At 36.5% G+C, this 70,782-nt stretch overlaps 6 protein-coding genes, 1 non-coding gene and 2 pseudogenes across 10 annotated transcripts; 1 reads left to right on the forward strand and 8 right to left on the reverse strand.

Annotated features, from left to right (window-relative positions):
- Positions 1-1,306: 1,306 nt before the first annotated feature.
- On the forward strand, positions 1,307-2,525 carry LOC132186198 (uncharacterized protein At4g00950). Its single transcript, XM_059600051.2, has 2 exons — positions 1,307-2,044; positions 2,169-2,525. The coding sequence occupies exons 1-2, from the start codon at positions 1,448-1,450 to the stop codon at positions 2,244-2,246; spliced, it is 675 nt and encodes a 224-aa protein (XP_059456034.2). The 5' UTR covers positions 1,307-1,447; the 3' UTR covers positions 2,247-2,525.
- A 569-nt stretch (positions 2,526-3,094) lies between these two features.
- LOC148584800 (fiber) lies at positions 3,095-6,957 on the reverse strand. Its single transcript, XM_088517908.1, has 3 exons — positions 6,759-6,957; positions 4,181-4,263; positions 3,095-3,314 (listed from the first exon to the last, which is right to left on the reverse strand). Exons 1-3 carry the CDS (start codon positions 6,835-6,837, stop codon positions 3,285-3,287), a joined length of 192 nt encoding a protein of 63 aa, XP_088374034.1. The 5' UTR covers positions 6,838-6,957; the 3' UTR covers positions 3,095-3,284.
- Positions 6,958-9,126: 2,169 nt separating this feature from the next.
- LOC132186195 (uncharacterized) lies at positions 9,127-13,084 on the reverse strand. Of its 2 annotated transcripts, none has more exons than XM_059600047.2 (3): positions 12,763-13,084; positions 10,041-11,020; positions 9,127-9,869 (listed from the first exon to the last, which is right to left on the reverse strand). In XM_059600047.2, exons 2-3 carry the CDS (start codon positions 10,991-10,993, stop codon positions 9,386-9,388), a joined length of 1,437 nt encoding a protein of 478 aa, XP_059456030.2. In that variant the 5' UTR covers positions 10,994-11,020; positions 12,763-13,084; the 3' UTR covers positions 9,127-9,385. The 2 variants fall into 2 exon arrangements, with proteins under 2 accessions (XP_059456030.2, XP_059456029.2); XM_059600046.2 differs by having other exon boundaries at positions 9,127-9,872.
- Positions 13,085-14,881: 1,797 nt separating this feature from the next.
- Positions 14,882-30,525, reverse strand: LOC132186191 (transducin family protein / WD-40 repeat family protein). 2 transcript variants are annotated; one of them, XM_059600040.2, is made up of 16 exons: positions 30,142-30,525; positions 27,208-29,946; positions 25,725-26,160; positions 24,679-24,907; positions 23,810-23,974; positions 22,713-22,985; positions 22,344-22,589; positions 21,334-21,729; positions 19,815-21,236; positions 19,571-19,627; positions 18,105-18,533; positions 17,594-17,817; positions 16,993-17,123; positions 16,048-16,317; positions 15,790-15,968; positions 14,882-15,644 (listed from the first exon to the last, which is right to left on the reverse strand). In XM_059600040.2, the coding sequence occupies exons 1-16, from the start codon at positions 30,515-30,517 to the stop codon at positions 15,558-15,560; spliced, it is 7,659 nt and encodes a 2,552-aa protein (XP_059456023.2). In that variant the 5' UTR covers positions 30,518-30,525; the 3' UTR covers positions 14,882-15,557. The 2 variants fall into 2 exon arrangements, with proteins under 2 accessions (XP_059456023.2, XP_059456024.2); XM_059600041.2 differs by having other exon boundaries at positions 27,208-29,926; positions 30,142-30,252.
- Positions 30,526-32,649: 2,124 nt separating this feature from the next.
- LOC148584801 (uncharacterized) lies at positions 32,650-39,924 on the reverse strand (annotated as a pseudogene).
- A 216-nt stretch (positions 39,925-40,140) lies between these two features.
- LOC148584802 (L10-interacting MYB domain-containing protein-like) lies at positions 40,141-41,197 on the reverse strand (annotated as a pseudogene).
- A 10,653-nt stretch (positions 41,198-51,850) lies between these two features.
- Positions 51,851-52,741, reverse strand: LOC132186200 (LOB domain-containing protein 1-like). Its single transcript, XM_059600053.2, has 2 exons — positions 52,551-52,741; positions 51,851-52,292 (listed from the first exon to the last, which is right to left on the reverse strand). The coding sequence occupies exons 1-2, from the start codon at positions 52,716-52,718 to the stop codon at positions 51,954-51,956; spliced, it is 507 nt and encodes a 168-aa protein (XP_059456036.2). The 5' UTR covers positions 52,719-52,741; the 3' UTR covers positions 51,851-51,953.
- Positions 52,742-54,891: 2,150 nt separating this feature from the next.
- LOC132186193 (protein KINESIN LIGHT CHAIN-RELATED 1) lies at positions 54,892-58,697 on the reverse strand. Of its 2 annotated transcripts, none has more exons than XM_059600043.2 (3): positions 57,633-58,695; positions 55,580-56,488; positions 54,892-55,346 (listed from the first exon to the last, which is right to left on the reverse strand). In XM_059600043.2, exons 1-3 carry the CDS (start codon positions 58,232-58,234, stop codon positions 55,115-55,117), a joined length of 1,743 nt encoding a protein of 580 aa, XP_059456026.2. In that variant the 5' UTR covers positions 58,235-58,695; the 3' UTR covers positions 54,892-55,114. The 2 variants fall into 2 exon arrangements, with proteins under 2 accessions (XP_059456026.2, XP_088374026.1); XM_088517900.1 differs by having other exon boundaries at positions 55,321-55,409; positions 57,633-58,697.
- A 7,672-nt stretch (positions 58,698-66,369) lies between these two features.
- Positions 66,370-66,440, reverse strand: TRNAG-CCC (transfer RNA glycine (anticodon CCC)). Its single transcript has one exon. It is a non-coding gene; the product is annotated as a tRNA-Gly (tRNA).
- Positions 66,441-70,782: the final 4,342 nt, after the last annotated feature.

Here is a 70,782-nt window from a genome sequence, read left to right on the forward strand (position 1 = left end):
GTTGCGTAATATTATCATTTAATAATGTCCTTTATCTTTTAGTTAATGATAACAGATCAAGTGAGAATAAGTTAGATCCTATATTCAACTTCCCTTTTGCTTAACGTGTTACCCAAAGCAATCTCAAACTAGGCCGTTAAATTATCACTTATCTTAAAATTTTAATATTTAGTTGAACCCTAAATTCTTGTTCAGAACTTCAGATATTATATTAAACTTTCATTTATTCTAAAAAATAAAACCCATAATAATTAAAAAATAATAAATTTAATCATTTAATTATTAATTAAGTTAAAACCCAGAAGAATCCAACCGGCTTTGAGTGCATGAATCTAGTTCGGAAGGAACACGTTTTTTGGTTTTTTCTCTTTTTGTATTGACAAGAAGACCACACGTTTTACATCTAAGAAACAGGTGGCAATGATTAATGACTTGTTTGGAAAGTCATTTAGATTTGAGGGATCAAGTAAAGTCCGCGCTTGAAAAGGAGCTCACCCTCCATCTCTGGTCGGCATCCGATGCACGACGCAAGAAAAATCAGCTACGAGTGCGACCACTCTGGTGCTACCATGTGAAGCCGTACTATTGGTGGAGTAAAATAATTTATTGCCATGTGTTCTCATTTGATTGGGAGGAAAACCATGAACAGAGCTTATTGCTGAAGTAATATTCAGAATTATTATTATTATTTTTTTAATTTTCACCGTACGAAAGGAGATAAGATATTTGCTGCCCTGCCTCCGCCTGCTTCACTGCTTTCACTGTGCTACTGTAGTTCCATTTTTTAGAGAGTAGGTGTGAGGAGTTAGGATCGTGTGCTGTCATCTCCATTATATTTCTTCTGCACTCTATTGTCTGAGAATTCATTTATATTATTCTTTAATTATTTGTTAACCTGCTTTGGGAGGAGAAGTTTGATTCGTTTTAATTAAATAGGTTAAGTTATATTTGATTTATATAATTTTATATTCATATCTCAATACAACTCAAACTTAGCATTTACAGTTATTTATTTTTGAAATGACCCGCAAAACCAATATGAACTCAATATAAAATTTGCAAGTAGAGGTTGAAAGATCCGATCCTTTTAATTAAATGTGCCAAATTAAAATTAACTTATATAATCTTATATTTCTAACTCAGTACGACCACAATCCAATGCCAGCTGTCCTCCTGTGTGTGTGTGTGGGGAACCTCAAGATAAGCACATATGTTTGCTAATTCCCATTTTTCAACGGCAATATAGGAGAGCACATGATAACTACGATAGGGATGCTCTTTTTGGTAGCATTTCCTCCTCAACAAAGACAGTGATGAGTGATGACTGATGAGAGAAAACGGGCCAGCCTTTGCTTTTGAGGGCTTTCCTCCCTCTTCCTGATTGTCGCAAAGTCCTCAGCAGAAAGCAAAGTACCCAGAGACAATAATCTCAGAGAAAGAGAGAGGTATGGGAAGCGCGGCAGAGCCGGCGGGAAGCTTGACGCCAAAGCTACCGCTCTTCTCAGTCCCACTGATGCAGTCAACAGAGCCTTCTGGCATGCTAACCCCGCCATTCCACAGCTCAGCCGCAGTCCCATTTCGCTGGGAAGAAGAGCCGGGGAAGCCCAGGCCCTGCACCGCTCTAGCCAACATCAGTGACTTCGCTACAAAGTGCTTGGAACTCCCTCCTCGGCTGCTGTCGGAGACAAAACTGCCTTCCCCCACCACTGTCTTGGAGGGCCCATATGCGGGCACCAGGTCTAAATTTCAGTCCTCTTCGTTTAGACTTAGCAGGGAGTGCTATGGATCTTTCAGTCACGAGAGAGCCCAGCTTGGGGTGCCTGCGCCTCTCAGCAAGAGGGTTTGGCTTGGCTCTTGGGGCAGGAGGGCTTTCAAAAGCAAAAAAGAGGTTGGAGGGTTTAGCCATGTCTTCCCATCTTCCCTGGATAAAGAGAGTGATTGTGGTAGTACCGCCGGAGAGAGCAACAGTAAAAAGGGGAAGATGACAAGGATTAGAAGGGGAGGGAGCTTACCTAATCTCTCCCACGCCAGGTCTCATTTCTGGGTAAGGCTTTATTATATATATGAAATGCAAGACATAATGCTGCAATCAAATAAAGTTGATCCTTGAACAACTGCTTTATTTTATTTTTAAATCTTTTCTTATTTGCGATGTTTGGATGTTGCAGGCGACTATATACGAGGGCTTGAAGCAGGTGGTTCCATGGGGGAATAAGAAGCTGAAGAAAGATAGGGTTGTGATATAGACTAGCCATTGTCCATTGCTGCTCGCTTCTCTACGCTCTGCAAGCTTTTTTATCTTGTTTTTTTATTATGGAAAGATATTTGGGCTCTAGCAAATCAATTATGCATTGTTGAGCTATGAGAACTTACCAGTATTGGTGAATGTGGGAAGGAAGTTTGTAGTAGATTCTTATTTTCGTGAGAAAAAAACAAAGAAAAGAGAAGACAACAGCTCCCAAAGCACTTAAGTGCTCTTTATTGTATTAGTTTCCATCTTAATCTTATCCTATGAATTTTAGTTTGTTCTGTAATTATAATTGTATGGTTTTAGCTTGTGCATATATATATATTCCAGTCCCAGTTTCTGGGCAGTTGCACTCATGCATATTCGAACATTAACGAATATGTAGAGCTTTAAGAGTCTTCCTACTCCAGTTTCTGAGCAGTTTCCACTCAAACAAGCAAAGCATAGATTTCAGTCTTCCTATTCAAGCCATGGTGGTAGTAAAACTCTTGCCGGACAAACAAGTCTTAACATTTTCTCTTCGAAATATGTATTGGGAGAATTTCTGCATGTAAGTGCGCACCCAAACACATGTATGTATGTATTCCAATTCCAGTTACTGAGCAGTTTGCTACTCATACAGATTCCAATAAAAGCACTAATAACAGTCGACAAGCAAAATTCGATTCAACTAAAACAAGCGAAGTATAGATTTAATAGTCTTCCTATTCAAGCTATAATGGCACCAGAAAATAAGTCTTTTAACATTTTCTCTTCAAAAGATGTATTGGGAGAATTTTCCAATGAGCTAGCAGGAGCAATATGAGCATCACCTTGTAGCATTTAATAAATGGAACACAATTCATCTGGAATGAAACGAACTAGTGTTTAAAATCACTTGAAAGAAAACCATTCATATGGCAACACAAAAATGGGAAGATGTTTAATATGCAGTATCATTTAATTCTCCATAGAGTTATCTTAAAAGCCAGGCTTATTACATTGCTGATTTGCTGATGACAATAAAATTGAGAGGCTGGGCATGACACCATCATACTTATTTCTTACCGGTCATACCTGCAACCACCTGCAAAGATGCGCGACATTTTTAGTATTGCGGGAAAAAGAAAGGAGCAACAAAAAAATATGTTGTCAGTGTTAAAGACTTCTTGTCAGAATGTCGCATTGTGTCTCACACCAACAGCAGCGGTACGAATGGAGCCCACTTTCTTATTCAGTTGATCTAGCCCATCTAGGCATGATAATTACAGCAAATTTTTTCGATCAACTTCTTTTCCTCTCTCATTATTCTTTTATTTTTTAAATATAATAATAATATGCAACTTCTTATATCAAATTACAATGAGGCTGAATTGCATGGATGCGCGGTTGACCTATCAATCCTCAACCATTATGCAGAGGAACTAGTAAAATTTCTCTCTATCTTGGGATGTTCAGGACCATATGAGAAAAACATCCAAATTGAATGGACTTCGAGCAAGTTGAGAAAATGAGCACATAACAAAAAGAAAAGGTTGAGGCAGTAAATGGGTACGGTGTAAGGGTACACTATAAAGGACCATAGGCATCCCTTGCAGCAGATCAGTCCACCCCAAAGTATAATGCTAATCTTGATGCTTATCCTTTTCAAAAGAAGGTTCCTTGAAGCAGCCATACCATGAGCTGTTTCTAAGTGGGGCAGGTTGCCAGTGCAATGATGCTAAGGTCATTCCTTTCTAATCATAACTTCCTACGTACTAAGTATTAATTTTTTAAATACTAGATCATCAAAATGAAATAATTTCTAAGTCCATTAAAAAAAAGGGAGTTTAAATATGAAAGTAATTATCAAAAACTAGCTAAAATTCAAGTACCCAGATAACAAGATGCAGGAAAAGAAAAGAAATTGAGATACAGGAATCAAAGAAACATATTACAAAACCAAAGACTTACATCACTTAAAACAGGCTGGGGAACTTGTTTAGATGCTTCGAAGGAGTCAAGAATGGGCCTTACAACAGCTGGAAGGAAGAGGCCTGAAATTTTAGCAAGATAATAACCGGTAAGTTGAAGAAATATTGATTTAAAACCCATGAAACGCCTGATCCTTCAGAGCATTAAAAATTTGATTTCTTTGCATATTACTGAAGAATATTTTCTCCGCATAAAGGCATCTTTCGTTACAGTAATGAAGACTATAAATCAGCGGCCCTTTAAGTCATTGTAAATTGATATATTATGAAAAACCCCATTTAAATAATTAAATTTAATTAAAATTATATCATGTAGCAATAGAACCTATGATCTACCTATATTCCTCCCATACAGCACGACAGAACAAAGTTTCTGCATGAATGCATCAGCTCCAGATGATCATGAAGGCTGTATCGATCAGGGGTCCACACAATGGAGCCAATCAGAAATATAAATTTAGCTGTGTAATAAGGTAGAGCTACTCAAGGTTGAATGACTTTCGACATGGTTATCCAAATCAAGTATTCCCACGGCCAACATAAACAAGCATTGCTGCAGATCCTTCCCGACCCTAAATGTTCCCTATTAACTTTCCTGGGCTCCACCTGTTTAACACACAGAGAGAACCCCAGTTTGAGAAATATTTTCCTAACATACTCCAACAAGCAGCTCAAGAGATGGTATTGTCATCCTCAGTTCAGTGTAATTGTTACTGCCATTCCAATCCTCCACCTCTAGAACCATCAACTCTTCTATTGATAAGGTATCATCATAAACCACTATTATGATGCAAAATAGTCCACAAATCTAATTTGTCTTCTCATCATTAAGCAGTCGAAACTGCTCACTATCTCTTCTAGTGAAAGCCACAAAGTCTGAATCAAGCCACAGAGCCTAATTTGCAGTACACAGCAGACAACTCTTTCTTCCCAGAAATCGTTTCTTATATGATCATCCAAATTTTTACATCCTTCCATTATGAATATATTTTGGAGGTTCAGTCACAACAGAACACTCAGTATCAAGAAACATTTATTGACGCCCTCTTTAGCTAAACAGCCATCTTGTCTGTGTTTTTATGGAGGTCCACTTCTGCCAAAAGACCCATTTGTTAATGCCTTTTTGAGGTGCTTTTTTTTTTTTTTTTTAGTATTCTGATGCGTCATAAAGGAAAAACAATTTAGAGCATTTTGTCTTCTAGGTTGTTTGTTAATCTTCTTTTTTTGAAAACAGAAAACAAAAGTGAGAAAGAGAATAGTTTAGCATATAAAGCTAGTCTGGTTTCCGAGATCAAAGAATTCCATTTAACTCCTCTTTAGCTACAGTCAGCTACTAGTTGCTCACTGATTAAAAACGCTTTGTTTGGTTGAGCAGAAACCAAGACATACATTGCTCCTATATCCATAAAAGCACTCCCAAAATGCTAACCAAACGCATGCCCTAACCATTAACCATTCACAATAAAAGCCATTTTCAGTCTACCATTACCATTATCAGTTTCACTAGAGAGAAAAAAAAGAACTACATAAACTTGAAGTAAAATCTCACCGGAACAACTAATCATTGAGCAAAGTGCTAGCAATCATGAAGAAAGTATCCCCACGATTCCACCCAACTGTTGAAAAAACCCTAAAATTTGTCAAACTACGCACTTAAATTACCTACCCAGCTCATCATAAATTCCTAACTGCCCCTCCACACATAACGCATTATTATATTAATAAAAAAGGGGAGAAAAAAAAAAAAAAAAAGGCCCAAAATTTAACATAATTTAATCACAGCATGAAACTCCAAAAGTTTGTAATAAGCACAACAGGAAAATTAGATGACCTGAAAGAGGATGAAAGCATGGAGGATTAGGGGAAGAAACGTTTTGGTAAAAGATTGGTGAAGGTCACAGAAGGGCTGCTACTATTTTCCGAGAAACCTTTTCCCCTTCCTTTGATGTAAGCCCACAGAAGGGGAAAAGTGTTCGTGACCTTCACTTGGAATTCCACAGCATGAGCTTTGAGCTTTGTGCACATTTGATCACATAAGCAAATTCGGTCATTGGAATATAAATCGATAATGGCATGCTTCTTCCTTTACATAGGAGGACTGTTTTAATTGATAAAAGCATCAACAAGCTCCACTTGACCCTTGCCGCTCCTCAAGGAACACCAATTAGTGAAACTGGTTGAGCGGAAACCAAATTTTGAAAAAGGAAACAGTTAAAATAGAAAGAGAAGAAAAAAAAAAAAAAAGAAGAAGCGATTTTTTAGCTAAAATGGAGAGACAATTTGCTGAGCGGATATGAATGCTCTAAGGAGGCATGGTTAACCTCGAATCTAACCAAACCCAAATTACAATCATTCATCCAAAATCTTTACATTGAAACCCGATTATTCCTACAAAAAGCTAGACATAGCACTCTAATCCTATGATGCATTAATTAAAAATTGATAATAAAAACCAAAGGCCAAAATCAAATTATGAACAAAACGCATATACTAATCAGAGATTCAGAAGGAAAGCGAAAATCAGATGCAGGTTAGGGATTTAGGAGAGAGAAAGTTACCAACTCCAGCGATGAGGCAAGAAGCTGCGACTACTGGCTCTTGCACTATGAACATCTTCAGCTTCTCCATCACCGCCATCTCTCTCTCTCTCTCTCTCTTAGGCTTTCTTCAACCTTCGTTCCCTGTCAGCTTGTCTGCGTCTTCGATTTTGCGTAGAAATGGATCTGCTTCTTTTCACTGCTTCTCCAAGCTAACGTACCGGCCCATGAGGAGTCGGGTTTGGTTAATGTACTCGATTATGCGACTTCTCGATCCGACCCGCATCCAGATCTGTCTCTCTTAAGTCTAGCTCCGGTGACATGGCACGATATCACACGTACGATTGGGAATAGAGCTTTCTTCGATTTCAATTAAATGGAGACAATCGTTCCAATTACATTTGATAGATTTATCGGTGAATATATTGTCATAACATTTAAAATTTTTAAATGATATAATCTGTAAATCATTAAATATAACAAAATAATATTTTAACAGATAAAGATGATCATAATCTGTAGGTTTGATGACAGGAATAAAACTAAGAGTTCTTTTATTGAAGGGATCAAAGCATGAATAAGAAATATATTAAGATTTAAGATTAAATTAATATATAAAAAATTAAACTAGTATTCATTCAGTATTAACAAAATATATTTCTTTAATATATTTCAATTTTCAATTCAATCACCTATTAAAATGGAATGTAACGTTCTTTTAAATCCTAAAAAATCATCTACAATTGAATTTGTTGAATTTCACAACATTTTCTCTTTTTGATGTATAACATTAAAAAATCAATCGAAAATTCATCTTAAATTTTGTTGTGAAACCTAATTTTGAAAATATTTATAGTTGAAAATGCTCGTTCTATTATTGCAGTAGAAACTAGAAGAGGAAGTATAAGTACGACAACTTGAAAAACAAGTCGATTCTCTCAATTTTTTTTTTCTCAATTTTTTCTTCTTTCTTTTGGTTATTTCTCATGAACTAAAAACCACTATATATATATATATAGTAATCAAACAAAAAATATAAGATATCGTAGTTTGCAATTAAATAACTATAGTTATAAAATAAAAATCAAGTAACTATAGTTTCTCAAAAATACATTTCATTACAAATTGCAGTTTGCAATAAGCAAAAGAGATATAAAGTTTGTGCGAATCCATGATCTAAACAAGGATATTGGATTACTATAGCCAAAAAGGCTCCAAAAGCTTCAAACAATCACCTAAACAATGTGCACATTGTGTTTAGAGGATTCAAACAAGAAATCTTTACATCATGCAAACAATGCCATTTACAAATCAATGGTTTCAAAGGCGTTTGTTAATTGTTCCAAGGCCTACAATATGCTAGACGAAGCTAAAGAAGGTTACGCTAGACGAAGCTTAACAAGCTTTCTTTACGGTCACTTAAACAAGGTGTATGATGTGTTTAAAGGGTTCCAACAAAAAAATATTTACACCATAGAGACAATGCAATTCACAAAATTAATGGCTTCAAAGGTGTTTTACGAAGCTAAACAAGTTTTCTTTAGCGATATGGAATTAACGGAATCATCTCAAGAAAAACCTTATTTAAGCTGTTCAAGATGACACTCAAACTATTTTATATTCAATGATTCTTAAAAAAAAGTTGATTGCTCTTTTATAGAAGAATGTAAGACAAAAAATAAAAGAACAAAAGGTAAAGATAATTTCTCATACAAAATATCATCTTTAAAGAAAGCTACTTTTTTACTAGAGTAAACTTCTTTAATGAACTCTCTCTACTTGCTTCACTTTCGATTAAAGTGATTAAAGTAAAGTTCTTTTTATTGTTGTTAGCCGGCAAATTCCCCACTTTTTATTAAAGTGATCCACCAAACTTCCCACAATGCCTAATCTCGTCTTTTAGTTGGTTGATAAGATTGTAATATTTTATGCCGTCTAATGAAGGTAAAGGAATAGGGCTTCGACTGTCATCAAGATGAGGTAGTGATTCTACGGCATTTGCTAATAAAAACAAATCGTACCACAAATCATAATTTTTTTTCGTTGCCATATCTTCTAGAAAATCTCCTTAGAGAAAAAAATAAACACTCGAGTGGGTAGGTTTGTGGGAGAGAGGCTACATAATCAATCCCCCCGCGAGTTTTTCTTTTTATCTAGCAGTTTTTCCCATTCGAATGGCATGAAGAAACAAAAGTCTCCCAAGGTTGCACTTCCAATTCATCAATGGAAGTTCTTCCTCGCAATTCGTTGCAACTGGGCATCTCTTACCATATAAGGACACTACAAATTTGAAACAACATGGCATTTTAAAACCAAAAACTTGTCTGAGATTCTTTCTATTAGGGAAAAAAGAAAAAAAGAAAAGAAATAGTAATGTGAAACAATTAACTAATGACTAAGCAGAATAAACAGATTATCAAAGACAGTTTTTTCATGAGATGTTTCAGTCTCAGAACATTTCGCTCCATCATTCATATACACGCATGCCATCGTACTTTTGCACAGAAGGTACAAAGTACAACAGAGAAATCACATTAGAGAACCTAGAATCTACGAATATACATGCATACAACATAAATTCAAAGCAGCAACTTCCCCTGGTAAATCAATCTTCACAAGAAGCAGGGTTTTGGTCGAAACTCTGTACACTAGAAAGGAGGTAACATCCACCCTACAGTCCATCCTAGGAGCAAGCCAGCGCCAACAAGACTCAACCCTAATGCAAAAGCAACAGCATACTTTTTGATATCATGTCTGGGTCGCCCTCGCTTGACCCTTCTCCCCTTGGTAGCCTTCTGCCAGCTTTTCCGCTGTTTCCGACCTTTGTAAGACGTCCATGGAACGGCCACAGGGAATAGAGTGGAAATTGACTTGTCTTTATTTTTAATCTGAAAATAAAGGGTTTCTAGTTGCAGCAGTTGGAACCACTGCTTATAGGCAAAAAGATGTGAGGCTTGTCTGAAGAAGAGCTTAAGAATGTGCTCCTTCTCAGCATAGGCCTGCTTTGCTGCCTTCTCAGCTTCCCTAGCACGTGTTTGAGAATGGCAGAGCGCTTCCATCAGCTGAGCTTTGCCAAGGTCACCTTCAGAAACTTGTGGCATCTCTCTTATATCCTTGTGGTTTGTACTATAACTGCTTTTAAATTGCAAGTCCCAACAAAAATCTAAGCAATGTACACAATTTATATGCTATATAAGCTAAACAAAAAGATCAGCATAATAAAATTACAAATATGCGTTTGGTCAGGTGAAACAACCAGATCTTATCATGCCAAAGTAAAATGATGGTAATCTAAAATAATACCTGAATGACTTGTCAGAACCACATTGTGAACACCGTTCATCAGATGAAGCCCTCTCGTTTCCATGTGTTTTTAAAGAATCAGGACAGACCTGTACGTGAGTCCTATTGGAAATACCACTAGTTTGGGCCTTCCTATCAAAAGATGATGACAATGCTTCATCATGGTCAAAGCACCCACTAGAAGCATATGGGTGTCTCCTAACATACATTTTCTGAGGTGGGGGAAGATCACAATTCTCGATATGGTTAAGTGAATTCTTCATGACCAACGAGGCCAATTCATCTTTATCTGATGTTCGCCACCATGGCTCGGTCTTGCCACTCCCAATCCATGAAGAATCTGGATCTAAGCAAAACTCATTGGCTTGCTTGGCAACACGATCCATACCCACAAATTCATAATTTCCCCTCATGTCCATTAGTTCGAGATATTCCTCGGGATTCTTACTACATAGAGCCTTTACCTCTTGCTTTCTTACTTCAGGAGCTGTATTCATACAAACAGTAGAGAGACGACCATATTGCATATCAAGAGAAGATTCGCTGTTCTTAGGATCGTCAACATAAATAGTGCCTCCTTTTTGTGGGTTGACCTCATCAAAAGTAGTTGTTGTTGAATTTACAGAGCCAGAGCTTAAGGTTTCCGCTTCAGCCTGCAATGCATTCAACTGTTCATAAGTTACACCCTTTTGGTACCCATAGCTAGGTTGCAATTGGAGCCACCATCTTGTGTCCGGTGATAGATTGGAAAATGAAGGATTCCTGTTAGGCATAAAACCTAAAGCAGGACGATCTGGGCCATCAGCTGTATTGTTAGGTCCAGCATCAACTTGTTCGGATGCTGAAGATGATGATTGGCAGCAAGCTAACTTGGGAGCCCTCTTGGCATCTTCTTGGACAAAGCACCGATTAGCTGTTCTCTGCCATACAACTCTTGCTTCTGCCGCTGCCATCACTCTCCTATTCTTTGAAACATTTTACTGCGTAAAACTAGATTCTGTTAAAATTTGATAAACAACAATTCAGACAAAACTTGTTTTGTGTTTTCAGTTGTAGCAGACAGAAATGATCCTCCTCCAATACCCCCAATCCCAGAAGACTTAAAAAAGAAGAATAATAATTAAGATGCAACAGAAATTATACAAGATGAGGTTCTAGACTTAAATGAAAAATGCGAGATTGTTAGCACATGGGACAAGTCATCAGATTATAAGTTAGAACTTTTGTCAAAGCACACCAGAATCAATTGCTCTTGTAAATGCCTTTCATCATATGCATTTTCATTTCAACGTATATGATGAGTATTTAAGAATACAATGTGCCATTTTTCACATTTTCAACAACTTCTGGTCCTCTCAGAGGAGATTAAGTCTCTATGGTAACAGGGCAAAACTAAGAAAAAGGGAAAAAAAATCCATAAATTATTTATTATCACCTTCAGAAACATGAGTTTCTCCAGTTCTCTATGTCCCTATTCTGTAGTCCTCAAGAAATATTTCCATATAACAAAATCGTTCACTCTACTTCCAGTAACTAATTCCAATCCTCCCCGTAAGTCATCATGTTGACTTCATAAGCAAGAGCAAATAGTCATGGAAATAATGCAAAGCTAGTAAGCTTTTATCAAATTAGTAACTTCTTTAAACGAACCAGATGGCATCCTTCATTGCAGAAGATGCTTCATCAGACTGTGGTGACGAAATTCTCAACTGTTCAAAGAAATTCACAAAAACAGAAGTAGAACCTAGAAAGATTGATCAGAGTGACTCAATAAAAGTTTAAAGCAGCTAAGCTCTCCCAATCAGTGACTTATAGCACTCGGCCTTAGAAAGCTGGCAATCCTTTGGCATCCTGGTAAGGCTGGCTTTTCTGGTGAACCAAGGCCAAGCCAGTGGAAGACCTTTAATTCCACCATCATATCCTTGTTATAAGTCTTTTGTAAAAACAGTGAATAAGAAAAACTCCTCCACAACTTTACCACATAAAACCCCTTCCTTTAAAAAGCTAATCTCTCTCATAAAGGAGAGCCAGGAGCATACTTCACTTGTAATACTCACAGTTCGTGGATCTTGTAATGAAAGCGAATAACTTTTTATGATAATTTAAATTGGTTCAAGTTAAAATTACATTTCCAAAGGCAAGGAGCCCTTCTGTCTACTGCACGGAAAGCATAACACTTTCTTCCTTAAGGAACCACCATTCTAAGTAAGATGGCTCAGAGCATACATAAATTGCGAAATGATCAACAAGGTTATTTACGTCTTAAAAGTTCATAGAAGATAAAAGTTTAATCAGAACAAATACTCACTAAAGCTGACACCAAACACATCCCATATCACCAGATAAAACTTAATAAAAAATAAATAAAAAACCGAAAAAAGCAAAGACAAAAAGAAAAAGAAGATCAAATTGACAAAATTCATCCGGATCCTAGTGTCGAAGAAAGACTTATTGCTGCCTGAAAAGAAACCGACCCAAAAACACTAACACCAAGAACAACGCAACGAAAAACTGATACACAGAATTAGAAATCACCCAAAAGTCAAGCACCCCAACAGCACAATCACACAGAGAAGCTGATATATAACACATGCCACGACCTGGTAAACTAAAACAATCCTGTAAAAGCTAAGAAATAAATCTACAATCAAACAAATATGAAAAAGAAAAGCAGAAAGTAACAAAGGGAAGACAATCAGACAAAGAAAGAAAGAGAACAAACCAGGAGCGAGCGAGTGAGATTTAATTGGGGAAGTCTGACGCAGGGGGAGCAAGTGGGTAGGCATGGATCTGGATGAGTTTAAAGCTACAGGGTGCAAAACGCACCGGTTTGGAGTGATTGAGATCCAGAAGACAATATAGGACCGAGAGAGAAGCTGAGTCGTATCGGAGAAGGCCTTGGCCTTGCTTTTTTTCCTTCGGTTTTCAGTTATCATTTCATTCTCAGCTGTCGGTTTATACACACAGCTTTTAATATTATATTTTATATATGGTAGCGAAAGAGAGAGAGACACAGTACGACGTCGCTTTACTCTGCATTTTTGGCGTTCTTCGTTCAAGTTTGATCGAGGGATGAATTGATTTAATCTTCGGTAGATCCTATATATATATATATATATTTTTTCCGGAGCTTATCCTATAGTATAATGTTTTTCTTTGTCTGTCCGTACACATAATGGTTGGAAACGTGGCAAGGGAGCAAAAAAAAAAAAAAAGATCGAAGGTAGAGATGGGGTCCACCAAGTAGGTACTACAAGATACGAGCCCTTATCTTGTTTTATAGAAAAGCCACGTAGGAAAATCCTAGGTACTAAGCACGCCATTTATTTTCTTTCGGCTTCTCCTATGAATGAATGAATACAAATTGGAAGAGTAAACGCAAAAAATTACAAACGAAAGCCAGCATCTTTCGGTGGACCCATGATTGGATGCATCTGGTTTTTTTTTTGATCTTCTCACGGCAAATAATTATATAGCTTGAAAGAGAGATGCTTGATTTCTTCAATAATGGCCGTCCCACGATTCAGTGACAACATGTTGATCCGACGGTTCAGATCTCTAGTCTACAAAATCTTCTTTACCAAGATTCTCGTTGAAAACAGAGGCAACCAATAACCCACAGGCCAACAACTTAGACACCATCCACTATATATCCAGTGTGTACCCATTGTATTTGTTACCTGAATATGGATGGAAGTATTCGGATTTGGAATTTGAATTCTCAACAATTTGTTGATTAAAAGGTCGATTAAGTGTCCGTCCGAAACTTATTTAAATAGATGATTCATATACCTTTAGGATTAGACAAGAAATCAAATTGTTGACATTTTTTTTCTGATTAGGTTTCTTTCAGATTTGCAGTGAGTTGTGATCCGCAGACTCGTACAATAAAATAGTGAGGGCACATTCCAAGGGGTTGGAGTTGGCTTAAACACTGTTCATCACAATTTTCTAAAAAAATTAACATCAAAATATTTTAACTTTTTCACTTTTTATATCACATCATTTATTTTTTATTATTATTCAAATAAAAAAATCACTATAAAACAAAACTTTTTCACTTTTTCATACAATTTTTTTTACTTTTTTATATAAAACATTCTTACTTTTTTTTTTTTTTTTTTTTTTTTTTTTTTTTTCACATCAATCTACATCTACTACAGTGTCTATAGGCCAAACCATTTATCAAACACCACCTATATTTCTCTATCCTTTTAAGTGCAAGTGGGATTGATACCCACAGAATGTCTGTCCTGCTATGGTGACTAGGAAGGCTAAGTTTGGCTGTAGCTAATTGGTCCCAAAAATTTGGGGTTTGATTTGATTTGATTTAGCTTTTTTGACAAATTGTTTTGAGAAACGGTTTTAGACGAAGGAAGCAAAGGCGCCGCCACGTATCTCCAAAAAACTGACGCCACCATGGAACGGGTTGACGCGTGGAGATTGTGGGGGCTTGTGGCTATGGGCTATTTGACAAAATCCTTGTCGTATTTCGTTTAGACAAGATGAGAAGTATACTTATTTCAAATATTTATCGTTTGATTGATAGACCTAGAATCCTAAAAATCATTTAAATAATTGATTTTTCTTACATAATTTCCTCTTTCAGTACCCATATCACACCCATCACTCGTTCAATTATGCGAGTGCTAACACTAATCAAGGCTACATCCTGTTAAAAGTAATAAAAGATCCATGCTGAAATTAGATGGCTCAACTCAAACCCATTTAACCATCCATTTGGATGCTTAAATGAGTGAACTTTTGACCCTCAAAGAAAACAGAAAAAATCTCTAGATTTTATTTTGGCAACTACGATTACCAATAATTAGTAAGTGGCATTAAAGAGAGAGGAGAAAGGAATAATCATTAAACAACTGCCTTTTGAGGCAATTACAAATGTACATTCAATCAACTGATTAAAGAATCCAACAAATTTGGACCACATGCAGAAGAAACAACCTTTTTATGTTTCTTCACACCTACCTATGCAAGCAAAAATTGTATACAAAAATTGGAACTTCTGTTCATGCTTGTTAGCTCGGTGACCACAACACGAAGAATCATAGAAGCAGTATATACGCGACAAAAAGCCTTCATTCCAGCCAAGCAACCTGATTGGTTATCTTTCCTTATCACAGTCGATTGAATATTTATTCCATTCAGATTGGTCATTGAACAGGAAAGATATTTTTGTTGGATCCAGAAGGGGCTGCATGAATTACTATGTCCTCTGCTTTCTATCCAGGCAAAAACATTGAGCTGAGAGACATGGAAAGGTTGGTTTGCCAGAAAGGGCACAAGTTCTCCACTTCCTGATGGAAGGAACTTCACGAAAGGTCGGGTGCATTTGAGGCTCTCATAGCAACTCTTTTCAAAATTGAATTGTAGATGTATGATAAATTGCTAATAATAAGCAGCAGAATGAGCAACGTGGAAAATTGCACCAACCTTTCCTTGTGCAAAAATGGTTCTCCATCAACAGTTTGTAAGTGACGTGTCTCACAGTGATTGCTACTATCTGAGCTCTACCATCTTTACAATGCCATCTCCACCGCATGTAAGAAAACCGTGAGAAAAAACTTGTATATCTGTAACAGCAGCCTGTTCAAAAATGAATGTATTTTGCTTTAGAACGGGCATACAACTAAAAGAAATTTCGTTCCAAAACAAAACCAGATTCTATGTTATGTTAACAAATTCAGATTTAATCCTAAAGTTTAACATGAGTGCAAGAGTGAAAGAGTACCCGAACAACTCCACCAAAGCTTCGAGAACTGGGTTGCAAAAAGGTATGTCTTTCATGTAATTTCGACCAGTGATGTACTAACCGGGCTCTTTTGGCATCCCAAAGTTTAACATCTCCATCTTTGCTTCCCGTTAAGAACAGACTAGTATTTGGGATGGTAGATATTTTGGTGATACTCCCTTCAGACCATTTGATTAAAAAAATTAGACCAAATTATCATGCATAGCAAATCACATAAAAAAAACAAAATGTCTGTACCTAAGTGAGCCTTCGGTATATACCAAAGCATCCCATTTCGATTCTGGTCTCCGACATTCTTAGCAACCCCTGTCTGCACGTCAGAACTTGAAGACAGGCTAATGCTTTGTTCACTATTATCAGTGTGCCTGTGCCTTTTAGTCCTACCAGTAGCAATGTACCGGAAGTCATGGAGTCCAACATCACCACCTTTACCGCCAGTCACAATAAGAGGAGAAACAGAACCACTTCCCATGTCATTATCAAACACAGAAAGGGAGCGGGCGCCACCTTCACAAGAATAGGGAGTGGTTGGCAACACAGTAGATGTGAGAAAATTACAGACTTAATGCATGTTTTAACTAATTTCACCACAGCTAAAATAGTCTACAAATACAATAAATATGGAAAGAGCACCTATAAGAGTTTTTTTTTGAGGGGGGGTGTTGTTTAAAGTACCAATTCCTTGACTATCTTCAAACATCCACCAATGATGCTGCCAACAATATATGCAATTCCTTGACTATCTATTATATACAGGATAAATGCAATTGTATTTGATAGTAAAATGAAAAGGGAAAAAAGAAGAAGATGAGAGAGAGAGTATTCCAACTTCCAAGTCTAATTTCCTAAATAAAGTAAATTCAATATTCACTTTACAATAATCATAGTTAGTTGTCACTTAGAAAAAAAAAATAGCTGTCATCATAACCCGCACTAACTCACTGTTGGAATATTTTCTTGTGTTCATATTTTTTTGCAACGATTATGTCACCGCCAACAAAATCACCTAATTGTGAAGGAAAAAATTTCAACAGCCTCAATGTAAAAGTCTGCATTGCATGAGCATAGTCACTTAATGAGTTTGGTATGCATTTTCCTATTTTATATGTCAAAAATCCATAAAATTAGGTACACAAAATAGTGACGGGTATCCAAAATGCAGTTTCAAACTTAAAGGAAAACCTTCATGACAAATAATGGAAGCTCGAGAGGTTGAAGGTGGAGCCAATGTATCCCATATAACAACATTAACACCGTTGGAGCTATTCCCAGCAGCAGCAATGATTGATCCACTGGAAATATAAGCAACATCCCTGCAAATGTCATTCGCAGATTTAGTACCATTGAAAAGCACAAAAAAACACATGTAACATCTCAACAAATAGAAAAGTTAGCCGGAACTAGACCAAATCAAACCAATACCAAGTGAATGGTTAATTGTGATAATTAGAAATACCAAGTAAGCAGGAAATATAATAGTGATAGACAATCAATTGTTAGACAAATACTTTCTTCGATTATTCCCAGGTTTTGCTACCACTGAAAAATCAATGCAATGAGACAAATGGGGGGAAACCGCGACACTATAGGTAAAGAACTTCTACCGCAACATTGAGGAAATTACTTCCCTTAGATCCAGAGGGCTGAAGTTATTATTCTTGACCAAGTCAAAATAATGCTCAAACAAATTCCTAAATCTTCTATTTACTTCCCAAACATGGCTAACATGAAAAGAAGGGTGACTGGAACTGCCTCCTAAAACCAACAGGAATATAAAACATACGATGCATGGCTGTTGAAGCAGAGAGATGATTCTGTAGGCCGAATGTTACTCCTTCCTCCTACCTCCAGCTGCCATGTGCTTACAGTTCCGTCTACGGCAGCAGTAGCAAATCTTTGTCCACAGTAGTCAAACTGCAAAGCTGATATCGATGCAAGAGCATATGGTGGGGGTACGTTTGCAGCAGGCAAAACTCCATAAGTTGCAGTAGCTTTATCTTTACCGAACTGCAGTTATTACAATCCAAATCAGCCTTATCCTTATGCCCTAAAAGTGATAATGAGCTATAAACAATTCACAAACTTCATTTTAGATCAATATTCAAACATTTAATGTCAATACAAATTTACAATGTGTTTTTGTTCTTTCAGACTTTTACAGCTTCCTCTGGCTTTTTGGTAGCAATTTCTTGGAGAATAGAAGCCACAACAGAATAATGGAGTAGAACAGACTGCAAAATAATGCATTTCCAGATAAAAATTGCAAATATTACTATATTATAGAAGTTTCTTACCTTCCATAAGTAAATGTGTGTATTACTAGAACCCACCAAGAAGAAAGGCCTAGAGGGGTGACTTGAGAAAGCTCTTGTGCTTATATTCTCAATGGTAGGCGGTGGATCAACAAACTCCTCAAAGTCCTGTTGAATCTCCCAACCTAAGCCAGAGGCACCAATACCAGCATAACCTGGAATCCCAAATGCTCCATCACCTGTCAAGTCCCTGCCGGGCCTTGCCAAAGAGCCCACACCAACAGTTGCTCCACCCAACCCAAGGTGTAACTGTTTTTTGCTCCCCAGACCAACACCAGGAGATACACATGTTGGAACTGGGGTCGACTCAGAACCAGCCCACCCATTCTGTGGCCAATCAGCTTCTGACCAGATATAGTCTGACTGATCACTGAAAGACATCCCATCTTCCCAATTAAAGAATAGTATGCCCTGATTCAGATTGAATTTAATAAGTACTTGCTTATGCATAAAATTCTATGTTGGATATAAGATATATGTAAATGCTAAAATATAATCAAGGGGCAAAAAACTAATGTAGTTTTCTGTGAGCTGTCATGCAGCATAAATCAAGCAGACAAACACTGCCCCAGCCTCCTGCTTTTGATGAAATTGGTAATTTTTATAACTCAGAATGAAATACAATTCATTAACATTTTGAAAAGGAAAAAAAAAACCTCTCTAGGTATTACTTTTAAAAGTTTTTTCTTTCCTTGAAAATTTTGCAACACTATTATGCGCATGTCAATGTAATTAAGACATTCATGCACAGCATTAAGCTGATTATTAGAACAAGAGAGTAGTAAACTAAAATAACAAGATCAAGTTCAAAGATGATAGCGGGATGGCAGCTAATAAATAAATTAGGGGGAAAATAAAGGAAGAAGAATAAAGAATTTATGAAAGGAAACCGGATTATGAGAAAGACTATAATAGCATTTACTATGTAGCATTGGAAAAACCAGCTTGATTGACCCATCCAAGCTGTACATACAATATTCTTTTTCCAAAAAGTGAATTTTACAAAGATATAGACAATAAGAGGTAGCAGATTGTGAGAATTCATTTACATTCTATTCCAAAAAGTTCAAACAAGTCATAAATTCAAATATGATTATTTCCCCAAAGAAGCAAGGTTTCAACCTCCCCCTTTTTTTTTTTGTAGAAACATGTATTGGTCAATTGGCAAGCCAGACACCGCAAGCTACATCCATAACTAGGCTTGTCATGTTCAACAAAAATAATATAACCAACTGAAAGTGTCCGCAGAATGTAAAAATATGTATAACAGACATAACTAAACGGTCAGAGACAGTCTGAAAACTTGAAAATATAACCTCGGCTTGGAACCTAAATATTATACAAAGACACAATGGAGCAATCTACAAACAACAAAAAGAGTTTTCACCAAACGCCTGCCAAATGAAATGCTTCCAAACATAAGCTAGAGTTTGTGTGCAGAGACTAACCTTTCGATTGCTAGCAAGTGCAGCTTGCCTTTGATCAATAGAGTTGATACACAAAGCCTGCTCAAGAAATAAGGTTTAGTTACCTTTTTTTTTTTTTTTTTTTTGATAAATAGAAATAAGGTTTAGTTACTGTAAAATGCAATATGAGAGCTATGAAATATGTTGATCTTCGGAACTAGATGCCATCTCCAGATGAAAGACAGAATAAAATAAAATAAATAAATTGTGAAAAAAGAAATATCACCTCCAAAAGCTCCCCATTTCTCTTATATATTTCTTTAGGCTGTTGGAAAGTTGAAATCTCCTTTGTATATGTTGTGTCTTTCCGCCAGGAACTTAGAAAAGCGGGTCCATTTCGAAACAGACTTCTAGCAGGTGATCCAGCTTCACTAGTGGCAAAACTACCATTGTGCATGGTGTCATATGTATAAGATTCCTCTGTTTCATGTACTCCCAGACCAATATATTTATCACTCCATGCTTTACAGGGTTTGTGATCGAAAAAATGTGACAAATTTACTTCTCCATTTGCAAAGCCTTCAGATATTATCTTAGAATCAGCACAGATATCCCAAAGTATTTCAGAAATTGAAGATTCGTCTTTGTTTTTCACATCGTCAATATTTACAGCACCCCGATAAGGGGCTCCAGGATGGGGCTGACTAGATTCTTTTAACCACAGAAGAGTCACTACCTGCAATCCATTCTCTACTTTCTGCCATAGAAATGATGCAAGTTGTTTTACATGATAAGAAGAAAGATGTGTAACTGTGGTCTTCAGTAACTTTGCCAAGCTCAATGAGACCAGCCTGATCTCCTGAGTTACACTGTTGCCATCAGATTCCAAATTTGTGGATCTAGATGCCGTGGAAGAGAGAGTTCCGAGGGAAACACCTGGGAAATGTTCATCTTCAAACTTATCAGACACCAAATCTAACTTCTGTTTCATGAATCTGGACATGTGTTGCCACAAACAAGTGCCAATAATTTGCCATCTTTCATCTTCTGGTATTGAATGGATTACATCTCCACCTTGTTTATTTTGCACATTATTTGAAGCCTGAAAACCCTCTCCTTTGTCATCTATTGAAAGATTTTGAGCCACCAACTCTGCAATCTGGGGAAGGAGTTTCTTCAAATCCATTATATCAACTTCATACGGAGTATGCCCATTGGTATGAGTGATCAAGAGGGGTTGTACCATCAGAAGGAGAACTCTTGAGTTTTTTTGAAGCAAAGCAGATGCAAAATGTACATAAAACTCAAATAAATCAAGAACAATAAGGAGTTTCATGATGAGATCTTCAGCGACTAAGTCACAAATAATTCTCAAAGTAGCTCTTAAATTCCACAATGACGGTAAAAGACCTTCAAAGAAGTACCCCAAAGCATCTAACTGCTTAGATCTACTACTTTCAGCAGACATGTCATTCTCAATGTAACATGACTTCGGCCGAGAGCAAGTTATACTGCAGGCAGCAATAAACCGTGAAAATAAAAGGGAAATTTCTTTGGTAGCCCTCAAAAGTGGCTCATGCAGAGGAGGGCCTAAGAAGAAACCATCAACTGTATTACTCTCATTTTGTGACTGAACTTGAGAAGTACAACCATGCAACATATCATATCCGATAAATAAGAACCCATGATTGCGTAGTGCGGTTAATACCTGTTGAAAGGGATTAAGAAAAAAAAATCAGTAGATGGGAAGCATCTGTCAGAAGTTTTATTGAGAAGTTAACACATATATTCTACAAACTACATACCATGCTAATCAGACAGGCAGGAACCAAGGAAAACCTCTGCTCAAACTGCGAGAGCCCTATACATAACTTATGCCGAAAGTTTTCGAGTAATTTCTTGTATTCATGAATGTTATTTTCCTTTGAGCAAGTACAAGCTCCAACAGATCCTACAATGGTGTCTGGCCAACTTGGATGCTCTCTCATCAATTTTGAGAAGTACGGAAATGCCAAATCCAATTTATCATGGTACTCCAGATGAAAAGCTACATCCCCAGAAAGCCAGTTAGAGGAATATCGTTGAGAAGGCTTTAGAATCCTATGTAGAATTTCAAAATGTCCAGCATCATCTGACCAGCTATCTTCATCTGTACTCCCAAGAATGCCCAGGGATGATGAAAGGCACTCCAAAGCCTCGAGCTACAATTAATGTGATAAGTATCAGTTAAAGTTTTGTATCAGAAACACGATAACAAACATAGAAAGAGCCTGAGGCTGGTCTAGTCACCAATAAAACAAAATATAAGCTATATCATAAGAATTTAAAAGTTTGGAGCTTAGGTTTGAGGTAGTAGCTAATTAGATAGAGGTTCTAAAAGGAAAACTTAACTCCAAAAGCTCTTCTATTTGTGAGGATAGAGAGCCATTCTCACACTTTCCATTCTATAAAAGTAGGTATCACTTTCCACCATTATGGACAGAATCATCAAAGTAAAACATCTTGAGTGTACAATATAACATGTGATTAAACATATAATTACTATATGTGCATAGTACATATAAAGGACATCATAAATAGCATGAGTCAGAAACTATACAACAGCTTTTTCGTATGTCAACCTTTGATTGACTGATGTAGATTCAGAGTCACACAGCACAAGTGAGAGAATCCACGCATAAGTTCAAGTAAAACATTGTAAAATATGCCTAGATCTGAAGAAAAATTATTAAATAAAACACAATTGAAACAATAAATATTCATTCAGCATATATAAACCCATATTACAATAGCATGAACTGTAAAATAAACTTACAGGAAGCCCACATCGTTTTAAAGCAGTAGCCGTCATCACAGTTGCCCACCTACCCAGAACTGCAGTATTTTGCTCCCCTACGGCATTTCTCATGCTACTTTTGTTGGCTAGTGTTTGGCAACAAAGACCAATATTTGGCTCCAAAAAAGCAACATTTTTGGACGAAAGTGCAGATTTTTCAGTCGCAGGATCAACCTGGAAACCAAGGATGCTCAAAAATGATTGCAAGTGATTCCCCAGTTCCCACTGCAGATCAAGGACAGGTCCAAGTTATGACATCATCAAAACCAGGGGGATCTCATACATGCAGCTATTTACAAGAATGTCCTTTTGTAAAAAATAAGTTAAAAGTATTAATATCCCTCAAACCTCCATAAGGCTTGCTAGCCAGTAGTCGCCTTTCTCAATGGTGGATGGAAGCAAATACTTTGTTATTAGATAATGCTGTAATGGTCCACCACGCCCCTCAACAAGCAGAGAAATTACTAGTGCAAGCTGTTCATCTCCAAGGTTCTTTGCACAAACACTGAGGGCAGAATAAGTATCACCTCCAAGAAGAAAGAAAGCAATGGCCAGCTCTAGCTGATGTCTGCCCATTAAAACATAAGCATTCTTCAAAGCAGCTGCCTTATTTTTCTCTTCCTGTAGTAGTAATTATGCATAAATAATTCAGATCATAGTTCATCAAAATTTGATAAGCATCATAGTTCATCAAAATTGTCACACAATGATACGAATTAAGGAATAGGAGAAAGGGGTGGAAGGTTTAAGGAATCAACCTCTTCCAAGAAAGATTGTGGAAAAAGTGCTTCTGTAATTGTTTTCTCCAGATTCTAAGCAAAGTTGCGAAATTAAAAGATAAGTACCTTGAATTTTGCCCATATCAAATCATTCACTTGGTTCTCAATGTTTGTAATCAGGTCCATTAATCAAATAGATTATCCCGTTATATTTTCCATTAATATCCGAACAGAAACCGTGTAAAATCTCCATTACACCCCTATTTTTTAAAAAAAAAATAAAAAAAAAAATTAAAAGAAAAAGAAAAATTCTAAAAAATAAAAAAACAATGGGAGTGGTCTGTCCATCCCCTTGCCAGCTTTTGAGGGTGGTCCAAGCATCCCTCCAAGGCTCCAATTCAATGGTCCGACCACCCTCTCAAGGTGAGGGGGTGGTTGATGAGAGGATAGTTCAGCCAACTGCTTTGGCATTTTCTTTTATTCAATCCTTTTTCTTCTTTTTTCTTTTGGGTATTTTTTAGGAGTATAATAGAGAGATTTTACAAGCTTTTGCTAGAAAATTAACGGAAGCACCTATAGGAAAAACGGCTGAAACTCATGGAACTGATTGTAAAATTGGGAACCAAGAGAGATGTGATTTAATAGAGGCTCAAAACTCATGGTAGTGAGCTGTTAATTCCCAACAAAATAAATTAATGAGTTAACACCGTATCACTTAGAGAATACCTGAAAATTACGTGCAAGAAAACCCACCAACGGCTTATCCTTCTCATTCTTGCTGACTTTGAAAAGGGCAGCCAATACTTGAAGCCTATTCAATGCTATATATAACAGTGCACAATCCTTAGGATCTTTGTTCTTCAGATATTGTAATCTTGCCAGTTTCTCCATCTACAGTGGAAAAACAAGTGTTAAAACTTTTTAAAGAGTAAAGATACAGACTAGAACTCTGCTCACTACATTGTCTAGAGAGATAGGTGTCACCACAACTGTTCATAAAGACCTGTGGCTAAAAGAGAGGGGAGGACAGTACCATATATTTAACAATCAAAGATCATAAATAAAAAGAAATGACGTATTTTCTGTCATATTGGCTTAAGAAAAAAAAAAGAAAAAAGAAAAAAGATACAACATTATTGCAGGATGGTAAGAGAACAATTAACAATCACCTTGTAGACATCAGCTCATAACTTACATGAAATAAACTTCTCTCCTTAAACAACTGAACAGATAGAATCAGAAATTGTCAGCCACGTGAAATATACTTGCTCAGAAAACCAAACTAGTCTACAAGAAGGATGTAAGACTCCTTTGGCAATAATATATCCATCTAACTAAACAACTCAGTTTAATTCAACTCGTTCACACTACTTTCCAAGAGTATAACATAGAAGGTTCTACTTCTATCAGCTGAGGCGTTAACAATGAAGGTGGGGTTACCTAGTGCCTTTGGTGTCAAAAATATCATAGACATTATGCACAAAATAACACTCTGGTAAAAAGGATCGAATCCTTTTCTGTTATTTTATTCAATGATCAAGTAATTTTCCCAATATAGTGTATAGACCAAGAATAATAATAGCTCAAAATATTACCCGTGCACGCAATTGTGTTGTATTAGTAAACCAAAATCCAACTCCCATAGCCCGCATTTCTTGCCAAGACGGTTCATTAGGTAAAACAGCACCATATAGATTTTCCTGACAATCAGAGTGGTAGGCCCATACAATCAACCTGGAGTCAACAACCAACTCATTTATTGATGCTGATCTACCAAACCTTCGGGAAAAATGTAACTGCTGAAACCTCAATGCCACCCAAAACCTGAAGGGGGAAAAGAGAACGAGATTGACATTAAAACCATTAAAAGACTACAATTCCATGAATAAAAATTGAACACAAAGCTGGTGTTACTTTAAGAAAGACAAATATGGAAAATAAAGTCAGCAATCAACCACACATTCTACATGCACAAAATTTAGAGCAAAGAAAGATATTTCAATACTCCACTATTAGATGATATTAACTAATAGAGGCACCAGTGTAAAAAGTCATAACTAAATATTAGTATCTTAATTCAAACAAAAAAACATTTAATTCACATATCTCTTATTGTCAACCGTTAAAGGACTTCTACATTTCGCAGAACCTTTTTTTTTTCCCTCATAAACGACTCCAAGTTCATGGATTTGTAAAATCCATCACATGCCTTCTACAACCTAGAAAAGTCAACAACGGGCATTGAACCACCCACCATGTTAGAGTGGCACATCATGGTTTTTGAGGGTCAAAATTCATGTAACAGCAACAACAACAACAACAAATTAGAAATTTCACATGTAAGCTAATAATCGCTACATACTTTAAATTTTCTAACATAATTTTATTTTTCTTTAAGAACACAGCTCTTAGTTTACTTTTAGGCTTTGTAGCCACGTGAGATTGGGAATGCATTATCTTCAATAGTCAATGATTATTAATAAATGGGTTTTACATTCTCTCAACAATTGTCATTTTAAAAATAGACTCTGTGAAAACATAAAATCTTATGGTAAGTAAATCTTGCAAAAAGGGTATCACAAAAGATCGTGTAAAGCACCATGTAAACAAAGAAATTCATCTGATTCAGATTCAGAATTACCTTCGCCCAGGTTCATCAAGACTTTCATAGGTAGAAATGTGTGGAATACTAACTTCCCCAAGAAGATCTATAATTGCAAGAATTTGCGTCTTCTCCATGTTGGTTAAAGCTGCTAATTGATACAACTTCTCAAGAGGCTCAACAAACCCACTAAGTTCAGATTTTGTGGAAGAGGAAGGGAACATTTCATTGGAAGCAATGGGCTCAGAATTCATGCTGCTCTGAAACTGTGACGATGTTTCGGTCAAATCTCCACTCCATTGAAATCCTTTATCAGTTGAATTTTTCAAGAGAATTCCATCAAAATAATTTGACAAAAGGATTTGTGGGATAATGTGGCTAGACTTGGCAGAGATATTTTCCATCTTAGAAGCAGAACTAGAAGTAAGACACTCAACAAGATGCCTCACAGCCGCATATGCACGTTTCCAATTGCCTAAACGCATAAGCGATAACATGCTTTAATTAACACATTGAAAGAAAAGCTCTACAACTGCAGAGTCCCATCCTAGAGAAGAAATATTTGGTCTACAAATTCGAAAACTAATTTGACAAGGGAACTGATGGTTAAAAAACAGTAGAAAAGGAAGAGCGCACACACACACACACATGTATATGCAGAATAAAAAATGTAGATTACCATGCTGAAGCTCCCATGAAGCATAATGCACCCACAACAAAACCACTTGTAAATATCTTCAATCTAAGAAAATCAGATGATACTTATAATTTTCATGGCAGGTTGTTCCAAATTCTACAACTTCAACAAACTAAAATGTATTGCAAGCAACAATTTGTTAATTGTCACGTCCAACATGAATAAGGACAGTCCATTTACACCATGCAATTGAAAAAGGGTATGAACACAGATATATTATAAGGGAAAGAAAGATTAGAAAAGAGGAGGGTAAGTCAGTATAAATTCTTTCAGGACAGAGCATTAATGTGAAGGAGATTCACAAACCCATATCTGCAAAATCCTTCATTCATGTAACAAGATGAAAATAATTTAGCATGTTTAGCCTTTTGTTTCAATCAAAATATATATTTATTTACTATAACAAATTTTTATTTAAGGGGTTCCATCATATTCATGCTAACAACATCCAAGAAAGTCTAGCCAAACACTTGCAGAAACTTTATTTTGCTTGTAACGGAATATGTAGCTGTAATGTGGCAGGGTAACATAGAAAGATAACTTCAGTTTAGAATAACCAGTCACTAGGTTCCCCTATAACGGAGGATCAAATGAAATCTATGAAGAGTACTTCAGATATTTGGAAAAGAAGCAAATAAACGGTTAGAATATTTTTACCACATGACAGACACAAGTTCCCAAATGCAGCCAACAAGTCTGTAAATCAATTTAATATTCTTGCCTTTGCAAATCTCACCAACAAAAATATTTCTAAATTCCTGAGGCTTGACAATGTTATAGCACTTAAATCAGAGTTTCAAACAAGTAATTACTAACTCATAATACCTGAATATATATTCATAAGTAGCACTTCAGGGTGATAGCTAGGCACACATCCGCTAAACCTCTCCACTACTTCTAGCAGGCTCCATAAACCAAGCTTGGAACCTGAATCGCATTTCCATTGAGCCCTTGCTACAAACAAACTGCTGGACAGGTAATCAATCTTCTTATTCATCTTTACCTGCAGCCCAGACTTGCATTCACCACTACCATCTTCAATTGATGATTCTCTGAGAATGCCAATGTCACAGTCAGTGAAAACTGCAGGAAGAATGTCCTCATTTGTTCCACCATCACAATAAAGGCAAATATCCTCGGTATAATTCGGATGTAACTTAGCCTTGTGTTTTTTACATACATGGAACAACCACTGACTAGATACACTGAAGTAATTATCATAAATAACCACAGCTGCAGCTCTGGGTCCCCAAATGAAGTCATGAATGGGACAGAAAGTATGAGCAAATGCAATGCAAACCCATGTATCCATTTTCAAAGATTTTTCAAAGTTCAACAAAGTCTGACCACCACAAGGCCTTGGTGCATATACTTGCAACTCATTCTGCATGCAAACTCCAAGTAATAACTGACCATTTCCTAAAGCTAACCAATTTAAAGCAACAACATCTTTGTCAAGGAATAATGTATCTTCTAGCATAAAAGTCCCCGCAAATTTAAGGTGTACAGAATGCCATATATGAAGGGTGCTGACAGTATTTGAATGATGTTCCACACACACGGTTGCAATCTTCTGACCATAATCGGTCAAGCATATAGCACTAATGGGGCCTTGATGTGCAATAAACATACCCACAAGCTCCCATGGCACGTGAGGAGTTGATATTTTACTAGCAATACTTCTCCACAGTTTCAAACTACCATCAAAGCAGCCAGTGGCCATGATATATGCAGGATAACTACCACACAGATCATTGCTTGAAGCCAGCTTTTGTTGTTTGAGGGTCGGACTGCCTGGACAGACCACAGCAAAACTTGTAACCTGATCATGGGAGTGAGGATCTGGTAGATATGATGAGCAAGGAGTAACACCAAGACAATATCTTTTGCTACCAAAAGCACCTTCAAATTTCCACATGCACCCTGCTGCAGCATCTGTATTGTCAAAATTACATTCACAGCAGCTTACCAATGAATCATAAGAATGCAAGGTCACTTCCCATGATAAAGCCTGGAAGCCCTTCATCCATATCCCCAAAAGCAAAAATTTATTATACTTGAAGGTTTTATTACAAGTGGAAGACAAAGGAATTGAAAAGATATTTGTGGGACCGTCGTCATATGGACCCCAACCAGTGAAAGGTATGGTGAATAAGTAGTGACATAGTATATTTTCTTCTCCATTTTGGCAAATTCGAACTATGAAGCAATCAATTCCTCCAACATGTCCCATAAAGAGAACCAGTTCTTCATCCAATACTGAAGGAGCCCACCTTAAGCATGTGTATTTGGAACATGAATCTTGAGTTACAAATTTTCCAAAACGTTTCCATCTTGGAATCAGCGATGCACGACCCACAATGCAGTTGGAAATGTTGGAGAGTGACCAAAAAAGAAGCAATCCATTAGAATCCAAAGATGCAGCCAGTTCAACTTCACAGCTATAAGGATGCACAGCAACTTGTATGATTTTTCCAGCATGACCACCTAAATTCAAAACTCCAGTGGCAGAACATGATAAATAGTTATCTGTCCTGGATTTATTAAGTGATGAATCCTCTATATTATTTGATGTTTGAGTATATAACAATGACCAAACTAAAGAACCAGAAGGCAATAAGTGCATCAAAGAAAACATAATTGGTGGACCAGACAAGTGGTTCCTTGACATAACGAATTTATTAAGAAGTAATCTGTCTTTAAAATTTGAAAAACTATTCCTACGAAGTTCTCCCTCTTCGAGGTCCTGCAGTTCTAGTCTCTTCCATAACGTAACCCGGGGGAACCGCATTGGGGATATGTCATCAAGACAGTGGATAGCCCAAAAATGTACCAACTTTCCTGGACCAAACCCGACTAACCACTCACATCTGCCTGCCTTTTCATGCTCAGATCCTTCTGTCGAGAAAACCTGGTTAACTCCATCACCAGTTCTGAGAAGTCCCCCAATTTCTGTCGCCCACAACACATATAAATCCATGCCCAGTGTTCCATTTAAGGCCTGGTTAACCTCAATAACAGCAACCACACAAAAAGAACGCCCCGCGGTTTCGTGACTGTTGATGTCCTTGCGCATTTCTCTGATCTTTCCACTATCCACCTCACACCACAACCTTACTGTTCCATCTAAGCAGCACGTTAGCAGAACATCTCTAGGTGAACGTTTCGCATCTCTGATCAATTGTCTTCCTGTTGGCGGCCTCCATTGAAGCATTGACACGGGCAGAGGATGCCGCAGCTCAGATTTCACATACTCAGATTTTCCACTACTACGACATACCAACACGCATTTGCTTGCCGCATCAGCCATTGATCCTTCAATCTGCATCTCACTAGGATAAGCTGCAGAGGCCAAAGGTCCCTCGATGGACCATGCCGCGGAAACAAGAGTCTGAGGACGCTCTGCTTTAAGCTTCCAAGCTATTTCCCATGACCTGTTGTTGTTTCTCCATAAAACCACCTCGATCCCACCGGAAATTATCCCATCCCCACTGCCCGTCCATTTGAGTGCCTCCACCTTTGTGGATTGTACAAGCACTGCACTCTGGCTCCAACAAAAAGAACCTGAATTAAGATTTCCAGATCAAAAATAAATTACAGTGAATCCAAAATGAGATTTATCACATTCTCATACTTTAGAAACTAAAAGCACAATCAATACAACAATGCTGGTTGTACTCCAACAACGTTAGCTTAAAACTTTCACTTTTCTTGCTCAATTCCCTCGGCAAACCAAACAGAAAATAACTATGAACATACCTTCGGACCTCGCAGAGTCATGCTCGAACAGCCAGACACAATTCTCCGCGGCGGCGGCGAGCTGGCCCGTGGAGGGCGTTTCCGGGGACCAAGAGACGGCGGCGACCTCGGAAGCGGAGGGTTCGAACACCTGGCGGAAGATGGGGCCGATTAGGTTTTCTTCGGGGGAGAGAGGGGAGGGGAAATGGGAGATGACAAGGAGAGAGGAGGCCGAGTAGGCCACCCATGAGTAGCCTGAGAAGTCGGGCATGAAGTCGATGGTGGATCCTGGTGGTGAGGAACGGGTCGGGGCGGGAGGTATCGGGTCCGATGGGACGAGAGGGAGTGGGAGGTGCTCTGTCGGATCCATGGTGGCGATTGGATTTGGGTCTGGCATTGGTTCGGGTCTTGATCAGAAAGAGAAGAAGAAAGGGAATCAAGAGGAGCAGTTTTATATGTACAAAACTGCAAGTAGAGAAGGGAACGTCGTCGTTTTCTTTCTGTAAGCCGTTTATATTCATTTCTTCAAAAAGTCGTTACCTTCTGCTTATTTGCTGTAGTGATTTCTTTCGTTACAGTCTTTCACTCTCAGATTTTTACTCTAATATTCCTAATTTGAATTGTAAAATTATTATTGAATTTTAATGCAATAATACTTTTAAAAGTCACGTAAAGTAGAGGTGTAAAAATTTATTTATGTTTTTTTTAATGGACTCTTACACTTATTTATTATAGAGAAGACCTTGAATATGAATGAGCCTTAAAATGCCACTTTTACGGTCTCTACTCACAAACTGACACCTAAGTAAACACAAAATAAATCCACAAAAATATCATACACCCACACATACAATATTTTGAGCTTCATGGCTGGGTGGCGGGTCACTCCAGACCCATGGGTCTGGCTGTAAGTCATCTTCTCTGGTGCTTCTCGGGCGCCGGAGCAACTTTTTTCGGCCTTTAGGGAGATAAAATCTCTAAAGGATTCACTTTTCACCTCTAGGTTTTAATTTTAAATCAAAAAACGAGTTTTGAGGTATTAGAAACGGGTTTTGAGGCATTAGAATCGGATTTTGAAGTGGGTCACGACAGTTTCAGGAGGTTCACAGCGAGACCCAAGGTGGCGTGGGTCTTGCCAGAACCAAGGTTGGGTCTGGAGGCAGGGTTTTTTGGTCTTTTTCTCACTTCGATTTGCTGTTTTTTTTTCTTTCACTTTAGTTTTTTGAAATTTTCTTGAAATGATGATGTGTCAAAAGGGGATTGGAGGTTGCAAAATGCCCCTTTGGCAATGGTCCGAACCTAAGGGGCTCTCTTTATTATAATATTTGGGTCATCGTATGGACAAGAAGATCATTAGAGACGTAACAGCTGGCCACCAAGGTTGAGAAATTATCCCTTATAACGGCGAGTAATTTTTTTTTTTTTTTTTTTTTTTGACATGAGCGGCAAGTAATTCTAGATGGCCTACTTGTGTCCCACTAAGAATGATGTGGCTATTAAAATCATCATTTAATCAAAATTCAATAATGATCAATTACAAGCTCAATAATAATTTTAATGGCCACTTTACTTTTAGTAAGACACAAATAGGATACCTAAAATTACTTTATAACGGCATCAAAATTGAGGTTGAAAGAGATTTATCCAGGCATGGTTTGCCAAAACTTAACAGTTCGAATAAATGTAGCTGGCCATGGTTAGGACCGATCAATCCCAATGGGGGATGATGGGGATAAAATGATTTGATCCATTCATCCAAGGGCCTATATTGGGCAAACTTGAGAATATGTAACGGCTAGAAGGATTCTTTCTAAAAGAACTCCATACAAGTGGTAAGGAGAAAAATAAATGGTCATCCTGAAAATGAATATAGTAATCACTAAGAGCCTATTTGAGATTGCGGTGAAAAATAGAGCTTTTGAATATAGAGCTTTTGCCTGTGAGCTTTTGTCAAAAGTGCTATTACTGAAAAACTGTTTACATGTTTAGAAACCGCATGTCTTAAGTGTTTTTTTGATGTTACTGATGTTTGGTAACAAAACAAAAAAAGTGTTTTTAGTTGAAAAAATGACAATAAAGGACATGTAATGATATATATATATATATATATATTTTTTTTTAACATAGGCCGAAAAAAAAAAATCATTATGTGACACCAAATATATGTCATTTTACGTAAAATCATTACATGTTTTTCAATAAAGGCCTAAGGTTGGTAATGATTTTTTTTTTTTTTTTTTTTTCATTTTATATCCCAACATTTTTATATAAAAATGGTTAATTTTAGCTTTCACAAGTAAAAATTATTTTTGTAATGGTTTATGTAACAAAACGTCAACATATTCTTTTTTTTTTTTAAAAAAAAAAAAAATTATTTAAATTATTTAACACTTCAAATTATTTAATACACTTTTTAACACCACAACACTTAAAAGTATTTAACACATAAAAAAGAACAACATTCAAGGAAATCCTTACAACATTTTAAGTAGTTTATAAAAATAAAATAAAATAAATAAAAATAAAACATTAACGAGTCATAAGTAGATTAGCAATATGATCACGCTCAATGTTCATAGAATTTTCATATGATGTCTCTGATTGTTGTATGCTTGACTCATCTTGTGCTTCGCCATCGCCTATACTGTCGGTAGGTAGTAAATCCTTATCATCATCATATGGTTGGAACTCAGCATCCTTTATTGCATGCTTCCGAATGAAGTTATGAAGAGTCATAGACGCCACCACGATTTTCACTTGTTTATCATAAGGAAAACTCGGCATGCAATGCAATAATTTCCACTTATTTTTCCAAACTCCAAACGTTCTTTCAATAGTGCATCTAAGTGATGAATGTGCATGATTAAAAATTTCATGCATACCCCTCGGTTGGCTTCCGCGACGAAAGTCTGGTAGATGATACCGTTCTCCTTTGTATGGCCCCATGTATCCCTTCATATGAGGATATCATGCGTCTACCAAGTAATACTTTCCTATAAAAAATATACAAATAACAGTCATATATATATATATATATATATATATATATATATTTTCATGTTGTAAAATTAAAGAAAATAACAAGACAAGATAAAAGATTGCAATATATGAAACTAGTTCTTCAGGAACTATGTATTATTCTTCTCTATTATTGTGTGATTTACATACAACTCAATACTCCCTTTTATAGGCATGAAATCATAATGGGAGGTTAATGAATATGAAATGGGGAATATGAAACAAAAGGGTTAATCAATTTATTACATGGATGTTATAGGAATTCTAAAAGATGACATGAATGTGTAGAATTCCAAGAGATGGAACTAAATGGTCATCCACCTAATGCATGAATGCATTCATAACACTCCCCCTTGGATGACCATACACTAAGAATATGCCTCGTTAAAACCTTGCCAAGGAAAACCCAGTGGGAAAAAACCTGTGGCGAAGGAAAAAGAGTACAATATTCTTGTGTGCCTTCGTATGCTTTAAGATTGCCTCATTAAAACCTTGCAAAGGAAAACCCAGTGGGAAAAACCTTAGCGAAGGAAAAAGAGTACAATCAGCATAATCATTTTACTCCCCCTCATTAGCATGAAGAGCTTCAATTGTTTATGATGAAAGATCCTTCAGTCGGCGCATTCCAATGTTATTCACCAACTTCTTAAATGTTGCAGTTGGTAATGCTTTGGTAAATAAATCTGCCAAATTGTCACTTGATCGTATCTGTTTAACATCAATATCACCACTCTTCTGGAGCTCATGTGTATAAAAGAACTTTGGTGAAATGTGTTTGGTTCTATCACCCTTAATATATCCTCCTCTGATCTGTGTGATACAAGCAGCATTATCTTCATATAATATTGTCGGGCTATCTTTGATTGTGGATAAACCGCACTTTTCTCGAATGTGTTGAATTACTGATCTTAGCCATATGCATTCCCGACTTGCTTCATGAATTGCAACAATCTCTGAGTGATTTGAAGAAGTAGCAACAAGTGTTTGCTTGACAGATCTCCATGAAATAGCAGTACTTCCACTTGTAAATAGATATCCTGTTTGAGATCTACCTTTATGCGGATCAGAAAGAAAACCCGCATCTGCATATCCAATTAATTGTGAATTTGAACCTTTTGAATAAAATAATCCCATGTCAGCTGTTCCACGAAGATATCGTAGAACATGTTTGACCCCATTCCAATGCCTTCGAGTTGGTGCAGAGCTGTATCTTGCTAATAAATTAACTGAAAATGCTATATCAGGTCGTGTGCAATTTGCAAGATACATCAAAGCACCAATTGCACTAAGATATGGTACTTCAGGACCAAGAATTTCTTCGTCATCTTCTCGAGGGCGAAAAGGATCTTTTTTCACATCAAGTGACCGAACAACCATTGGAGTGCTCAAAGGATGAGCTTTCTCCATGTAAAAGTGCTTCAGGACTTTTTCTGTGTATGTTGACTGATGAACAAGAATTCCATTTGGAAAATGTTCAATTTGTAAACCAAGGCAAAATTTTGTCTTTCCAAGATCTTTCATCTCAAACTCATTTTTTAAATACGTGGCAGTTTTTATGAGCTCTTCTGGAGTCCCAACAAGATTTAAATCATCTACATAAACTGCAATGATAGCAAATCCGGATTCTGATTTCTTAATGAAAACGCATGGACAAATTGGATTATTCTCAAATCCTTCTTTCAATAGATATTCACTAAGACGATTGTACCACATGCGTCCGGATTGCTTTAACCCATATAAAGATCTTTGTAGCTTGATAGAATAAATACTTCGGGATTTCGAATTATATGCTTCAGGCATTTTATATCCTTCAGGGATTTTCATGTATATATCATTATCAAGTGATCCATATAAATATGCTGTAACCACATCCATTAAACGCATATCCAAACTTTCTGTAACTACCAAGCTAATCAAAAATCTAAATGTAATTGCATCCACTACAGGGGAATATGTTTCTTCATAATCAATACCAGGTTTCTGCAGGAAACCTTGTGCAACAAGTCTTGCTTTGTATCTCACAATTTCATTTTTCTCATTTCGTTTTCGTACAAATACCCACTTGTATCCAACAGGCGATACACCTTCAGGTGTTTGGACTACAGGTCCAAATACTTCACGTTTTGCTAGTGAGTTCAATTCTGCCTGAATTGCTTCCTTCCACATTGGCCAATCATTTCTACGTCGACATTCTTCGACGGTTTGTGGTTCAATATCATCATTACTTCTGGTAATGTCAAATGCAACTTTAAATGAAAATATGTTGTCGACAACAATTTTGTTTCTATCCAATATTTCTCCTGTACTTACATAATTTATTGAGATCTCATTATTTTCAGGTACCTGTTCCTCTTCAGGAGGTAACTCTTCAGGAGATTCCTCTTCAAGAGGTTCCTCTTCGGGGGATTCCTTTCCAGGAGAATTTTGTACAGAAAGTTTGGATGGATCAATTTTCGTTGCCTGTTTTGTGGGTAAGGCCTCTTCAGGAGCGCCGATTTCATTTCCTTGTGCTTTTCTCTTCCGGGGAATCTTATCCTTTGCACCAATAGGTCTTCCACGCTTCAGGCGCGCCTTAGACTCATTTGCTGCTGTATTAATTAATTGTCCTACAGGGACTTCTATCTTCGCTGGAGTATTAGCAGCTGGAATGTGAGACTTAATTATTTTCTTGTTGTCAGTAAATGCATCTGGCAATTGATTTGCAATACTCTGCAAATGAATGATCTTCTGAACTTCTAGTTCACATTGATTTGTACGAGGATCAAAATGAGATAACGTCGAATTATTCCAAGTGATTTCTTGTCGTGCTTCTGGCAACGACTTTTCTTTCCCTAGTGATGGGAATATGTTTTCATCAAAATGACAATCTTCAAAACGTGCTTTAAAAACATCACCAGTTAAAGGCTCAAGATATCTAATGATAGAAGGAGAATCAAAACCAACATAAATTCCAAGTCTACGTTGAGGTCCCATCTTAGTGCGTTGAGGTGGCGCAATTGGAACATATACAGCACAACCAAAAATACGAAAATGAAAAATATTTGGTGGTTGACCAAATGCAAGTTGCAAAGGGGAATATTTTTGGTAAGCTGTTGGTCTGATCCGAACTAATGATGCAGCGTGTAATATTGCATGTCCCCAAGCAGAAACAGGTAATTTTGTTTTCATAAGCAAAGGTCGAGCAATTAACTGAAGTCGTTTAATAAACGATTCAGCTAAACCATTTTGAGTATGAGTATGAGCAACAGGATGTTCAACATTGATTCCAATTGACATGCAATAGTCATAAAATGCTTGAGATGTAAATTCACCCGCATTATCCATCCGAATAGATTGAATTGGATAATCTGGAAATTGTGCTCGTAATCTAATTATTTGAGCAAGAAGTCTAGCAAATGCAACATTACGAGTAGAAAGCAAGCAAACATGTGACCACCTCGATGATGCATCTATTAAAACCATAAAATATCTAAATGGTCCACATGGAGGGTGAATCGGCCCACATATATCTCCTTGAATTCTTTGTAAAAATGATGGAGATTCAACAATTACCTTAGAAGGAGATGGTTTGATAACAAGTTTACCTTGAGAACATGCAGCACAAGGATAATCACTTGGTAAAAGAATCTTCTGGTTCTTTAAGGGATGCCCATGAGAGTTCTCAATTATTCGACGCATCATAATTGTTCCCGGATGTCCAAGACGATCATGCCAAAGCATAAACATCTTTGGATTAGAGCACTTCTGGTGCATCACAACATGTGATTCAATTGTTCTTATTGTTGTATAATACAACCCGGAAGAGAAAGCAGGCAGTTTTTCTAATATGAGCTTCTGGCCCGAAATTGTTGAAGTAATATAAAGATATTCATCACTGCCTTCATTAGTGGTTTCAACATGATAACCATTTAGACGAATATCCTTAAAACTAATTAAATTTCTTCTAGATTTAGAAGAATACAAAGCATCGTCAATACAAAATTTTGTTCCTTTTGGCAATATAATATTCGCTCTTCCAGAGCCTTCGATAAGGTTTGATGAACCTGATATTGTATTGACACTAGCTTTGTTTAATATCAAATATTGAAAATATTTCTTATCTCTAAGAATTGTGTGCGTTGTACAACTGTCTGCTAGACACAAATCTTCACCAATCATTTTGGAATTAATCATTCCATCAATATGACCCATACCTCTATATATAAACAAAATATATATTAAAATTTCATTAATCAAAAAGAAAATAACAAAATACAATGAAATTTGACAATGTAAACATACTATAATTAAGACATAAAGAAAACATATTAATTGTTGTAGACATATTCATCACCAATCAGAAGATCAGTATTTGTGTTAGAGTCTACAAAGAAATCAGAAACATCAAGATGAGTGCTACCCTCTCCATTTAGAGTATCAAGAAAAATTGGAGAATCTTCAGGATTATTGTGATTAGCAAAATTCATTTCAATCCCCTTTTCTTTTATGGAGGCTTGATATAGATCTACCAGATGTTTAGGCGTACGACAGGTACGCGACCAATGTCCTTTCATACCACACCTGTAACATTTATCTTCATAGTTCTTTGTAGGTTTATTGTGTAAACCTTTGTTTTCATTTTGTTTTGCCTCAGTGTGGTTCCACTTCTGGTGGTATGGGGTATTTCTTTTGTAAGAATTATGAGTACGTTCCCCTTGACCTCTATAATTTTTTCTACCACGTCTACGTCCACGACCACGGTTTCCTTTATTACCATGAAATGAGGTTCCATTTGCTTCAGGAAATGGTGTAGAACCCGTTGGACGAGATTGATGATTTTTCATTAATAGCTCGTTGTTTTGCTCAGCCACTAGAAGACAAGATATCAGTTCAGAATATCTTGTGAAATTACGCTCTCGATATTGCTGCTGCAGGAGCACATTCGAGGCATGAAATGTGGTATATGTTTTTTCTAACAAATCCACATCAGTGACTTTTTCTCCACACAATTTTAATTGTGAGCTGATTTTAAAGAGTGCAGAGTTATAGTCACTGACACTCTTAAAATCTTGCAACCTCAGGTGCATCCAATCATAGCGAGCTTTTGGGAGGATAACTGTCTTCTGGTGCTCGTATCTCTCCCTTAAATTATTCCACAAGGTCAAGGGATCCTTTACTGTAAGGTACTCAATTTTTAATTCTTCATGCAGATGATGGCGAAGAAAAATCATTGCTTTAGCGCGATCCTGCTGGGATGCTTGATTATCTTCCTTAATAGTATTTCCAAGATTCATAGCTTCAAGATGGATCTCAGCATCAAGGATCCAAGATAAGTAATTTTTGCCAGAAACGTCAAGAGCGACAAACTCAAGTTTTGTAAGATTTGACATTATCTATACAAAAATATATCAAGAATTAAATAAATAAACATTATTTAAAATTAAGTGATATTATACACAAACCAAAAATTTTCAAATATAAACTATTATATTCATAGCATTAGTATGATAATATTCTAGTTCATATAAATCTCACATGGATATGCAAATGTTAGAATGTTAATTAACAAAATAGATAATAAGATTACTAAACGTTAAAGAAACTTACAATGAATTGAGAATAGCTCACGGATAGCTTTTGATGTTGAAGATCAAAAGAACACAACAATTGGCTAGAGCTTCGTGCTGATAACGTGTTGTAAAATTAAAGAAAATAACAAGACAAGATAAAAGATTGCAATATATGAAACTAGTTCTTCAGGAACTATGTATTATTCTTCTCTATTATTGTGTGATTTACATACAACTCAATACTCCCTTTTATAGGCATGAAATCATAATGGGAGGTTAATGAATATGAAATGGGGAATATGAAACAAAAGGGTTAATCAATTTATTACATGGATGTTATAGGAATTCTAAAAGATGACATGAATGTGTAGAATTCCAAGAGATGGAACTAAATGGTCATCCACCTAATGCATGAATGCATTCATAACATTTCATGTATAATTTATAATTGTTATTTTTATTAAATACAAACCTCTAGGTGGGTGTGGAAATCGCAATTTTTCCTTTCGAATAGCTTCCAAAAAAATGCGTGTATCATGTGCAGTACCTTCCCATCCAGCCCAAACAAAGGTGAAACACATACGAAAATCACAAACAGCCATAACATTCTGAGTAGGAGTCCCTTTTCGTCCAATATATGGTATTTGGTTTGATGGATAAATTTTAACTGGCACATGGGTTCCATCAATGGCTCCAATACAATCTTTGAAGTATGGCCAATACCGCTCATCATCACGAATTTTTCTTGGAACATCTCTAAACTCTCTATCAATAGGATTAATAATGTCAACCGCCATTCTTGAAACAACCATTAAAACATGAGAAAAATGTCTACTAACTGTTTCTCCTGAATGTTGAAATCTTTCTTGCACTATCCTATTCCCAAACCCATGGCCTAAAGTAATCAAAAACATAGCTACCAACTCTTCAACAGTTAATTTCCTAGTACCTCTTAAATGATATTTTTCCTTCAACTCTTTACACAAGTAAATGAATACGTGTATTTCCATTCTGAAATTTTGTTTGCACTTATCAGGATTACCTTGTACAATCTCCATAACCCACTTATAACCTATTTGAGAAGAGGTCCTACAAGGTTCCTTTGCAATATATGGCATATAATAGTTCTCAACAAATTCTACTGCTGCAGCTGCTAGAATAAATCATTTTCATTTTCATCTTCACCATAATCACTATCACTTGTATCATCTTGAGTGCTATAATCACTATTGTCCATGTCTGTAAGGAAAACAAATAAAGAAATAAACACAAAATAAATATATAAGCACCCATAAAAATAAGAAAAACATCATTCAAACATAGTTATGAAATATTATAATATACTCACCTTAGTACACAAATCAACACATAAAAAAATAAAAAATAACACTCAAATAAATCCTTACAGCTTCTCAAATAGTTCATAACAAAACAACATTAAAAAATAACAACATTAATCCATGTTACGACGGTTAATTTCTCTATTTCCCATTCGCTTGATAAAGTCAATCTGCAGCCATGGCTCTTTAATAGTCACAAACATCTCTCTATGTGATCTCTTAAGAAATACCTCTGTTGCAAACTTAAGGATATCAATGTCATTTTCTCTTTTAGCAATCCCCCGAACAACAGCCATGACCTCTTCAATATTACATCCATGCTTATCGTAGCTCTTAGATGTCATTGTATTCTTACTTTCTATTACTTAACAAATACGACTCAAATGTTGACTAACAATTTCAACTCCTTTCTTTCTTTTCTTACATTGAACTGCAAGACCAAACTTCTTATTTCCTTTATCCCTCGTATCTAAATCAGCAGGAATATCATCAATGCCATGTGTATTGAGATTTGGTTCATCATCCAAAACATCTAAACCTTCTACAACATTGTCATCTTCAGTAAGCATTACTTCTGCACTATCTATGAAACCAATATCATTAGGAACCAACCCTATGGATGGTGCCCAAGATCCCTCCCCAGAGGCAGTTATATCTCTAAACAATATCTCCACCTTTATAGCATAAGCCAAACCTATCGTGCGAAACTTGGTTGCTTCTGGAACTTCCTGTATTTAGGTATATGTAAAAATCAATAATAAACATTTGTGCAAATCATTTAAACAAAAAACAAACAAGTACAAATATAATACCTGCAATTTTTTTTCCCACCAATCATCGGGTGCATCAATTGTCTTTTTTACCGGATCTCATCCAAGGCCAGTTTCCTTGCCTATCAATCTCTTCCAAATGTTCCACGTTTTTTTTCAAACTATCCCACTTGTTCTTTAGTTGTTTATAGCAATATTGTTTTCCAGTTTTTTCATTAAATTTATCTATCCCATTTTTTCATCCTATCTTATTGAAATGTGTTCCTGGGCGGTTACCAGCATGAATCTCAGTAATACATATGTCAAGATAATCTTCTAACATTTTTTCAGTCCAAACTACTTTCTTTATCTGAGTATCTGCAATAGCAGCAGCAACGTTGCTTTGACCTTTTTTACTCATTTTGTCACACAATAAATAAGCTGATAAAAATTATAAATGAAAAAGTATGTTAAACATTATTAAAAATTAATAATTTGTTTAAAGTGCTGGCTTTGATAAAATGCAAAAAAAAAAAAAAAAAAAAAAATTAATTAACATATTGACATGAAAAACATGCATGTCCACACACAAAAGGGTACCAATAAGCAATATTATCTTAAAACAAGTAACTACTATTATTAACTAATATTACTTTTTGGAGAACTCAATTAAAAAAATATAAATCAAAAGAGTCAATATTAGTATAAAAATTCACAGTAAAAAAAAAAGAAAAGAAAAAAAAGAAAAACAAGTATATTCTATAAACAATTAAAAAAAAAAAGTTGAAGGAAAAAATGACAAATTCGACACTAGTTCCTAGGCAAGAATACCACTAGAACCATCTAGCCCTCTTCTAGTGCTTTCGGTCCCAGCAACCATTAACACCCAAAGCCACCTTCTTTATCTTCTTCTCCCTTTATCCTCTGTTTTTTTTCTTCTCCGCAGGTCTCTCTTTTATTTTTTATTCTCTTTATTTTTTCTAATGCTCTTCTACGAAGGTCTTATTTCTTTCATCTTACATCTTGCGACTCCAAAGCCATCTTTTTTATCTTCTGTATTTTTTCTTCTCTGCTTTATTTGTTCTAATATTTTTCTTTGCAGGTCTCTCTCTTATGTTTAGCTCTTTCAATTTACATCTTGCAAACTTCTTTTATACATATCAAGATTGGAACAAAAGAGATGAAAATAATCAAAAATCAAACGAACTCACCAAAACGAGATGAACCTCTGCTTGATCCTCTCTCCCTGTAGCGGCTCTCAACTGCGGCATAATAATACCTTTGGTTCAAGGTGATGCTTATATATGGGTATGATTGTCATTTGTTGAAATTGGTATAGGTATTTTTGTCGGTTCATAAATTTCATTGAGTGCAAAGTGCGGCGCGCCTTTCGTTCCAGAAGTCCATTTCACTGAAGCCTCATTTTCGAGCTTCAGCCAAAACGTGATTTTGAGCGTTTCCATTCTCAAAAGCGATGGGGCAATATTTTACCAAATAGTCTCTTTTTTCCTGAAATGGGCTTCTTAAGCCTCAAAAGTTCGTTTTTGGCTTTGCAACCGCAGAGCCAAACATGCTCTAAATCCAACTTAACGAACATTAGGGGTGAAAAGGCAGTTGCGGTTAATGGTTAATGGCTAAAACCGCTAACCGCATCTACCTCCGCTAACCGCTATGCGGTTAACCGCCTGATTAGCGGATAAATAACCACCTTGCTTTCAACAAAGCCTGCAAACAGATTGATCAAGCTTTTTCAGTAAAAAAGAAAAAGAAAAAGAAAACAATATTTTCAAGCTTTTTCAGCAGATCAATTTGAAAAACCAAAAAAAAAAAAAAAAAAAAAAAAATCATGCTTGAGAAATGTAACAAGGTATCTCACTATCTCTGAATTTGTGCTCGAGTTCGAGGGAGAATGGCGATGGAGGTTGCGTCAGCGTGAAACTGAAAGAGAAGAAGAAAGAGGCGTCTCAGTGAGAAGAAGAATGAGGTGTTTTAGTGAGAAGAAGAAGGAGGCGGCGTCAAAGAGAAGATGTAGCGCCCCGGAATTTTCAAAGTTATTTAAACAGATTATTTTGATGATGATGTTATTTTGATATCCATTTTAGCCTATGATTTTAATTCTGGGGAAATTTATGATATTACAGAGATTGGTAATTAGAGAATGGTAATTGGTGAAATAATAGGATAGTAAATGGTAAGAAAAATTGTAGATGGATAAATGTAGATATAATAGTGTTGGTAGATGGAATAGTAAAATGGAAGATAGAATAGTCAGGGAAGGTAGAATAGTCAATGGTAGGTATAATAGTACTAGTAGAATGGAGATTTATATATGGGTAGTAGTAGGTGAAGATTTATAGATGGATACTAGAAGGTGAAGATTTATAGATAAGTACTAGTAGATGGAGATTTATAGATAAGTACTAGTAGATGGAGATTTATAGATGGATACTAGTAGGTGGAGATTTATAGATAAGTACTAGTAGATGGAGATTCATAGATGGATACTAGTAGATGGAGATTCATAGATGGATACTAGTAGATGGAGATTTATAAATAAGTACTAGTAGATGGAGATTTATAGATGGATACTAGTAGATGGAGATTTATAGATAAGTACTAGTAGATGGAGATTTATAGATGAAGATTAGTGGATGAAGGTTTGTAGATGAAGATTGGTAGATGGAGATGGTTTCCTATAAATAGAGTCCTCACCCTTCACAAATTTCACTACTCCTCTCCCTTCTCTTCCACATATTCTTCCTTCTTCCGTTTTCTACTCGGTCTTTCTTCTTTCTGAAAGTGTTTACACGAAACAGAGAGAGAAAGAGCGAGACAAAGCGTTGCAAGAAAGAAAGAACACGAGAGAGAACGGACTCGAGAAATTAGTTTGAAAGATATACTAGTAGTGTTAGTCAGATTGGAGCAACTAGATCCTTCTGACCACTTTTAGCTTCAGTCTAGAAGTAAGTAAATTCACTACCCCTTCTAAAATTTCTTCATGTCATGCTATTTATTCATTATTGTATCAAACTGTAAATGATTATTTTATTTACCTGTAATGGAGATATGTTGCATGCATGAAGGATTTCTAAATGAATTATTTAGAAAGTTTCTATTTCTTTAAATGCTTTCTAAGTACACAAGTTTATATTTGGAAAAGTTTCCATTTTTTAGAAAAGAAAGTTGAGAAATAATAATGATTATAAGAAAGAAGAATGATGATAAACCCTCCTACATGTTGCCCTAAGATGCATCAAAAGAAATACAAAGAAAAGTACAAGAAATGAGTTAAATGTTTATGAAATGAGGGTACATGTATGGAGGAGAGTATTTTTGGCCCCAAGATAAGATGAGAGGAGTTCGGTACCGATACTCGGATGGAAGCGAAACCACTGAAGGAGGCTATGCCAGAAGGTGGTATTCCATCAACATGACCGTTGAGTGCACCAAGAAAAGAGTTAATTGACGGTCGGGCATTGCTGAGGCCACAGTTCAGTGCCATGGTCACAAGGACCCGCAACCCTCGTACACAGGGGTAATAGTGTACATGGGCCCTAATATGAGAAAATGATAATATAATTTCAACGATGATTTACTATGATGATTTTCAATGATGTTATACTATGATGATTTACAATGATGATTTATAGCGATGCATTATGATGATGATTTATAAAGATGATTTATGACGATGATCTAATATTAGATGTAATAGTACGTATATGCTACGGAAGATGCAACCGTACATACATTATTATTATGGCTGGATGTATATTTAATTATGAAAACAATTTTCAAAACTGAGAACAAGGAGTAAAACTATTTATGGTTGTGCATTTTACTTGCTGGGCCCCCTTTGGGCTCATTCAGTTTTATTTCTTGTTTTCAGGTAGAAAGGACGCTGGAATAGGAGGCCGGAATGGGGATGGGAATATTTATTAATTTTCAAAGTCTTTTCATATCAGTGATTGTAATAATATGATATTCCGCAACTAAAGTTTAATGTTTCTAATTTCGCTTGTAATAAAATCTTTTGAATGATGTTATATATATTTATCGTATCCTTTAAAATCAAGCACTCTGATAGACCTTATAGATCTTTGCAAGAACTTTTGTTGTAAAAGAAGAAAAGTGGCAAACTCAGCCTTAACGGGCTGGGGATGTTACAGAAGAAGAAAGGAAGAAGAAGGAGGCAACGTTGAAGAGAAAGAAGAAGTTTTCCTAATAATATGACCTAGGATGATTGAGATAAGAATATGAAATGAGACTGGTTCAATCGATACCAGTAAAGTTCTATTCAAAATATATTTATAGATTTACTATTTGCAGTATATTAATTAAAGATAACTATACAAATGTAAAGATCAGATTTACAAGTTCAAAAGTGTTAATAAGATCTGATATAACATCATCTTCAACTGCCCTCATCTTCAATAACAACCTTATCTCTATGAGTTTGAACTCCACTATAACACTTTTGAATATCTGTTTCAACCGTGGCTTTATCCTTAGCTGCTAATATGGATATCATAGATATCATAGAATTTATTCTGTTAACATCCCCCTTCAAGTTGATAGGGAGAGAAAAGACCTTCAACTTGTCACGTAAGAGGATAAAGCGATCTTTAGACATGCCTTTGGTGAAAATATCAGATGGTTGATCATGGGTCGAAATATGTCGAGCAATGATATCTTTGTTAAAAATCTTCTCTATAATAAAGTGATAGTCGACTTCAATGTGTTTCGTACGGGCATGAAACACTGGAGTAGAAGATAAAGATAGAGCTCCAAGATTATCAACCCATAAGCATGGTCGATTAACAAGTGGAATGGTCAACTCTTTAAATAACATGCGAAGCCAATACATTTCAGCAACCGCAAGAGCCATAGATCGATACTCAGCTTCAGTACTGGATTTTGCAACCACAGCTTGTTTTTTAGCAACCCAAGAAATAATACATGGACCAAGATATACTCCATAACCCGTAGTAGATTTTCGATCATCAGGACTTCCAGCCCAATCCGAGTTACAATATCCATTAAATTGCAAAGAACTTTTTGTATAATGCAATCCATAAGTAGTTGTACCTTTGAGATAGCGTAATACACGCTTGGTGGTAGTGAGATGAAGTGTAGTTGGTGCATGAAGAAACTGACATAATTGATTGACACTATAGGCAATGTTAGGCCTTGTAAGCGTACAATATTGTAAAGCACCCACCATATGCCTATAATCTGTAGGATCAGCCAAGGGGTCTCCATCAAATCGTGAGAGTTTGCCTCCTGATGCACATATGTAGAAGCTGGTTTTGCACCCTCTATTTTGGTCCTGTCTAACAAATCGGTAATATACTTTGTTTGAGATAAAAACAAGTCATGTGGACCTCTTGTAACGTGAATGCCAAGAAAGTATGTTAAAGGGCCTAAGTCCTTAACAACAAATTCACACTTCAACCGAGAGATAAGAGTCATAATAGTAGAAGATGAATTGTTTGTGACTAGTACATCATCCACATAAATGAGCACAAAAACATGAACCGATTTGTGGTGATAATGAAATAGGGAGGTATCAACTGCTGAGCCTGAAAAACCAAGGTCCAAGAGGGCTTGAGAAAGACGCATAAACCAAGCTCTTGGAGCTTGCTTCAAGCCATAAAGTGACTTATGAAGGTGGTACACGTGATCAGGAAAGATAGCATCTTCAAATCCTTTGGGTTGCTCCATAAATACCTCTTCCTCAAGAAAGCCATGCAAAAAGGCATTAGAAATGTCTAATTGTTGAATAAACCAGCCAAAGTGAACCGCCAATGCTAAAACCAACCGAATTGTAGCTGGTTTAATGACAGGACTTAATGTTTCATTAAAGTTCGTACCCTCTTCTTGATCAAATCCTTTAGCCACAAGTCTGGCTTTATACCTATCAATGCTGCCATTTGATTTTTGCTTAAGTTTAAATACCCATTTGTTGCGAACTACTTTCTTAAGTGATGGCCTAGGACATAATGTCCATGTTTTATTGGAGAGTAATGCATCATATTCAGCACGCATAGCATCAAGCCAACACTGGTTCTTCACGGCTTGTGTATAGGTTTTGGGTTCAAGTGGAAGAGTGATAGAGGTAAGTGCTTGAAGGGGATATGTAGTAGAAGAGTATAATTGAAAGTTGGGATAATTTTTCGGGGTTAAGGAGTTTGTTTGAGATCTAGTAACCATCCTAGAAGGTAGCGGCTGAGCTATTGGGCTAGAGGATAAGTGTGGAGAAATTGGTTGGGTTGTTAATAGGATCAAGTTAGATGTGGTAGGAGGAGATATATTATTTTCAATAACCAAATCAGAATTGATATGAGCATGAGATATGGGAGAATTCAAATTGCTGTCAATAACAAACTCGGAAGGTGCAGTACTAGACGTACTATTCTCAACAACAATATCAGAATTTGTATGAGCAGGAGATAAAGTTGTATTTAAATGAGAAGAAGATAAGATACCTGGAGGAGAAGGAATTGCTATACCAATAGGAGTCTCCGTTGCAAGTTGGCGTGAAGCAGATGTGTCTTTTGCTGGAAATTGGAATTCATCAAAGATAACATGACGTGAAATGTAAACACGATTATCTTTGGGATCAAGACACCTATACCCTTTCTGACTACTACTATAACCAATAAAGATGCATTTTTTACTCCTAAAATCTAATTTATGAGATGTGTATGGCCGGAGTAAGGGATAGCAAATACACCCAAAATTTTTCAATACTGAGTAGTCAGGATGTTTTTGGAAGAGTTTGAAATAAGGGGAAACATTATCCAAAATAGGAGTGGGCATACGATTGATCAAATAAGTAGCCGTTAAAAATGCATCTACCTAATGAGAAGAAGGCAGATTGGACTGTGCTAAGAGGGATAGACTAGTCTCAGTGATGTGGCAGTGTTTTCTTTCTGAGATTCCATTTTGTTCAGATGTGTATGGACACGTCAGTCTATGTAAAATTCCATTCATGTTTGTAAAATTTTTAAACATAGTTGAGACATATTCTCCACCATTATCAGTTTGGAGTTGTTTGATTCGGCAAGAGAAAAAGTTCTCAACTAAGTTTTTAAATTTAATAAAACATGAAAGAGCTTCAGATTTTTTATGTAAAGGAAACAACCACGAGAAACGAGAATAGTCATCAATAAAAACAACATAATTTTTACAGCCACCAATTGATACAATAGGAGATGTCCACACATCTGAATGAATTAACTCAAGTGGATGTGTGGAGATCCGAGTAGAAGTAGGAAATGATAATTTTCTACTTTTAGACACTTGACATGAATCACATAACTTATTGAGTTTTACAGAACCAGAATAAGGTAATAAGGATTTCTGTAAGAGTTGATGAATAACCGATTTAGCTGGGTGTCCAAGTCAAGAGTGTCAAACATCAAGAGGTGCTGTGACTCCTAGGAATGCAGAAAAATGCGATAAAAATTGATTTGACGATAGGAAGGCAGCTTTGGACTTGACTTTATTGGACTGTAGCTGCTTCAAGTAGATAGGATAGAGACCTGCTTCACTCGGCCCTTACAGGAGGATGTCCTTGGTCAGCATATCCTTAATGATAAAACAAGTAGCAGTGAGTATAAAGAAGCAATCATTGTCTCTACAAGATTTTTGTATAGACAATAAATTAGATGAAGCATGTGGGTAATGAAGAATATTGTGTAAACAAAATTTAGATTTGGAAGTGGAGACTAAAGAAGAACCAGTGTTTGCTATTTGCAGGCCTCCTCCATTCCCCATTGTCATGTTCTCATCTCCTTTGTAAGGTTGTTGCAGGCTTAAGTTCTCAAGGTTTGAAGTTATGTGGTGATTAGCACCACTGTCGAGGTACCATGGTTGCTCGGGATCAACATCATCATGAGTGTGTGCGGCCAATGCTGCCAACTGAGGAGGATGACGACCCTGATATGAGTAATTCATCCTATGGTAGCAATCTAGGGCATTATGGCTTAGCTTTCCACAAATCTGGCAGGGAACTCTATTAGGAGGCATAAATGGATGAGTACCAGTGGATCGAGATTGCTGCTGCTGTCGAGATTGCTGCAGACGTTGGGATGATTGTTGAAATGATCGATTTGGCTGCTTGTTGTAAGATTGGAACTTTGACTTCTTGTTGGAATATTGCTGCGGGTATTGAGGTTTGCTCTTGTGTGTAAAGAAGGCAAGTTGACCTCCTTCTGGTTGAATAGCCTTCTGAGAAGTGTCAAGCAAGTGCTCATAATTTAGCAACTCTGTTTGGAAGTCATCAAAAGAAATAGGGGTGTTCCTTGTAAAGAAGCTCAGAGTGGTGATGAAAGGATGGTAGGATGAGGTAAGACCTCCAACCACATAGGAAATCAAATCCTCATCATCCACACACTTGCCAATTGCAGCAAGTTGATCTGCCAAGCTCTTGGCCTTGAGAAGAAAGTCTAAACAGCTTTGGGAACCTTGATGGAGTACTTGGAGTTCACGTTTCAGATGAGAAATACTGGTGCGTGAGTTGGGAACAAATCTTTTAGAAAGATAAGACCAAACTTGTTTAGCCGTATTCATGCCATATACGGTAGATAGGATCCTCTCAGTAAGAGTGGAATTGATCTAGGCCAGTATGAATTGGTCCTTTTTTTGCCATTCTAGAAATTCTAGGTTGCGGACAGATGTTGGTTTGCCCTCTGCATCAATAGAATATTCAGGGGGACAAACTTATGTGCCATCCACGATGCTGACAAGGTCATGAGCACGTAGTGCAGGAAGAAACTGTGTGGACCAACTTAAGTAGTTAGAACCTTCGAGTTTGACAAGTCCTGAAGAATTAAGGCTAGGTAAGGAGAAAGCAGTAGAGCTTGCGGAAGCCATTGAAAAATGTTTCACAGAAACAAAGAAAAGATCGATAGAAAGGGGTTAGCCAATATGGCTTTGATACCAAGATAAGAATATGAAATGAGATTGGTTCAATCGATACCAGTAAAGCTCTATTCAAAATATATTTATAGATTTACAATTGCAGTATATTAATTAAAGATAACTATACAAATATAAAGATCAGATTTACAAGTTCAAAAGTGTTGATAAGATCTGATATAACACCATCTTCAACTACCCTCATCTTCAATAACAACCTTATCTCTATGAGTTTGAACTCCACTATAACACTTTTGAATATCTATTTCAACCGTGGCTAGAATTTATTCTGTTAACAGATTGAAACCACCTCGTTTCAAGTTAATATATATATATAATAAAAATATAATATTATATATATATATATATATATATATATATATATATATATATATAATAAAAATATATATTATATTTTAAAAAAGTGGTTAGTGGTTAGTGCAGTTAACGGTTAATAATAAAAACTGTCTTTTTCACCCCTATACATCTTAAATTGCATACTAATCCATTTCAATGGCTAGAAAACTATTTTCTCTAAGCTCGCATATGAAACAGCCTAGCTTGGTGGACCGAGCTTCTCTCTTGAGCCTTATGCCGAGTCTCTAGGGTTTTTGTGCAAGGTAGCGATGCATCAAGATCAATCAACAAAGCCTTACTTCTCGTTCGACCAAAATTAGTCTTATTCAACTTTTAATTTCCAAAATAAATCAGTGCTCTTCACTTCGTTTATTTCTCGGAGATAAATGTTTGGTTTCCAACTTTCGCCCATCTCTTGTTTATCTCCGTACAAGTCCAAGAAATTGATGTGTAACACTTCTCTTTCTCGGGCCATTGCAGAGTGTTTAGCTATGTTTGCCCTTAGCCAGGGCCAGCACTGTAGTTGGAATGGCACTGTTCCAGCTACAGTGCCATCTGACATGTACAGTGCCAAAAATTGACTTTGTAATATTAATTTTTTTAAAAAGCAAAATATATAAAAAAAAAAAAAAAAAAATGAAAAGAAAAAAGGAGGAGAAAGATGGGGTGGTTCCAACCACCCCTTGGCTAAAAAAAAAATAAAATGGATCGGGTGCATTTGGGGGTGGCCGGACCACCCCCAAGGGGCTGGGGTGGTTTCGGCCACCCCATACGGCCGGTGTGGGGTGGCCGAAACCACCCCAGCCCCTAGGGGGTGGTCCGGCCACCCCCAAATGCACCTGGTCCTCTTTTTTTTTTTTTTTTTTTGGCCAAGGGGGTGGCCGGACCACCCCCTTGGCCATGGGGGTGGTCGAACCACCCCCAGATCGGCCTGGGGGTGGCTCCAGCCACCCCATCTTTCTCCTCCTTTTTTTTTTTTTTTTTTTTTTTTTAATATTTTGCTTAAAAAAAAAATTTAATATTATAAAGTGAATTTTTGGCACTGTACATGTCAGATGGCACTGTAGCTGGAACAGTGCCGTTCCAGCTACAGTGCCGGTCCTGGCCGGGGGCAAACATAGCTTTTATGTCTACCCTGCTTTCCATTTTTAATTAGTCTATGGCGTTCTTTTTCATTTTTTATAAAGAAAAAATCAAACTAGTTGTTCAAGATCTGGTTCAGTCTGTCTGGGGACTGGAAATATTATACTCCTACAAGCGCCTAGAAAGTACAGGCGCCGGTCTCACGACTCTCATCTGCGCCGTCTTTGTCTTCATGCACTGACTTTTCCCCTCATGACTTTGACTAGAAAATCGACCAACCATACTATACTGGCATTAGCATACTGCCGTGCCTTGCAAGTTTGAAACTTGAAGAAACCCATCTCTCATCTGCGAACCATTTACTGCTTACATGAATATTATAATATTCCAATCAAGAATTCTGGAAAAATGCTACCAAATATAGTTAGGCGCATGCAACGGCGGCATTCAGTCTCTTCAACCAGTTGCAGGAAAATTGCACCACCTTAAATCTTATCTTCCAACACTTATTTTTGTCTTCTTCCACAGAAGTCCCATAATTTATTGACCTTTATAAGCATATACAATTAAAAATCAAAACATTAGGAAACATAATTTTTTTCCAAGGCCTTTGAAGCTTTTCTTCATGTTTAAAATAATGTGCAAGTGATTGAGTAGAACGTTTTTATTGATAAAAGTCATACAAGTGTACAAAATAATGCAGCAAGTATACAGCAGATAATATATTAATCATGGAAAATAAATCGTTTATCCTAAAGATGATCTAATAATACATCAATTTGATATTTGTACTTCATCTGTCAGCTAACCCACTATAAAATCCAATCACATTCTACAGGAAATTGAAGAGGATCATATGCCATGGTTTCAGCATCCAAGGTGAAACTGTCACGATCAAGGAGAGGATCATTGATGGGAGAGACAAGATCAAGGTGATGAATATTCATAAGAATGTCCAACAGCTGATCTTTTTGTTTCTGCGAATCCGAAACTTGAGCCCTGATAGAATCCAATTGCACTTTGAGTTCCTCAACCATCTTTTGCAAATGGAAAATGGCTCCAACACTCCCATAAACAGGGTCTCTGAGCCTTGCTGTTGCTTCATAGACTATTGCCTTCACAGCATCCTCCCTCTTTGCCTCCTCCACCGTCTAAAAGACCAAAACAACACCCATATATATTAGTCCAATGTTCAAACATCTGATGTGAGTGAGGAAGACGGTGTTCAAACTCATAATGTTTGTTCGGATATCATGTTAGATTATTCGTTATCCAAAAAACGTAAGCTAATAAGAAGAGATAAATCTAATAATACCCGAATAATCTTTTAAACGATAATCCAAAAATTATGGCACTCAGCGAAAAGAAATTAACAAGAAGAAAGGATTTCATGTACAAAAGTTTGTCACCTGTATCATTTTAGCAACATTGCTGGCACCAAACACTCTATGCACACCGGCAAACTTCTCCACATCATCACCGGGAAAGTAAGGCGCAAGCAAGCAATTGTTGTCACATTTCCGGCGGAGCATCCTACAAGCGGCACACGGTTGATGGGCCCTGCTGCCTGCTGCCATTGCCAGCACATGGAAGCCCAAGATATTTTGGAGGGCAAAGTTGCAGTTTGGAGAAGTTTTATAAGCAGTTATATAAACAGGATGCATGAGAAGTTGCCGGGAGGATGAAAGCTACGGCTAGTTTGTTTGGGTGCTAAAATTTCAAAAGTCAAGCGCATGGAAGATGGGGGAGGCGGCCACTTAGATGATGAATTTGTTGAAAAACGTGATACCTACTGTAGTGGATATTGGAAAAAACAGTTGGTTTTTCTCCCAACCAAGAAATTTTCCACATTATGACATCCAAATTCTTCTTAAATTGCTGTCTAATTTGAAAAAGGGGTGCTGTTTAGTTTGGACTTGGAGAAGTACTTTTTGTTTCTTTAGAGAGCAGATTTAAAGCGTTTTTATTTTCAAAAGGGAGACGAAGTTTCCTTAATGTAACGTCGGCATGCAATTCTTTTATACAATTTACAAATTTCAGACGAATCTAATATTCAATTAGTGAATTAGAGTTGAAGAGTCTGATAACTCTGTCCCATTTTATTAAATGGATCGAGTTATGGTTGACATATATAGGAGTGAGTATCGGTTCAGTCGATGTCAGTAGGGGCATTTCGCCTACCGATTCATAAAAGTCGATTAATTAACCAACTTCATACCGACAAGGAATAGTTTCAACTTTTTCGGTTAATCAGTTAGTCGGTTAATAGGTGGTTGGTTAAGTCAGTTACAAGTTTTTATGTTAAAATTTATCAATTTCCTTATAGTTACTGAATATATAATATGTTTAATAAATGAAAAGAAAAAGTAAATTCAAAAAACATTGATCAAAATGACAACCACAAATCAGTTGGACAAACACAATAAGGAAAGTTAAGAGATAAAATTCAAAATTCACTTCAAAACTCGACTAAGTTGGTTAAGCGATTAAAAAAAATTTATATCGCCTACTGAACCAAACTAATGTCGAAACAGTATTTTTATTCCGCCTACCGACCAATAACGGAGGGAGTGGCCCTGGTCCCCCCAAATCACAAGAAAAAAATAAAATAAAATAAAAAATTTAGGCAAAAAAAAAAAATGTTTTTTTTTTGTCAATTTGTCCCTCCCCAAAAAAATTTTGGTCCTTGATCCCTCCTCAAATTGAAACCTGGGTCCGTCCTTGCTACCGACTGTCGAAAGTTGGTTGTCGGTCGGTGACGTTTTGGTGACGGTCGATAAGCGGTCGGTAGGAGGTAAACGATTAATCTGCCTACCCTTAGACATATATAATATTATACCCATGTTTGAACATGATGTCTAACTTTCTTAATTAAATGGGTCGAATTATAATTAATTTATATAATTTTATACTCATATTTCGACAAGATCGGATTAGACACGCAAACAAGAATTAGGCCTTTAATACAACCATATAACGCTATTGGGGACCCCATCATCAAGTACATTTCAATCCTTGAGATAAGCTCTCCAGCTGAGGCCGTTGGTCAAACTTGTTTTAGGGAATTTGTCTCTTCCTTCTAATTCTTGATGTAGAAAAATCTTACCCGTTTTGATTTTCATGACGATCCTTTTGGTTCAACTCCCACGTGCTTTTACTATTTCGTCGTTACTTGTACCGATAACTTGGACTGTGATTAGACTGCAGGCTGTCCATGAAATTTCCTTAGGATTGGGATTTTTTCTCATATGAAGCGAGAAGTAATATGAAAACTTGTCAAGCCGAGTCTCAACTTTACAACTTTGGATGGCAGCTTAAAAAGTAATTAACTTTTCACACTTACTTACCATATTTGTTTTATAGCGGTTGAGGTGACGTGCTTTAAGTAATTTTTTTTATGTTAATTATTAAAATAAATTACTTAAAATAAGCAACGTGGTAATAAAAATATGTAAAGAGTAACATTACTCATTTTGAATAGAATAATGTTAAAAATTACATTTTTTTCTTATATTTTTTTCATAATGCTGATATGACAGTGTAAACAAATCATTAGATTAGTTATTGTTAGAAAAACGTTTGGTACTCGCCTCAACAAGTCAATTGTCGCCACAACTGCTTTAACCAAAAAAAAATAATAATTAGCTTTTTACTCAATGAATTATTCATTGAGGTCTTCTGCAATTTCAAGTTGGAATTGGCTCCAAAAGAATAATAAAATAATAATAATAATAATAATAAAAAGAGATGTGTACCCAACAGAATATAGCTTTTCATCAAGTGAACAAATTCGATATTTAATAAGAAAAAAAATTAAAATGAGATAATACAAGAACTTTAAAGAGTGGAAATTAAGTAATAAGGAACAAGAAGGCTCCAGCAATTGTATGACCTTGATCTTTACACAATCTAACATAACAAAAACTGGAGTCAGTGGGAGGAAAGGAGAGCAGAGAGGGAATCTTATTCTTAATCAAGTCTTGAAACGAAATCCAGACCTCCTTTTAGTTCTCTCCTTCATCCCATGGGAGTTGGAATCAAGAAGATTTTCAAGGGATTTTCCCTTTCTGTTCCTACCCCTTCCGGCTTCTTTCAAAAGCTTTGCTAGCCTTTTCTTCTCATCTTCAACCTCTGGATTTGCTGTTCCAAGCTTTTCTTCTCTCACCTTAAGAATGTACTCCAATATCTCAATTGCATCTTCTGCCCTGTAATAAATACCCAAATTTTGTAACACAGCAGCTCCAAATCAGAGGGCACTCAACTTTTACCTGAACTAGGAACAAAATTTGGATTTTATACAAACACAATTCAAAACAGATATAAACCTGTCTATATGGTAAGAGAGAGGAACCCCTTAAAAAGAGAAACAAAAAAAACTTAAGATGCAGCAAATGAAAGGTTTGATATAAGCTTGAAATGATTATGAAAGAATGCCCACCTCCCCATGGCATCATAAGTTGCTGCAAGATTGCTATAAACTCCAATTGTATCCATGTGAAACGAGCCGCACTCCCGCTCCAGTATCTCCCTTGCTTCTTCAAACAATCTGGTGGCCTCATCTAACTTGTAAAGCTGCACACAAGACAATCCCATCTGATTCAACACTATTCCAAAGAAGGCTGATTTCTTCTCCCCACTGGAATGAAGCTTTGCAATAGCACTCTCAAAAGAGTTCCGAGCTTCCCCATATCTCCCAATCATGTAGAACATCACACCCATCTGTGCTTCAAGTCCTGCAACTGTGCTATGCTGACCAGGTGTATCCTCCAATAACTGCACTGCCTTCTGCAAGAGCCTCAATGCCTCCTCAGGCTCATTTATAGCTTCATAGATGGTCGAGATCTCGGTTAACCCACAGGCAATTTCCTCATTTGTGGCTCCAGGCACAGGTTTTGCAAATATCCTCAAGGCATTCTCACAGTATGATTTGGACTCTCTTGACTTGCCTGTCTTGTAGTAGAGATCAGCAAGGCGAATATAGACCGATGCTACAGAAGGGTGATTGTCACCTCTGGTGGATTTGAAGACAGTAAGCGCCTTCTGGTAGGAAAAAATAGCTTCCTCGAAACGGCAGAGAGACAAGTAAACGTTACCGATGCTAACATCAATGGCTGCGACCTCATTATCTTGCCCGTTGGCAATCATTGACATGCTAGCCAGGACAAGGTGCTCGAGTGCAGATTCATAATCTTCTTTTGCCTCATAGATGAGAGCCATAAGACGCCGATCGGCTGCTTCTTCAAGGGATGCAGGTGCAGTATGCTCCCTATGAATTTCAAGAGTCTTCTTACAGAAGCTTTCTGCCTCGTCGAATTGCATTGCTTGAACATGGGCCTCAGCTAAGTACCTGGCTTTTCCAAGTCAATTGAAAGGCAATAGTTATGCTAGAGGGTCTTCAGCATCTTGTCTCAATTATTCTTGTTTTATGACAAACAATATAAATCAAAGGTAACCACATGCTCCAAATGTACATTACACTGATGCATAAAGAAAAACAATTACTAGAAATCAGTTAATAGATATGTCGTTGAAAAGAGTGACAACAATGTTATATATTTTAGTTTGAATTAGACAGAGTATTGGATTTGCTGAAGACTTTAACAATTAATCTCTATACAAATTAGAGAAATTGCTGTCTGTAATTATGTTCTTTTAAGTTCTCAAGCACTCCATTCTTAATCTACTCTTCGTGTTTCTCAATTACATTCTTAATCCAGATGATGATAATAGAATGCTTCAAGATTGCTTTCCTCAAAACAAGATTTGCCCATACAAATTCTGTTCACTTGATGCGCACCGGGTTATTGCCAAAATTTGTTTCCGGGATACAAATTCTGGTACTTCATCATATAAAAAAAAGCCAAACTTAAATTTTTCGCCTTAGGCCTCAAAATCCAGCTTAGTTAGTGATAAGTGCAAAATGCGTCATGAAAACACCACAATACATGATATAGTCATGCACGCATGATGCAATCCGTACTGATGCATGTATATATAAGCATTGCTTAATAGTAATAGAAAATAGCTAAATATAAATTAATATTAATAAATATTTTTCCAAACACGGGCGGCTCACGGCAACTCCTGTGTACTGTTTTTTCTTTTAATTGTTTTAATTAGAGGGATTTAATAGTCTTTTCACACCTATTTCTATTAGGAAAAACTTAACAGAAATCTCGAATTAGAATGTGTATAAACTCAAGTCTTAAATTTATTAAAATAAAAACTCAGATATTAAAACAAAATGACGAAAAGCATGTTCAGCCCAAATGCCAATGCAATGTCCAACTCCAACGAATTAGGCAGGAATAAAGTTGACGGTAGACCCCACTTGCCCAGTAGTTAGTGCCCTATCTTCTTTCTTTTTCAAAAAGCGCACGGTAGCATCCCAAAGCATAACAAGCTAAATTGAGCCGCTAGATAGAGGAGCAAAATAAATAGTGCACAGAAATTTTTATGAACTTTTTTCTAAGCAGTTCAACGGAACTTACCTGCAAGTCTCTGCAACTCTCGGATCTGACCCACCCAGAGCCTCTATCTGGATCTTCAAGGCCGACCCGTAACACGAAATGGACTTGTCCAGCCTCCCCAGGACCGAATACGTATCCCCGAGTTGCATGTACCCGGAAAACTTCGCAAGTGCGTGATCGGAGCCGTTATCAGGATCCGGAACCTCAATGGACCGCTCCAGAACCGGAATTGCCTCCTCGAACCGCTGCAAGCTACAGTAAATCGCAGCCACCACTTGGAGGCTCACAACAAGCTCCAGACCCGGACCCGAACACTTCTCTAACGACTTGGAGGCCCGGAGCGCATACTCCAACGCCTTATTCGGGTTCTCACCCGAAGCCATCGTGTCCCGGGCAACCTTCAACAGAAACGGCCCCAAATCCGGGTTCTCCAGAGAGGACTCGTTAGTGGGTACCTTTTCCGGGGCATTCTTTCCGGACAGGGCTCGTGAATTGGAGGGAGATGGGGTTTTGTTGGCCTTGCCACCATTGGAGTACTCGTTTCTCCGAGTCGGGTCTTCGGGTATGAACACGGGTAATGGCGGTGTCTGAGGTGGGTTTCGCACGGAAACAAACCCCGGCATCGCTGCAAACTCAAATTCAATACCCACAAGCCAATTTCTACGGTTAGCGTTACAAATTTGAAAAGGAAAAGCTAAAGGGTCATGAATACGATCACCCAAAAAATGAGTGTAGGAAAAATGCGGGTGAAGTGGGAAAAATCAAATGGGTGAAGAAGGAAGTGTGAGTGAGTGGGTTGTTAGTAAATGAATAAATTAATGGTGGTGGAGTGTTGCTTGGAAGAGACTCCTAATGATGAAGGAATTTGGGTACTTTAGTTTGATGACGAGCTTTAGAATGAAAAAGGGGAGGAACAGAGATACGAAATCCATGTCTCTTTAATCATGGGCATTCATGGGGCAGACTGTGTGTTGCTGCAGTTGGACTTTTGCAGTGGGAGGAGGGAGCCTCATCTTCACTCTTCCTTCTCTTTTCAATCTTTTTCTTTCTTTTCTTCTCTTTTCTCGAACGCTCCTCTCCTTCCTCGACTCTGCCTGGTTGTTCCGCTAAATATTGACCCACAGTATGTGTTTAAAATTTCGGTTGTGCCATTTCCGGGGTTTTTTAGGAATTTCGTCGATTACTTAATGGTATTATCTTTTCTTTTTCTTTTTTTTTTGCAAGAAAAAAATAATATATATGCTCTCACAAATATTATCTCTTTGTATTTTGTAATGTCACTCAAATTAAAAATTATATCAATATTTTTAAACTATTAAAAATTTGTAATATATCTCTTTTATTTCATAAAAAGATAAAAATATTCTTTATTTTATTTTATTTTTTAAATTTAGCCCTGACTCATTATGAGCGGTTAGTTTGCTTGCAGTGGAAGTGTTGTCATGTTTGTGAGAGACCTAGAGGGAGCATTCCCATTTGCCAAGCCTTTACGCCAACAGGCAACAGCAAAAAACTCGTCATGGATGGGGAGGCAAAAAAACTCAGGAATCAGCATCACAGAAAGGAGGCAGAATTTTCATTTATCAAACTCTCTTTAATGGGAAACTTCCATTTCCCCAAAGTTTATCAACTCTACTCTATTTTATTTATAGCTGACAAATTTTGACACGACCTACGAATTCGATACGAACTCAATACAAAATTAAAATATTATGGTTGATGAACATGACCCGTTTAATTAAATAAGTTGGGGTATAGTCGGCTTATATAATCTTATATATACTTATGCTTCGACATGATCTAAACCCGATACGAACTCAATACAAAATTATAGGATTAAGGTTGAGGGGTCGGGTTACTTACTTTTATCCTAAGATTCTATTTTCATTTATAGTTGCACCTTGAACCTTCCATTTCAAAGGGAAAGGAAAGCAACATCACCATAAAACAAAACATTCATATGTTGAATTTATTTTTGTTTTTTTAAAAGGAAGAATTTATGATTGTTGATTGACAACTTAACCTCAAATCAAGCATGAGAAAACTCTTTCTTATAGTAGTTGGCTTTAAGAATTTTCCCGTTGGAACTATGCAAACCCCTTACATGCATTAATTCCTGTTAAATTCATAATTCATACGGTAAACTAAAATCCATTACCCTGGACTATTTCTTAGTCCCACAAAACTCTATTAAGATCTTCAAATGAGAAAGTTATGACACTTCCAATCCACCATTTTACTTTACTTTTTGTTTTATTATTATTATTATTATTATTATTATGTTGTTGTTGTTGTGGTTGAATAGATGAAACCATGCGCCAAACACAATGATGGAAAAAATGCAAGGCCAAGTAAAATATTATCAAGAGAGGAGATATTTGGCCAAGATGCATTCTGCAGCTTTATCATTGAACTTAAATAGAAAAGAGTTACACTTTTATTTGATCACATCAAGCTAACAAGATAAGCTTCGATGTGATAAGAAGATTTAAACAAAGAATAAAAGATAAAGAGATAATATAAAAGATTACAAACAATTAAAAGAGAAGTGATACAAATAAATAACTCTTACAAGAGATAAGTAAGAGTCCTAAAGTAATACAAATAAATAACTCTTACAAGAGATAAGTAAGAGTCCTAGCGCACTTCTCCTGAGTAGTAGCAGACTCCTTAACAGGCCCAATCAAACTCATGGGAGGAGGAAGAATCATTAGTTTGTCACGCAATTCCAAAAACCGAGAAGAAGTTAATCCCTTAGTAAAGATGTCAGTACATTGATCAATGGTGGAGATAAACTAAATCACAATATCCTTGTGCATAACCTTTTCTCTAATAAAGTGATAGTCTATAGCTATATGCTTTGTCCGAGCATGATAGATAGGATTAGATGCCAATGCAATGGCTCCAAGATTGTCACACCAGAGCTTTGGTGGAGAGAAAAGGGAGATCCTCAACTCCTTTAGAAGCATGCGTAACCAATATAGCTCAGCAGTGGCAATGGCCATAGATCTATACTCCGCCTCTGTGCTTGAACGAGATACAGTTGGTTGCTTTTTGGATTGCCAAGAGATTAAGCAATTGCCAAGAAAGACACCATAACCACTTGTGGATCTTCGGTCAATTGGATCACTAGCCCAATCAGAGTCACAAAATGCTTCTAGATGAAGAGGTCCCTTAGTGAAAGACAAGCCATAATCTGGAATTCCCTTGAGATACCTTAATACTCTCTTAGCTGCAGTAAAATGAGTTGTAGTAGGACAGTGTAAAAATTGACAAAGATGATTCACTGAGAATGATATATCTGGTCTTGTGAAAGTGCAATATTGAAGTGCACCAACAATATGCCTATACAGAGACTGATATTCCAATGGTTCACCATCAAATTTAGTCAATCTTTTGCCCGAAGTGCATGGAGCATAATAAGGTTTAGCTCCTATCATGTGAACTCGATGTAGAAGATCATAATATATTTGGATTGATTAAGATACAAACCAGCAGAAGTACGATGTACATGTATGCCCAAGAAATATGACAAATTACCCAAATCCTTCAACTTGAATTCAATTTGCAATTTTGAGATAAGATCATTAATGCTGGATAGATTATTTCCAGTTATAATGATATCATCTACATATATAAGCACAAAGATGGTAAGAGAATCTCTATGAAGCAAAAATAAGGAAGTATCCATCAATGATCCTGTGAAACCGAGTTCAAGTAGAGCTTGAGTAAGTCTATGGAACCAGGCTCTTGGTGCCTGTTTTAAGCCATACAAGGCTTTGTGAAGCTTACAAACTGAATCAGGATATTGAGGATCAACAAATCCTCTTGGTTGTTCCATAAAAACTTCTTCATCAAGTTGTCCATGGAGAAAAGCATTTGATATATCAATTTGTTTCAAAGACCAATTATAATGAACAGCTAATGCTAGAATCAATCTCACAGTTGCTGGTTTTATCACAGGACTAAATGTTTCTGTGTAATCTATATCATCTTTGTTCAAACCCTTTGGCCACTAGCCGTGCTTTATACCTCTCAATGGTTCCATCTAGTTTTTGTTTGAGTTTATACACCCATTTGTTTCTGATGACATTTCTGTTGTGTGGTCTTGGACAAAGAGACCAAGTGTGATTTTCCTGCAAAGCTTGGAACTCACTTTCCATGGCAGCCAGCCAATGGGGACTTGAGGCTGCTTGAGTAAAGGTGCTCGGCTCACTAAAGGTAGAGATAGACGTACGCATGGCTTTTAGGGGATGTTTGGTAGAATAGTATAGCTTGAAATAAATAAATGTTTTAGGTTTTAGGCTGCCTGTTTGGGATCTAGTAACAATATGAGGTGAGCTTGGTGGATTAATCAAGGTAGGTAGTAAAGAGATGGAAGGAATATGATCTTCTAAGATTGGAAGAGATATGTTACAGGTAGGTGTTGATTCTGCAGGAGAATCAATGGTTGTAGGTGAGGTTGGTGTGGTTGTGGGTGAAATAGGTGGAGAAGGTGTAACAGAATCTCTTATCACAATTGGATTGGATTCTGTAGGTAAAGAGCTTGAAGTTGGTATTATTGCAATGGGAACAATTGGAGGGGATAATGGTTCAATAGAAATTGGTCCATTTGTGATCAAATCAGGTGAAATATTGTTAACTTCAATGAACTGAGAGAGTAAGGAAACAATACCTTGATTCAAAGAAGAGGCACTTGTTGAAGCCATGTGGGAGGCAGTACCTTGTGCCGGAAACAACTTCTCATCAAAAATCACATGCCTTGAAATAAAGACTTGTTTGGTGGAGGTATCTAGGCACCTATATCCCTTTTGATTTAAACAATATCCTAGAAAAGATGCATTGTCTACTTCTGAATTCAAGTTTGTGTCTATTATAAGGACGAAGAAGAGGATAACAAGCACAACCAAATACCTTTAAATTACTATAATCTGGTTCCTTATTGTGAAGTTTAAAATAAGGAATAGACCATTTTATAGTTTGAGTAGGCAATCGGTTAATCAAATAGACAGCAGTATGGCAAGCCTCAATCCAGAATTTAGAAGATAAATGAGATTGAGCAAGAAGTGTAAGGCCAGTTTCTATGATATGTCTGTGTTTTCTTTCTGCTATCCCATTTTGTTGGGAAGTGTGAGGACATGTTATTATATGAAAAATACCATGAGAAGAAAGAAAGTTTTTGAATTGATGAGATGTATACTCACCCCCACCATCAATTTTGGAGCTGTTTGATCTTTGTTGAGAGAAGATTTTCAAGTAAACTCTTAAATTTGACAAAACAATCAAATACTTCAGACTTTAATTTTAAAGGAAAAATCCATGTATATCTTGAAAAATCATCTACAAATATAACATAGAATTTATAACCACTAACAGACACAACTGGAGATGTCCAGACATCACTATGAACTAATTCTAATGGAGAATTGGTAACATGAGTTGAATCCTGAAAAGGTAGTTGTTTGCTTTTGGCTAATTGACATGGCTCACATAAAGAAAAACTAGACTCTAAATGACTGATAGGTAGATGTTGAGACTTGAGAAGACGCTTGAGAACCTGAGAATTGGGATGTCCAAGTCTATTGTGCCAAGTGACTTCACCAGCTTTGACTCCAAGAAAGGCAGCATGATTGCTGTGTTTATTGACTCCAAGAAAGGCAGCAAGCTTGTTGTGTTTATTGATGAGAAATTATTTCAGCTGAATTGGGTATAGACCATCCTCACTTGGCCCCTGCAATATTATCTCCCCCGAGAGGTTGTCCTTTACAAGAAAATAAGAATCTGTAAGTTTGAAGTGGCAATTATTATCATGACAGAAACGATTTATTGAAAGGAGATTAGCTGAAACATCAAGATAATGTAAGATATGTTTTAAATGAACAATAGTGTTTTGGAGTTTGAAAGAAGAAGAACCCGTATGAGTGATGGGAAGAGAGCTACCATTGCCTACAGCAACCTGTTCTTCCCCATTGTATGGCTATTGGATTGTGAGATTTTCTAAGTCAGCAGTGATATGGTTATTAGCTCCACTATCAGCTAACCAATCATCATCTTCACGGAGAGCATTAGATTGAGCAGTCATAGCTGCAAGCTCACTTGGAGGGTGTCTTCCTTGGTAGGCATAGTACATGCGATGATAGCAGTCAAGTGCTTGATGGCTTGTCTTACCACAAATTTGACAAGGAACCCGATTAGTGCTATTAGAAAAGGTAGAATTTATTCTACCTGAAATTGAAGCACGATTTGTTTGCTGAGGAGAATAGTGCTGACTAGCACTATTTGTTTGCTGAGAAGAATAGCGCTGACCACCAGGAGGCTTATGTGGATGATTGCGTGCATTGTTCTTACTGAATTTGGGCCTGTCAGTATTTGGCTTTTGAGAATAAAGCGCAAATGAGGTGGTCTCATACTGTTTATTCTGCTGCAGTAGAAGACGTTCATGGTTGAGAAGGGCAAACTGAAACTGATCTAGAGGCATAGCATTGTTATTTGTAACAAGAGAGAAGATAGTGATAAAGGCATTAAACTGAGGATTCAGGCTTCCAACAAGGTAAGAGATAAGGTCTTCCTCTTCAACTTTCTTTCCAACAAGAGCTAGTTCATTGACAAGGGACTTGGCTTCTTGTAGATACACAGAGCAAGTCTTAATTCCTTGATGAAGAGTTTGTAATTGATGCCGTAATTGACTGATGCATGTCCTAGAAGGGCATGCAAAACAGGTAGCCAATGCAGTCCACACCTCATGGGAGGTATTCAAGCCGTAGACTGTTAGAACCACTTTCTCAGAGAGACAAGTGATAAGCTAGCTAAGAACATACTGGTCTTTTCTTTCCCATATAGCAGCTTCAGGATTGATAACATCATCCTCTCCAGCAGTTTTGGGAAGGAATTTAGGTGGGCATGGTTCTGAGCCATCAACGATGTTCATAAGACCATGAGTGCGAAGGATGGGATGAATCTGAAGGCTCCAGGCCAGGTAATTATGTTCACCCAATTTGCTAGGTGTAAAGCTAGTAAGATTGGGTATGGAGATAGTGTTTGCGGAAGAAGCCATTAGGTTGGAGGTGTTAACCTACAAATGGCTCTGATACCTAGGGGTGGACAAATTAACCGTTACCATTTAACCGGCCGTCTACCGGCTTCGACCGAACCGATATAAACCGTAGCCGATATGCCGATATCCTTATCGGTTAAAAAAAGTATACCGGAATTCGGTCCGGTCCGGTTAAGCGGTTCTTATCGGTTAACCGGTTAACCGATAAGAAACCGGATTTTTTTATTTTTATTTTTTTATTTTTATTTTTTTTTTAAGTCCTAGTCCCAAAACGGCGCCGTTTAGTCTTTTAGAGAGGTTTCCAAATTCCCACAAGTAACACAGGTTTCCGAATTTGTGTAATGGTGTTGCCCATGACTTATTTTCCTTTTGCTAAGTGACTTTAATTAGTTAATACTTTGTTTATTATTCATTAATGAATTTTATTTTAATTTGGGTTTGGGTAGGTTTGATGTTTTTTTTTTAAGTGATGGCATTTGATGAGATTTCTTTGCCTTTGGTAAAAGCATTTTTCATTAACTAGTTTTGCTAGTCTAATTAGCATTCATTATGTTAATTAGTCAATTTGCTTTGGAAAAATGTATTTTATAATATTAAAAAAAAAAAAAATGTTGAAGTGGATCAATATAAAAAAGCTTCAATTTTTAGCCCAAAAAACAAATATTTGGGTCCCAACAAAAAGTATTTGGTCCTTAAAACAACTCATTTTTAATAAATTATTTTAGCCCAACAAAAAGTATTTGGGCTCTCAAAAGTAAAAAAAACTCATTTTTGGTTTTTGGCCCAACAAAATAAATCAATATAAAGCTCTCGGTTAAATCGGTTAACCGGTTTAACCGGACCGTTTAACCGTGTACCGTTTTAACCGAAATTATCGGTTAAAATTCTTATTGGTTCGGTATCGGTTAATAAACCGTTTAACCGAAAATTATCGGTTAATAACCGATAAGGTCCTTAACCGGACCGTTTTGACTGATACCCAGGCCTACTGATACCAAGTAAAATATTATCAAGAGAGGAGATATTTGGCCAAGATGCATTTTGCAACTTTATCATTGAACTTAAATAGAAAAGAGTTACACTGGTATTTGATCACATCAAGCTAACAAGATAAGCTTTGATGTGATAAGAAGATTTAAACAAAGAATAAAAGATAAAGAGATAATATAAAAGATTACAAACAATCAAAAGATAAGTGATACAAATAAATAACTTTTACAAGAGATAAGTAAGAGTCTTAGCGCACTTCTCCTGAGTAGCAGCAGACTCCTTAACAGGCCACTCCTATATAACTATGTTTGAGTTTTGAGTCTAAGACATAAAATACTAATTTTGGAGAAGTGTTTGTGGCTCACTTTTGAGCCTGATGAACATCCTGGCAGTGGATAATTTCAAGAATTTGCTGTGGAGGGATTTGAATACAAGATGGCTAAATACATTTGATTGGGGGGAATTGATGATCTTTTAACTTGTGTATTGTATAAATGTAGTTTATAATTATCCCTTAGGGACCACATCTCATGAAGTGGAGGTCACTAGTTTGGATCCTTCTTTCCTGCTCTTGATGTGGACACGTAAAAAAAAAAAAATTAAAAAAAAAATCACTGTAGTTTATAAGTCCACCAAAAAAGAGCAAAAAGTGGGAATAATTCCTTTACGGTGAGATTGTAAATTGTAATGACAAAATGGAGTATAACTGACCCATGCGCATCCGGGGAATCGAACCCCGGTCAGTACCGTGGGAGGGTACTATGATACCACTACACTAGATGCGCTCCTGTTTGTCCTCGTTTCTTTATTAATAGTAATCTTAACTGATTCTCTAACACTCATCCCAATACATAATACTCAACTGCAAATGAGAGAATAGACGATTTGAACTTAAAACTTTTGCTTTGATATTATGTTATATCATAAATTATCCTAAAAAACTTAGTTTAATAAGAAATGCACCGGACTAAAACGATAGTACAAACATGTTCCATCAGTTTAGGTTTGATTCCAATAGTCTTGTAAGCTCACATGGGCGAACAAGGATGTTTGGAATTAAGCTATCCAAATTTTATTGAAAATAAAAATGTGTAAATTTTATTAAAATCTATACAGCTTAAGAGACCAAGATTGTGGAGGTCACAAGCAAGCAAGTCCCCCACTTTAGAATGCTTAAAACAAATAAGTCTCACAATCATCTCTATGTGGCAGAGTAATCTAATTTATGGTGATGCTAATATTGTATTTGTACGGGCACACATTTATGTAAGAGTAATACTATTTGTTACATCTATTTATCACACTCATTTTACATTAAATAATGTGGGATATTTTAAGTAGTTTTTATTTATTTATTTAAGAGAAGTTACCTAAAACACTTCATATCAATCAATATAAAATAAGTGTGAAAAGTAATATTACTCTTTATTGTAATAGTTGTACATAGGCAAGATTCATAGAAGCTATATATTTTGAAATAATGTTATTCTTTACACTTATTTTTTATTGGATAAACATGTAATACCTAGTTTGGTTCATAGAATGAGTATTCCATTAGGAAAATGAATAATTATTATTAAGAATTGATGAGAGTGGAATGTAATAGTTATTCATATTCCTTAATTTGGTAAAAACATATATGTTATAATTGGAATTGAACCAAAGTTACCAAAAAACCCATTTTTTTTTTACTCAAACTAAAATTATTATTTTCTTTTTTAAAAAAGGAAAACCGTTGAAGTGTTGTGGGTGGCCGGCACCACCCCTAGGGCACCTCGAGAGTCCACCCCAAGGTGCCTCGAAGATTGTGTGGCCACCCTCAGGTCTTGTAGCGAGTGGCTGGCCACCCACTACAATTTAATGGCTTTTTTTTTTTTTTTTTTTAATGAAAAAATGAAAGAAAATTTTGAAAAAAAAGGTTGTCTATTCCTTAAGGAACGATCATTTAATTCCTAGGATTTATTTCGCAAACTAAACATAACTTTAATATTTTAAGTTATTTCTCATTTCAGCCACCTAAAAAAAATATAAAAAGAATTACTTAAAATTCGTTATATTAGTTAATGGAAAACCAGTGAATAGTCGAGTAGCTCGGAGAGACACATAAAAAATTAAAAAATTAAAAAATTACTAGACTCTCCCTAGGAATAACCCATCCATTGCGCAACGGACAAAAACCAACGGTCCATTACATCAACGAACACCAGCTCCAAATTTAGATTGCCGGCTCCGTCCCATTTTTGTCTCTGTGTCTCTCTCTCTCTCTGAGAAATTAATCAGAAAAGAGAAGCCAAGGATGGAGAACAAGTGCAGCATGGTGTCGTGCGAGAAGCTGGACCGGGTGGCCAGCTGGGTGGGATCCAACGTGGCCTCCGCCTTCTTCGCCTCCCTGGAGCGCTGCTCCTGCATCAACCTCACCACCTCCGACCTCGACGACGACCACGACAACGACGACCGTCCTCTCATGCTTTCCAACCCCGAACCCCATCCCAAGCCCATTTCCAAGACCATTCCCCACTGATTCTCTTGGGTTTTCTTAATTCTATGTCGCTGTTTCTGTTCGTCAGTTCGTGTAACTCGGCGTTCTGGGTTTTGATCGTTTCTCTGTGACGACAATGGGGTTCGTTTGGATCCCTGTCCGTACTCTTTTTTCTAGAAAATTTGTGTTTAATTATATATGAAAGTTTGTGGATAATGTTTAATCAGAGTTAGATGATGTGGATCTTGGGGATGTCTGTGGGTTGATTTGCAACTTTTTATTATTTTTATTTTATTTTATATCAAATTCAACCGAATGCAGTTCAGGGGTGATTCCTTCGTTTGAATTCCTGTCTTTGATTGTGGATTATGTAATGTTAGAATCAAGCGTTCGCTTGAATTCTTTTCCAGCTACATTGTTTTGTTGAGGATTCTTGTCAATTATTGTTTAATTTTTTGTTCAGTTTTTTTATTTTTCTCAGGAATGTGAGCTACTTTATGGATTTTCTGTATTTTGCTTTCCTCAAAGGAATGAAGAAATCAGAATCTGTTTGTCAATAATAGAATGCAATGTACCTCTGATGGCAGGTTTAGAATCTACTTGTCTTCTTTTCCCTTTCGTTCTTTGCTTTGAGAATTAGCAAATCTAGGACATTTGAATTGGCACATATGTTTTGTTCTGCATATCGTATAATGTGGTAATTTGGAAGTTTGGTTCTTTGTGGGGAATGAATGATTGAATAATGCAGTGGATTATGAATTGTAATTGCCTTTTCCTCCTCCTTTTGGTTACCTTAAGAACATAAGTTGACTTGGATGCTTGCATTTCTTGCATCATTGTCTATGTTTCTTTTCAGTTTTGTAAAACACTGAATTCCTTCAAGTAAATGAATTTATGAATGTGTAGGCAGCATTTCCAATCTTAAGAGAAAGATACACTAGATTAGCTTATATCTGTAAGGGCATACATTCATCATTTCCCTCATAAGAAGAAGATGAATGAATTATGCCAGAAACTTCTTCACAGGTCAACTATGTTTGAAGTAGAGTGTTAGTAAATTGGATCAGAACATACAGCAAAGCATGCAATTTTTCACGAGAAACTGGAGGAAAAGATTCCATGCCACATATATTTGAAGTATTCAAGATAGAAAATTTGAAACCAACCTCAAATAATCAACAAGAGCAAGAAATGAAATATTCAGATCAAGTAACTTGCTTTATTGTATATAGATAGTATATGAATATGATAGATTATCATGAATATTGAATATAGTGTCTAACAAAAGAACCAGGCTTTCAAATTTTCAATATATATAGAAGCTAAAAATAGACTCTAAAGCTTATTTCCAAGGGTTTCTGCTTCGCTTTTGTCCCCTGTCACAGGGTGTATGTTGATGGTTTTATCCATACCCCATTTATCAAAGGGCTCTGTTCTTTAACGATATCCATCATCAAAATGTATGCCCTTGGATACTAATAAGAATGTAGTAAATGGTACATAAATGCATGTTGAAATGTTCGACACTTGATTTTCTTCAAGTGTCGAACATTTCTAGTGTTGGTCATGGTCATGCTGTAGTACTAGAACATATTTTTAAGAAATTATACAATGGTCTACACTTTTTGAGCCAAATTTTGGTCACAGCTTGTCTAGATCATATACTAAGTACAGTCAACCAGGATCCTAATTCATTAGATTATTAATTTATACAAAAAGATGATCATCTTGCATGCAAGCATACATTTATTATTGACATAATGAGAAATTAAATTAATGCATGGCATGCGATGTGAGATTCGGATAGAGTAAATTATGGTGCTGAGGTTGGTTTTGTGGTGGTGGTGATCATGATGGGGATTGGGAGGTATTAATAGTAGAACTAATTTAAATTAATGACTTTATGGATTAACAAGTTAATTTTACATGATGATTGGTCGGTTGAAGCAGTTTACTCTCAAGTAGTTGGAACTAATTTAAATTAACGACTTTATGCAAAAAGAAGGATATACTATTAGCAAATTAAGACAGTTGAACAAAACTTCATTAAGCTAATCATTTGCAATTACTCAGAAATTATTTTGGAGGCAGTGTCTGAACACCACATGCCAATTGCTAATAATCCCCCCATGATATGGTAATTAAACGATTGTACGTGAACATCGGGTGATAATTGAGTGAATTGGCAATCAAAATCTCAACTGAAATTTCCATGAAATCTCCCAGCATCCCAACCCAGAAGCAGAGAAGAAGAAGAAAACTAAAAATGGAGTAAAATAAGTAAATACATAAAAGAATGTAAAGGGAGTAATACTAATAGGGAAAGACATAATGAAGAAACAAAACGGCAAGGTTCGCAATCTAAAGGGAATTGCTTTAACTCTTTAAGCGAAGAGGGTATTCTAAAAAATAAAAAATAAAATCAGCTTTGGAAAATCGTGATGCTTCCAGCTCCCTCAACAAAGGTGGGGTTGGATTTCGAAGGCGTGCACCAACCTTGCTTATGATTGAGCAGAAGAGCATGTATTAAAAAAGCACAACAAACAGACCATCCTTCTTTCACCTTTTGCCCTATTAATGTACCAAGTATATGATTTAGTAAAGTAAAAAAAAATGTTTTGGGTTGTCTAATCTTTGGCTTTTCAATC

This window comes from Corylus avellana, chromosome 6 (assembly GCF_965113065.1).
Source record: "Corylus avellana chromosome 6, dhCorAvel1.hap1.2, whole genome shotgun sequence".
NCBI classification, from domain to species: domain Eukaryota; kingdom Viridiplantae; phylum Streptophyta; class Magnoliopsida; order Fagales; family Betulaceae; genus Corylus; species Corylus avellana.

Coding starts and splice junctions, on each gene's coding strand:
- LOC148584800 (XM_088517908.1), bottom strand. CDS start 6,837: ATGGCGGTGATGGAGAAGCTGAAGATGTTCATAGTGCAAGAGCCAGTA. Junction 4,264..6,758: donor TTGCCTCATCGCTGGAGTTG/GTAACTTTCTCT, acceptor CTAAAATTTCAG/GCCTCTTCCTTCCAGCTGTT. Junction 3,315..4,180: donor CCCAGCCTGTTTTAAGTGAT/GTAAGTCTTTGG, acceptor GCATCTTTGCAG/GTGGTTGCAGGTATGACCGG.
- LOC132186195 (XM_059600046.2), bottom strand. CDS start 10,993: ATGGCAGCGGCAGAAGCAAGAGTTGTATGGCAGAGAACAGCTAATCGG. Junction 9,873..10,040: donor GGTTCTGACAAGTCATTCAG/GTATTATTTTAG, acceptor GCAATTTAAAAG/CAGTTATAGTACAAACCACA.
- LOC132186191 (XM_059600040.2), bottom strand. CDS start 30,517: ATGCCAGACCCAAATCCAATCGCCACCATGGATCCGACAGAGCACCTC. Junction 19,628..19,814: donor GAAATGGGGAGCTTTTGGAG/GTGATATTTCTT, acceptor TTTCTTGAGCAG/GCTTTGTGTATCAACTCTAT. Junction 15,969..16,047: donor TATACCGAAGGCTCACTTAG/GTACAGACATTT, acceptor AATGGTCTGAAG/GGAGTATCACCAAAATATCT.
- LOC132186193 (XM_059600043.2), bottom strand. CDS start 58,234: ATGCCGGGGTTTGTTTCCGTGCGAAACCCACCTCAGACACCGCCATTA. Junction 56,489..57,632: donor AGAGTTGCAGAGACTTGCAG/GTAAGTTCCGTT, acceptor TGGAAAAGCCAG/GTACTTAGCTGAGGCCCATG. Junction 55,347..55,579: donor ACTTATGATGCCATGGGGAG/GTGGGCATTCTT, acceptor TATTTATTACAG/GGCAGAAGATGCAATTGAGA.
- LOC132186198 (XM_059600051.2), top strand. CDS start 1,448: ATGGGAAGCGCGGCAGAGCCGGCGGGAAGCTTGACGCCAAAGCTACCG. Junction 2,045..2,168: donor ACGCCAGGTCTCATTTCTGG/GTAAGGCTTTAT, acceptor TGGATGTTGCAG/GCGACTATATACGAGGGCTT.
- LOC132186200 (XM_059600053.2), bottom strand. CDS start 52,718: ATGGCAGCAGGCAGCAGGGCCCATCAACCGTGTGCCGCTTGTAGGATG. Junction 52,293..52,550: donor ATGTTGCTAAAATGATACAG/GTGACAAACTTT, acceptor TTGGTCTTTTAG/ACGGTGGAGGAGGCAAAGAG.